At 39.5% G+C, this 72,089-nt stretch overlaps 1 pseudogene; it reads right to left on the reverse strand.

Moving 5' to 3' along the window:
• Positions 1 to 9,441: 9,441 nt before the first annotated feature.
• LOC109563570 (transcription factor IIIA-like) lies at positions 9,442 to 12,226 on the reverse strand (annotated as a pseudogene).
• Positions 12,227 to 72,089: the final 59,863 nt, after the last annotated feature.

Here is a 72,089-nt window from a genome sequence, read left to right on the forward strand (position 1 = left end):
GTTAAAAGGCCAAAGAAAAGCCTGATCTTTTGAAAGCTAAAAGCTTTATCTTCTATTATGTTTAACTTTCTGACATGGATAACACTGAAACTAAGAATGGCAACTCTTTATACAAGTAATCTTGAAACTGTTAAAGCTACTGTTAATTTAGATACTTGGGTGAAGGGGAAAAAAACAACTGAACACTTATCCTATAAATATGATTAAAAATGTTCTGGATCCTCATCATGAGGCTGTGGGATGACCTATGGGAGAGGCTATAGCGGTGGATGGTAGTGGGTCTCCACCTTCTGCGCAGATCATATTTTCTGCCATTGACAAGGAAGAGGAGGGACACTGTGCTCTACCTCCCGAGGAGTGAGAGGGCTTACAGGACGCTGCGGCCGGGCGCCCTGGCGAGCCCCCTCTCCCTCTACACAAACCTTTAAAAATTTATCCAACAATTTCTGATTTAAGGCGACTACTCCACCTCCGCTTGCACCTCCCAGGGCCTAAAAATTCCCCAGTTTACATCCAAAGCCTCCCAGAGCATTGCCTAAGGTTGAAAAAGATTAAAAAGTTTTATTTTTAAACAAAGGAGCTTTTAAAAAATACACAATATACAGAGCCTGCTCCTTGCAGAAAAACCCCCTCAGGGGGGCTTCACCCAAGCAAAAAAAGAGAGAAAAAGAAAAAGAAAAAAGAAAAAAAGTGAAAAAGAAAAAAGGAAAGAAAATAGAGAAAGATCTAAAGATAGAAAAAGAACTAAAGAGTGAAAAGGAGAGAGGAACGGAGGAGGAAGAAATCAGGGAATGCAGCAAGATAGAAAAAGGAAAAAAGGAAGTTAGAAAAAGAGACACAGAGAGAAAGAGAAGGAGGAGGAAAGAAAAAGTTAGAGAGAAAGAGGGTAAAGGAAAAGAAACGAAAGAAAGAGAAGGTAGTAAGAAGGAAGAAGGGAGAATGAAAGAGGGAAACAAAAAGGAAATGATAGAAAGTAAAAGAGAAGAGAAGAGGAAGGAAAAAAGAGTGAGGGAAAGAAAACTTGAGAAAGATTTAAAGAGAAGAAGGAAGAAAAAATCAGCAGAGGAGAGAGGAGAGGACTTACAGGACACTGTGGCCAGACACCCTGGCGAGCTACCTCCCCCTCTGCGCAAACTTTTAAAAAAACTTATCCACCACTTTCTGATTTGGGGCGATAGCTGCCGCCTCCGTTTGCGCCTTCCAGGGCCCAAGAGTTCCCCACTTTGCCCCCAAAGCCTCTCAAAGTGTTGCCTAAGCCTGAAAAAGATAAAAAGTTTTTTAAACAGTGGAGCTTTTAAAACAGACTGCATGCACAATATGCAGAGCGTGCTCCTTGGAGAAAACCCCCTCAGGGGGGTCTCACCCAGGCTAAGAGAAAAGCCAAACGGTAAGGGGATTTAGCAACAATATTAACCCTTGACAAGGTTACTCCAATTCCAACGGGAGTGGCTGGCCCCCTACCTGAGGGCATTGTAGGACTTGTGCTAGGGCGTAGCTCGCTTTCTTAAAAAAAAAAAAAAAAAAAGAAAGAAAGAAAAAGAGTAAATAAATAAATAAAAAGAAAAAGAAAATTTCGGTGGTGCATGGTGTAGTAGATTCTGATTATATTGAGAAATTAAAGTTTTGTTCTCACCGCCTACTAAAACTGTGCAAATTAATAAAGGTCAAAGAGTAACACAGCTTTTGCTTTTTACCTTATTATCAGACAAGAAAAAACCTTGACTTCTCAAGCTAAGAGCCACAGAGCATTTGGATTTAGTGATCTAGCCTTTCGGGTGCAGAAAATTACAGCTCCAAGGCCTTTAAAAGATCTTTTAATTCAAGAAAATAAAATGTCAGGGCTATTAGACACAGGAACAGATGTCTCTTAACATTGCTGGGAAAGACTGGCCTAGTTCCTGGCCCACGTATAATACTAAAAATGAGTTGGTGGGATTAGAGAAAGTGATATGCGGGGTGAGAATGCTGTAGAAAAAAAAAAAAAAAAAGAAAGGGTGAGGGAGAGTTTAAAACCTTGAAGAGTAGTGAGTTTCCTGTTGTTGGAAGTATTCAAGCAAAGATTAGATGGTTACTTGTCATCTAAAAAGCTATAGACCAGATTTAGGTTACAAAACAAAAACTGGAGAAGCTTATAAAGATGTTGTGCAACACCTCTTTACTTGCTTCTCATATTTAGGTGTGCCAAAAGTTTTAAAAACTGATAATGCCCCTTTGAAGCTGTGGAGAGATTGTTTACTACCTTTAAATGATTTCCAAAAATTATTAGGGGACATTAATTGGATACGCCCTCATTTAAAACTGACTACTGCAGATTTAAAGCCTTTATTTGATTGCTTAAAAATTGATCCTAATTCCAGTTCTAAGAGAAAGTTGACTAATGAGACAGAGTTAGCTTTTGTTAAAGTAGATGAGACTTTAAATGGTCAGTTAATTAGGATTAATATTACCAAAAGATGAGATTAAATTATTCTTGCCATAAAACATACACCTACAGGATGCTTGTGACAAAAAGGCCCATTGGTTCCATCTACCAGTGACCCCAAGAAAAATAGTTTTATCTTATCCCAGCTTGGTGGCACAATTAATTATAAAAGGAGGAAAAAAGGAAGTGTGGAACTTTTTAGAAAATAAGTAGCAAATATAATAATTTCACTCAATAAGGATCAACTACAAGTCTTTTACAAAGTAGTGATGATTGGCAAGTTGCCCTGATAGATTTCAGGGGTCAAATTTTGCTTCATTTGCCCTCAAGCCCCCACAGTAGTTAAAGGTTCAAAAATGTTAGATTGGCAGTTTGAAGATACCTGTGGAACTTTCCAACCCTACGTAGTTCCTACGCTCCCCTTTACCCTATGGGGGAGGGACATGCTGTCTCAAATAGGAGATACTCAGAGAAGGATTTTCTCAATTTCTTAGTTATCAACAGGCAGTACAATTAATAATACTATATATATTATTATAAATACATAATATAAATATATTTGCCTAATTGCAGTTCGCCTAATTAGGTATGGGTATAAATAAAATATAATAGAGGTATACCTAATTCTATTTATAGATCTATACTTAATTAATTTGTATATAATTAATATGTATAGTATATATGCATATTATATATATACTGTATAATCAAATATATATTGCAGTAATATAATGTGTGTGGCTGATATTAATTGGTATGGATTGATGTGCTGTGATGATATATGTTCTATATACTGTATAATTATATGTGTGTGACATGTATTATTGCAGTACATTGGTTTGTGTTGGCTGGTATTAGCTGTGTACGTGTTGTATTGCTGTAATATATATTAATTAACATTAATTATAAAGATTAATTCAAGTATATTATGTCAATAAGTTTATACTTGTTGAAATGTATAAATACATATATAAATACATTTTGCATTTAGATATATTTGTTTACCAAAATGAGATAAGGAGGTTATGCATTTATTATTTAAATTTATACAGAGACCTAAACTAAACATTACACCTAAATTAACATATCCCAAAATTTATGTTGTTAAAATGTAAATTTTAAAAAAATTTTAAAAATTAAATTGACAACTGCTTGACAATTCCTTTGCCATAAAACCCCCATAGGTGTAATTGGGGTGGCCAGACAAAAAATTGGTTTTATGGCAAAACGGCCCCCTAGAATGGGTCCATCTCCCCGCCCAAGCTAAAAAGGTAGCGGCTTCTTATCCAGGATTGATAGCTACGTTGATATTAAAAGGAAAAAAGTGGAGCATTGAATTATTTGGTTAAAGAGCCATCAGAAATTGTAATTCCATATAATAAAGAACAACTTGGTGCTCTTCTAATGTTTGACAATCTCCTATTCCAAATGCTCAGATAGTTTTTACTGATGGGTCAGCAAACGGTAAAGCCTCCGTAGTCACTAAAAATCACCAAAAGGTTTTAGAAACACGGGAAACTTCAGCTCAAAGAGCTGAAATAACAGCAGTCATAGAGGCTTTTGCTATGTTTGCAGATGAAGAATTTAACCTTTATTCTGATTCTCAGTATATTGTCAGGTTGTTTCCACACATTGAAACTGTGGTTTTTGTCTAAAAATAAAACTACCATATTTCATTTGTTAACTAAATTACAGCAACAAATTTGGAAAAGAAATAAAATATTTTTCATTGGACACATTCGGGCTCATTCCGGATTGCCTGGCGCTTTAAATGCCTTTAATGATTTGGCTGACTTAACCAGAAATACAGTGGCTACTGTGATTGAGGAGGCCAGAGCCTCTCACTCACTTCATCATCAATATGCTACTGCCTTAAGATATCAATTCCAAATTCCCAGAGAAACTGCTAGGGAGATTGTGCGTTCTTGCTTATATTGCCCCACTGTTTATAATATAGTCTACCTACGGGAGTTAACCCTCGCGGTCTCAAACCTAACGTGCTCTGGCAAATGGATGTAACTCATGTCTCTTCATTTGGAAAACTTTCCTTTGTTCATGTAACTGTAGATACCTTTTCTCATGTTATTATTGCAACTTCTCGTACCGGAGAGGCAGTTAAAGGTGTTATACAACATCTCTTTACTTGTTTTTCATATTTGGGCCTACCAAAAGCTCTGAAAACTGACAATGCTCCTGCTTTCACTTCTAAGTCTTTTCAGGAATTTTGTTTACAGTTTCAAATTAAACACAATACAGGCATCCCTTATAATCCCCGGGGACAAGCCATTGTGGAAAGAGCACATCAAACATTAAAGCTTCAAATTCAAAAATTAAAAGAAGGGGAGTTTAGGTATAGCTCTCCCCATCAAATCTTGCAACTTGCTCTTTTTGTAATAAATATTTTAAATGCCGTTTAGGCTGGAACTACTGCAATGCTTCGTCATTGGTGCCTGGAGCAATTAAATGCAAAACCGTTAGTCAAATGGAAGGACCTTCTCTCAGGACAATGGAAGGGTCCTGACCCATTATTAACTAGTGGTCGAGGATGTGCTTGTATTTTTCCACAGGATGCAGATTCACCAATTTGGGTTCCAGACAGGTCAGGTTCGCTGCGCGCACTCGCTCGCCCCGCACCCTCCTCGCTGCACCCCCACGACCTAGAGCAAAGAAGTTTGTGCAGCAAGTGAGGGCCAGAGAGGAGAGCGCACCCGCAAAGTGCCGTCCAGACCAGCGCGGCGCTGGCCAGCAGGGGAGACAAGATAGACATCGAGATCCCGGCGAGACTGACAGGGCAGCTGCAGCGTGAACTCCAACCAGAAAATAATTCTACTTATTCTGTTTTAGCTTATCCACCCTTGCCTTATGTTTTCCTTTTTACTAATGACTCCAACAAACTTAATGTAGGCATGAATTATTCAGGTGGACCTAACGTAGTGACTTGTGAACAATGTATGCTTTCATCTTGTTTAAACCCTCAATGTAATGTTTGCTCCTTTGTGGTGTTAACAATGCCCATCCTATCTTATGGTGCCTATATGATAGCTATGGTCTTACTGTGTTACAACAACTGCAGGATTTAATGCGATCGCGACGGTTTGTGGTCTTGCTTATCCTAGGAATATCAGCTTTGATAGCAACAATTACTTCTGTTACTGCAGCAGCAATATCATTGACTCAACAAGTGCATACTGCCCAATATGTTGATACCATGTCTAAAATTGTTTCTTTAACTCTAGCAACACAGGAAGCTATAGATAGGAAATTAGAGATGAGAGTAGACACCTTAGAAGAAGCAATTATGCATATTGGGATTGAGTTACAGGCTTTAAAGGTGAAGATGGTTTTGACGTGCCACGCTGATTACAGGTGGATATGCGTGACATCTTTGAAGGTAAACGAGACAGATTATGAATGGGAAAAGATTAAAAATCATATCTCAGGTGTTTGGAACAGTTCTGATATTGGCCTGGACTTAGGGAAACTTCATAATCAAATACAGACCTTGGAACACTCTCGACTGGATTTTACCGCCACTGGAGCAGCTAATGACTTTTTTCACACCTTCTCTAACTTTATTTCTGGAAAAAATATTCTGTCTAATATCCCTAGTCTCTAATTCTACTTCTCATAATCACTCTTCCTTGTATTGTCAGGATTCTTCGGCAGAGCATTCGGAAGCTCGCGACTGAGCTGCATCTGGTTGTTTTAAGAAATAAAAAAGGGGGAGATGTTGGGGGCCAGAGTGAGGTACTCCGCCCGTGACAAAGGTCATGAGGAAGGAGGCTCGACATACGCAAAGGCGGGATCGAGCCTCAGGAGTCCCCCTGGAACTCCTCGAGCATCTACCCCCATAACCAGAGCCTGCCTACTTTACTACTTTGTGCTCACCTACACCTCTGACTTTACGGGGGGCTGTCCCCCACCACCTCTTTTGGAGAAGGAGTTAACTTAGAGCTCCAGTTTATAATAATTCCTGGGCGTGATAAGAGTGTTTTAACCTACAAACTCCTCTGAAGGTTCTCTGGCCTGCCTGACAGGCTTGTCCGGCCACATGTGATTGCTCACAGCCTCCCAACCGTGAGAGGCACAAGATGCTTTAAACCCTCTAAAAACGGGTTCTTTAGAGAAGTTAGAAAACTATTAGTATAAGTATAACGGGCTGATTAGAAATTGTATTGGTGAAGGGTTTTTCATTTGTTGAGCCAACGTTTGTTGCTAAGTCTCCACATCCCCTGCCCTTACACACATTAATGAATATATAGAAGAAATAAGTATTAACCTTTGATATTAATCACGTTAGACCTTAGGCTAAGTAAATTCTTTCCTTAGCTAAAACCCACTACACCCTCACCCTGTAGGAATGTAACTTTACTTGGGTGGCGTCTGTTTTGAGACTAATCAGCCCTGGAGAAATAAGTGTCCTGACTGACTGACCGCTGTCACAAGGAGAGGGTCGTAAATTGTCAGCAGGCCCCCCTGGCCAGAAGATGATGTAACATCCCTAAGACCTCTGTATACATTTGTGTGAAGCACCTGACTTTAATAAAAGTCAGGACTGCTGTCCCCACGTGACTTTTGTATAACATCTCAGTGTATAAAAACAGACTCTGGAAAATAAAGAATTGGGATCAGTTTCTCGAAATACTGGTCTCCCCATGTCGCTCTCTCTCTCACTCTGGTTGAGTCTCCATCTGGAGCGCGGAACCCACCATGCTTACTAATTATGCCTGGGCTTCTAAGATCCGACCGGGGAGGCCTCAGTGTCTCCTCTCCTTCGGGAGAACGGAAGGACGCCTGCGGCCTACGTAAGTGGTGCAAACTTCTTGTCTTGAAGTTTTATTGGTCTCCCGCGTAAACCAAGCTACTCAGCCTCTTTTCTCCACTGAATTTTCCTACTGAGCTATCCTTATTCTATTACTCTTTATATCTTTAATTAATACCTAATTGAAGCTATCGTATCCTGATCCTCGCCTATGCCGTCTCTCCTTCGAATACACCCTTTTTCTTTTTTTACAAAATTATATCATATGAAGTAGAATAACACTTTATGAAGATGCATGGTCTGGTATTTCTGAGAATCCAGGCAGCCTCTTATGTATAACAAGCAATCTTATCAACCTGTATGTACTTGCCTTTATCCATCTTAATGGGGAATAACTTAAGGTGTTCAGGTAAGTAGTTTTTATGGTTGAATCATAGGAATTTATGTAATGTACAGAAGCATTCTCACTGTTCTTCTGACCTATTAACCTCCCCTAAATTTATCAGTTCAAGGGAAAGGAGAAAATAAAAAAAAAAGAATTTTCTTCTACAAGAGGAATTGGACTCAAACTCTAGCTTTGAGGATTAATGTTATTTCAGGGAAAATATTTTTGTTTACAAATGCTAAAGTCCAGGCCAACATGGGCATGGTGGATACAGGAAAATTTCATTTGTTAAGCAGCAGGAAGATCAACCTACCTTTCATTGGTCTAAGTGGCTTAGGTGACTGATTAAAAGCATCAGAAACTGCCTCACATGATTTTTTTTTTCCAAAAATGGATCATATCTATCCTTTGGGTACAAATACATCTTATGAAAGAATAGATCCAAATGACCAGAAATATAAAAATTTCTTTTAGCAAGACATTTTTTGTGTGTAGTAAGTGGGAAGGAGTTACCAGAAATTTAACAGAGTTAAGAGTGGTTGAAAAGTCCAGCTTCAGATAAGTCTGCCTGACTGTAGGATGGAGCTGTGCACAGTCCAGCAGGCAGGGTGACCTTACCTCTTCTCCTTCTGCTCTTAACATCAATGTTCAAGACCCATGGGCCTTGCAGGTGTACCACACGGAAGGTACTGTTGGTAAATGTTCTATGGCCAGTGTGCACATCCCTGCAAACACTGCAGGATCACACACAGACGAAGACACCATGCACTATCTGTAGCATACATATATCTAGATGCTTTACCCAAAGGCCAAGATTTGTATTTCAGAACCGAAATGATCATTCTTCTTCCTATGTCTCTTTTTTTTTTTTGAAAAATTACTTTTATTTAAATTTAAAAAGCATAAAGAAAAAATACAGTGAACACCTGTTATCCCCCACCCAAAATAAAAAAAAAAAAAAAAGGATTACCTGGTTCTCTTTAAAGGACCATTCTTTTGTTCTTTCATCAAACAATGGTAATGATAAATGGAAGCATTCCCTGTCCAGGTACTCTTACTCGGCAACTAAAATAGTGGTATTTCACCTTGTGTCTGTGTCCTCTATTTAACTGGAGTGTGAAACCATTAATACCAGGCAGACAGGAGGGCCTGTAGCATTGTAGACCTTAGGACGAACGTGTGATAAAACACAGGCCTCAAAGACCAGCCCCAGATCTCACTCTTTTCAACCTGGGACCCACCCTGACCAAGCAACTAATTTTTCTTCAAATATTGGACAACATGATTTGGACACAAAGAGTAAACAGATACCACAGTGGATTAAAAAATCATATCAAGTCCAGATTACAGTAAAGGGAAGAGTGCGGACGAGCACGAGAACAAAATGGTAAGAGAAAACAGGCCTGAGTGACTGCTTGTGCCTTTTTGTTTTCTGATCTTATAAATACACCTGTAGAAAACCTGGAAAACATAAAGGCAGAGAAAAGTAACTAATAATTCTGTCCAGTCTTGGTAGCAGCTTTCTAACTGGATTTTCAAAATGCAAAATGTATGCAGCTTTTTTCCACCATAATGTAAGTATTTCACCATGTGAGAACACTACTTCCTAACTTAAGGGCTATATACTATTCTACTTCACAGACTGTAGAGGGTCTAACATTTAAATAGGAAAACGAGAAACTGTATGGATTCATCTTTTTAAAATGATTCCTCTTTATAAATGCTTATGAGAAGCATTCAAGCCAAATTCTTCTAGAAAGTGTCAGTTTACTGTCCCAGGATAAGTCTGGAGGATTTGGCTTTTGGAGTTACACAGCTTAGCAGCCAATAAAGGCAGCATTTACTCCAGTGGTTTTCAGCCCTACCTCCAGGCTAGAGTGACCCAGGCCCTGAGCCCAGTCCAGCCCACCCAGAATCTCTAGAACCACGTGTCTGTCTTTTTCTAACCACTTCAATGACTCTGTGAAGGACGGTTGGGAATAGCACTGGGCTGACAACCTGGGGGTACCCACTGAGTGTAGAGGCCAGGCTCCCCTTCTTACTAGATGGCCTCACTTTGATTTTCTTCTTGTCAGGGTCACACACAACAGCATGCCTGCTGAGGCTCTGCTTCATGGCAAAGGTCTTGCCACAACCAGTGTGCTCACACATGAAAGGGCGCCGTTCCTCGTGGAAAGAGAGAATATGGCTCTGCAGGGTGACCACAGTGGTGTAGGTGTGGCCACAGTCTTCCCGTGGACACCGGCACAAGTTCTGCTCGGGGGCGTGCATCCTCATGTGCTGCTTCAGGAAGTTCTTGCACTTAAACGTTCTTCTGGCAGGCGCCACACATTATGTCCTCTTTAGGGGTCTCTCTCACTTGTTTTAGAAGCTCTGTCCATGTTTTTTGCCACAAAAGAACATTCTTTTCGACAGATATAGCCCTCGTGGACCTTCCTGTGCCACTTCAGACTGCTGGGGGAGGAAAAGTGTTTTCCACATCCCTCACGGGCACACTTGAACAGCGGCCACATCCCTCACGGGCACACTTGAACAGCGGCTCGTTGGTGTGCTGGCACTGGTGGATTTTCAGTTGCTGATGTTTCCTAAAGGTCTTCTCACAACCTTTGAAACTACACGCATATTGTTTTTGCTGGTTTTACATATTTGTGGTCAAAATGTTTCTCCAAGTTTTATTTTCTGTTGAATTTTTGATGACAGCCGCTAGCTGTACAAAGGACTTTTCAAGGGTGTGAACCAGGGCGTGGCAGCTGAGACTGTAGTCCCTGACCAAGGCCTTGCCACACCCTTCATCAGTTCAATTCAGTTCAGTTGCTCAGTCATGTCCGACTCTTTGTGACCCCATGAACCGTAGCACGCCAGGCCTCCCTGTCATCACCAACTCCTGGAGTTCATCCAAACTCATGTCCATCGAGTTGGTGATGCCATTCAACCATCTCATCCTCTGTTGTCCCCTTCTCCTGCCCTCAATCTCTCCCAACATCAGGGTCTTTTCAAATGAGTCGGCTCTTCGGCCAGCATCAGGTGGCCAAAGTATTGGAGTTTCAGCTTCAACATCAGTCCTTCCAATGAACACCCAGGACTGCTGATCTCCTTTAGTATAGACTGGTTGGATCTCCTTTCAGTCCAAGGGACTCTCCAGAGTCTTCTCCAACACCACAGTTCAAAAGCATCAATTCTTCTGCACCCAGCTTTCTTTATAGTCACAAACATAGGGTCTCTTCCCCGCCCCCTGCTCCCAGTACTCGTGTAGGTGCGCGTCTAGCTTCCAAGCCTTGTTGTAATCGGCACTGCAGTTGGTGAAGGAGCAGATGAACCTCCGAGGGGCCACTGGGGGAGGCGGGGCGGCAGGGCGGCACTCTCGCCAACTGCAACGAATGGGTCGGTGATAGTCAGGGACAACACCGCCTCAGTGACAGAGGCCGGCGGCTCCAGGTTCCTGGGGGTGAAGAACTCAGCCACGTGCTGACTCACATGCCGTGAAACCAGTGACTACCGACTGCTTCCGGAGACCCTACGCGTGGGCCCACTGCACTTCCGGGGGCGTGATCCCGGAGGGGCGGGCTCTTCCTATGTCTCTTTTCGTCAGTGAGATACTGAAGAAAAATGGCAGAGGTCTCTCCTCCAAGGTGGTTTTCAAGTAAGAAGGTTAGTTAAACATGGGGAGAGAAGCCAGAGGACCTTCCTTTGTCCCTGGAGCTAATCACCCACCTCCCAAAGGTCTCCTCTCCTCCCACATCTCATACTGACTCCAGAGATGCTGATAGAAGCGGGTCACATCCAGCTTTCAATTTCTGCTTTCAATTCCCGCTTTCAGTTCCCTTGTCTTTATTGGCATGACATGGTGTACAAGTGTTGCCAAAATTAATACATCATGTTTTCTTACAAGTAGTGTTTGGTGTCTTCATATTTCTGTTACAGGGACAATGCTGACTACTTGTAAGTCTTCTTGTTCTTTATTGATTCAGCCAAGAAGAGTGCAAGTATGTACTTCGCTCTCACTAATCAAGGTCGATTTATTAGTTTTGATGGAGGAAAATGTAATTTCTAACTTCTCTGTGAGCAGAACTGATGAGAAGCCCTGATTTTATAACTCAGCAGTGCCGTCCATGATCAAAAGCATGGGTGCCACGTCAGCCTGCATTCAAATCTAGGCTCTGCCATTTTTTAGGAACAAATTGCTTCTCTGTCTCTGGTTTTTGTCTGTGTAACTTTTGTACTTTTTGAATTTTGTAATATGAACATCCTTTACTTATTCAGAAAGAAGTAAAAATATTAAAAAAAAAAAAATAAGCCAAGCAGGTGTGCCACACAAGACATACCAAAAGAGGAAAATCTGGAGTTGTTGTTTGGATAATACCATAGTAATCAGATCTGAGATGCAGAGATCCTACACTTGAGAATGAGAGGAAAGAGGGTGGGTTGATCGGAAAACACAGCCTAGGCTTTGAAAGAGAGACAGAAGGAATGAGGTTGGGTTCCACTGTGGCAGCTGGTTGACATTTGTTTCAAGAAACAGGTTCTCCCATTGGGATTCTTCCTGTCAAATCCTCCTGCCCTCACTACCTGCCCTTTATTCCCACCCCTCTTTTCTACCCACCTTTATAATTTCTTTGATAAATTCCAAATCAGGACTCAACTTCAGAAGCTTCGTCATCTTTCCATTCTCCATCTCACTAGGGACTTTCCAATGTATATGATCCCAGTATATTTGAAAGGGTTTTTTTTTTTTTTTAAATCATAATTCCTCTCTTCTGTTATTGTGGAACCCAAGCCTTCATCCCTTCTAGCTACAGGAATATGGCAGGTTGTTTGCACAGAAAACAGTAATATTGATACTCCTCTCATTCCTGAATCCATAGCCTATGATTTGTAGCTCTTTCTATGAGAAACTGGGGACTATTTCCTGATGGTTAGAGCCTGGACTGGTTTCATGACTTGCTTTGGCTAGTAAATGTAGTGGAAGTGATGTTATGAGAACTCTGAAGCTTCCGTTCAACCCCTCTTGGAATGCTGCTCTGAGTCCACTATGTCGAGAAGCTGGGTCCACCATGTGGGAGAGAACCCAGATGCTCCCCTGTCAGACGTATGGGAGGAGCCATCTCAGATCAGAGTTGAGCTGCCAGGTGACTACAAGGGCCTGAGTGACCCCAGCCAGACCGTCCCACATTGCTGAGTGCCAGAATCATGAACAAAACAACAACTTATTTTAAGCCACCAAGTTTTGGGTGGTATGTTATGCAGAATAGAAAACTGAGGCAAGGCTTCTGAATAAATTTAGTGTTCAAATATTCCCTATGGTTTATCATTAGCTGCAGCTGATAATTCACACACTGGTAGATAGCAGTCACAGTTAAGGGAGGAAATTGTAGGTGAGCAGGTGGAAGCCCTGGACCTGGACCTGATAGAGCTCTTTCTCCCCAAAAATAGCAGCATAATTGTTGGCAGCAGTTTTTCCCACAGATATTAATTTTTCACTTACTGAGAAAATAGGTATATAGCAGAGATCACAAATTTTCATCCCTATCTTTTATTGGTGGTAAACATCTAGACTAGAGTGTACACTTCTCCTCAATTCTAGATCTTTTCTGCAACTATTTAGGAATGTAGTCGCCATAGACAGGGTTTTCTTGTCTGCAAAGTCTGGATATGCCATCCTGAATTAGAAGGGAAGTGAGTTGCTGTTACAATTGGTAGATGCAAAAGGAACCTGGAAGAGGGAGGAGGCAGAACAGGAGTGTACCCCCACTGAGCTGGTGTTGTATCAAATGACCCATAAAGTCTAGAACCAAACCCAGCCCCAGGGAATCTGATTTGGGATTATTGTGGAGCAGGGCACAGATACTTAAACATCCACAGGGGGAGCTAGTTACATGAAAAAGTACAGTACAGGGTGAACAATGGAATCTGATGAAGCCTGGTGAGTAGAGAGTGTGTGCAGCATTTAAAGGGGGCACTCATACTCTGCTCTGTGAATTTCTTCAAATGAAAGCCCAGTGTTGCCAGGATTTCCAATTTTAGGGGGAGGAGCTAAAGATTTGGATTATCCCTTGATGTCACTAAAGTTTTAAATGTTAATTGACAATTTTAGAAGAATGTGAAATCCTAGGAAGACCACATAAATAATGTATATAGGACTCTTGTTTGTAACACCTGACGTATAGTCAGAAATGATATTCACTATCTTTAACAGTTGATAAATTCACCATGTTGAACAACTGGTGTGTCCGCTACAGTCGCAGTGCTAACTAAGCCTATGCTTAACTGGATATTAACCTTCAGTTGCTGGATTAGGACTAAATGGGGAGGATACAGGGGCAAGCCATGGGAAGCTAGAGCCATTGGGAGGGTCTCAGGGCAGGTCCAGGGGTAATGGCTATTTCGTAACCAGTGTGGAATGATTTCAGTATCTTAACGAGGGGTAGCGTCTACTGGTATGGCTCAGATTATCAACTCTGCAACAAAGAGAGTGAGTTCACAGTATCTGACATTTTTTCTGTATTTTATTTTCAGTTTTATCATTAAAGGCAAAAAGATTAATGTAAAGTCTTGCTATTGAATATTATAGCAGTTTTTGCTTTTATTCTCAAATAGCTCCTCTAGGGCCCAGCTGTTGTCTCCACAGCAACTACTTCTGTTTTTATAAATCTTAGATTGTGAAGAGATGAGAAGGAAGCAAGAGTAATGGCTAAATCTTTGCAAACCAAGATTTTCTTTTAAACATGAAAAAGTTTGTAATAAAAGCTGGGGTCCTTAGCCTTCCAATTTACAGCCATATCTTGAGTGCCCGAGTGCTGGTTATAACCTAGACAAATGAAATTTATGGCCCAATCCATCAAATATTTATTAAACAATCACTGTGCATCCAGCACTTTGCTAGGTATTGTCAGGGATTCAAAAGGAAAATCAATATTTAAAAGACCATCTCAGTTTCATAGAGAAACAGAAGAGATACCACAGTGATAGTTGAATCAGCATACAAGGAGGAAGTGGGTTGATCTGAGTAGAACTGGGTGTTGAAGAATGATGACAGAAGAGCTGAGGAAAGCAGAAAAAAATTGAATTCTAAGCTGACAAAGCTTATCTTCTTTCTCTACTTACCAGGGTGTTTAACTTAAATCAGTTATTTCCCTTCCTATAGACATGGCCAGGGCTAGCACCATCATGCTTCACAGTGCTATTAGAAGCCCAAGTTTCCCAGGTCATTCTTCAGTATCCCAGTATATATACTGCTGAGTATATGATCAAACCACCTGATTTCCATCCCATTCCAGTTCCCCACACCTTCCCACACATGCTAGCTGTTGCACGTTCAGTGGACAAAGTCAACAGCAACTGCCTTTAACAAGCCTCAGTCCCTTTTCTGGACATTGTCTTCATGATCTAGATAGAATTGAAATTAGCTACACCCTTGGAGTATTGCTTTCTTTGGAGTATCATCAAGTAAAATTCCCCCCATTCCCCCACCATGTGCCTAGACCAGCAGGTATTTATGCCCTCCTTGCTCTTCATTTACTTTCAATTTTTTTTCTCTTCTTTTTTTATTAAGACAAAACAAAAACAATTAAACCAAAAACACAGATCTTAAAATCAGACTGTACCCTGTTGCCCCTGCTTTTTGCTTCAGCACAGACTGGCAGACTATACCTATGAATACACTAAAACTGGACCACAGTCCTCTTCCCCATTATCACTCTGTTATCAGTCTGATCAATTTCAATTCCAGGGAGAGGATTTCCCTACACAGTGGCCCTTGTATTATAGCTTTGTGACCTCCTCAATAGTAATGATCTTTTTCTCCACATTACAGCCATCCACTTTGTGGATCTATTACAGATTTTGTTACCACCCTAAATCTTAAATCCCTGCACTCAATATTGGCAACTGACTTCTAACTTCCATCTCTTATACTTCTAGCTCCCTTTATCCAGCATTTCCACTCCAGAAATCTTTCAAACTTGTGAGGACATCTCATCTGTTGACTATTGAATTTATTTTCTTTACTCTTCCTTACATTTCCTCACTCATAAAATATTTGTACACTGATGTTAGGAGAAAATTCAGAGAGCTTTACTTTATATGAATCTTTTATTGAGTGAGAAATAAACTTTCATGAACAGGGATGCTTCAGACCTGAAACTGGTAAGAAGTTCAGAGGCACCATGTTCTGGGATGGCTTATAAAGTGAAAGTGAGAAAGCTGTTTAACTTTCAAAATGATTGGTTATTACAGTGGGGATTTCCAGATGGCAGGGGATTGGTTAAAAGTGATTATGTCATTTTATTTAAAAAGGTGACTTAAGTTTCATTTATGATTACCAGACATATATACAAGAAATAATTTTTGCTCATGTTCATGAAATAAATTTTGCTTGCTGGTTTTGTCTGCCTGGGGAATCTTCAAACTAGGTCTCTATTTCATTTTATTTTAATATTAATATTTATCCTGTATGCTATTTAAAATATGAAACTCCTCTTTGATCTCATTCCTACCTCCATCACCCCTGAAGTTGTCATAATATTTTTTAATATTAATTTAAAAAATTTTAAAAACTCTAAAGTGAAAATGCATAATTTGCACTTTTAATACATATTTATGCATCCCTAAAGATATGTAGAATTATTTAGCATGTTTTTAGATTCTATAAGAATTGTATTATACTGTATATATTTTACCAATTGCCTTTGTTGCTCAGAATTGTTTGTTAAATTCACTTGTGTTGGTGCATGGAATCCAGTTCTTCCATTTTCATTTGTTGTAAATTACAGAACACACAACAATGTATAAATTGAATGAATATGCCACAATTTATTCATTCATTCATCAGTGGACATTATGTTGCCTGTTGTTATTGTGAACATTGCTCATTTCTGTTACAAACAATGCTGATCATATAGGTTCTCTTTTTTCCATCTTCTTCTTTCCTCAAGCTTGAATAGTTTGTAACTCTGTACTTGGAACATAGTATTTTATACAGGGGTCAACGTTGTAACCTGCTGGCCAAATCCATCCAGCTTCCTGGTTTTATAAATAAAATTATTTTCTAGTTTCATGGAGATATAATTGACACATACCATTGTATAAGTTTAAGGTGGACAGCCTGTTGTCCACCCTACATATTACAAAATGACTGTCACCATAGCTTTAGCTAATACCCATATCACATCACATAATTACCATTTTTTTCTGCTTAATTGTCTTAGTAATTAATTTATTGTATTTTTTTATAATTTTTAAAGCAATGTACATATATTAATGTCCAAATAATTTTAAAAGCAGCATGCAAGTACTCCAGAAGTTTTAAGACATAAATATAATAACACCCATTTTTGCTCTACCAATTAGAGGTAACTTCTATGTCATGTTTTATATTTCCTTTTAGACCCTTTATCTGTACTTTTTTGTGTGTGTTTACAAAGAACAGTTTTGAGAGGACAGTCTCTGGATGAAAGTGGTGACTTTTCATATAAGATATACAATCTCTACTTTCAAGACATTTTAGCTAACTGACTTCACCTGATCCACAGGCAGTCACTCTGGTCTCATCACTGTTTTATCTCCTCCTAGAGATTTACATCAACAAATATATGAGAGAACAATAGGCCTTAACATCTGGAGTGCCCAGGAGGTCAAGTGAAAATGGGCCCTTTTATGTTGCTCTGTTTCATTTGATCCTGAAATCACCATGACCACACCATTGTATTTGCTTTGCTAGAGAGTAGGAAGTACACAAAATAAAATGTTGTGTTTTATATTTGGCAGTAAATTTTGTGAAAGGAAGCTCATCACTAAGAAACTTTATCACTTAGGCAAAGTTTCTATCAGAGACGTTAGAGCCTAGTGTTCAAAATCAAAACTATGGGACCAGTTCAAATTCTGCCTCTGCTAGTTTCTAGTTCTTTGATCTCGGGCAGTGTATTATCCACTGGATGTTTCAATTTCTTCGTCTGTCAAATAGGCATAATTATTGAACTAACTCCCTATGGCTACTGTGAAGATTCAGTGGGTTAAAAATATATAAACTTACTTAGACAATTACCAGACATGTAGTAAGTATATTTAGCATACCTACTTATTATTAAAATGAGCACATCTCACATTTTTTGAGAGAAAGAATAAATTAACTTATAATACAAAGTCACTTTTTGAAGGCAGAAATACTCATCTGATCTATGGCAGTGCTGGTTCAATATGGCACAGGTACTGAATTTTACTGAATTGTAACATTATGCAACTCGGGAAAGCCTTAGATAGTATTAATATTTATACTATTTTCCTAAGGACTTTAGTTAGGTTGATCCTCCTTTTTCATTCTTGCAGAATCTTCAGGAAAACAGTCCTTTTTTGAAAACTATGCAATGTGCTTTTCTTCCTCCTTTCAGACTAATTTTCATTTTAATTGTGTCCTAAAGGACATAGCCAGACAGAGAGCAAGACCCAGAGCCACATTTCTGTCTTAGCGATAGTGTGAACTTGAACCAGTGCCTCAATCTTTCTGAGTATTAGTTTTCTCAACTCTGAATTCAGCAGAGTAACATTTATTTTCTCTGAATTGCATAGGTATTGTGAGGACCAAATGAGATAATGTGAAAGCTAAGAATACAGTATTATACCAGTTGTTGTTCAGTCCCTCAGTTGTTTCCACCTTTTTGCGACCCCATGGACTGCAGTACACCAGGCCTCCCTGTCCTCCACTATTTCCCAGAGTTTGCTCAAACTCATATGCATTGAGTTGTTGATGCCATCCAATCATCTCATCCTCTGTCATCTCTTTCTCCTCCTGCCCTCAATCTTTCCCAGCATCAGGGTATTTTCCAATGAGTCGGCTCTTTGCATCAGGTGGCCAAAGAATTGGAGTTTCAGCTTCAGCATCAGTCCTCCCAATGAATATTCAGAGTTGATTTCCTTTAGGATTGATTGGTTTGTTCTCCTTGCTGTCCAAAGAACTCTCGAGTCTTCCCCAACACCACAGTTCAAAAGCATCAACTCTTTGGCACTCAGCCATTTTATGGTCCACCTCTCACAACCATAAATGACTACTGGAAAAACCATAGCTTTGACTATACAGACCTTTGTTGGCAAAGTGATGTCTGTGCTTTTTAATACACTATATAGGTTTGTCATAACTTTTCTTCCAAGGAGCCAGCATCTTTTAATTTCATGGCTGCAGTCCCCATCCACAGTGATTTTGGAGCCCAAGAAATAAAATCTGTACTGTTTCCACATTTTACCTCTCTATTTGCCATGACGTGATGGGACCAGATGTCATCATCTTCGTTTTTTGAGTGTTGTTTTTTAAGCCAGCTTTTTCACTCTCCTCTTTCACCTTCGTCATGATACAGTTGACTGTGATCACCTCTTCCAGTCTACTGATGCCACAATGATACCCAGTGAGCACTGCTCCTCAGTAGAGCAGCAAGAATGCAACTCCTCAGTGTGAACTATGGGAAAGTATATATGGAATAAAATGGGTGTTTTTCTAGGAATGTAAGGGAGTAGCATCCAGAAAGATGGTGTCAAATGTACTTTTCCCACTTAGCTTCAATTTTCATTGTGATAAATCAAAGCTGCTGCTGCTAAGTCACTTCAATCGTGTCCGACTCTTGCAACCCCATAGACAGCAGCCCACCCGGCTTCCCCGTCCCTGGGATTCTCCAGGCAAGAACACGGAAGTGGGTTGCCGTTTCCTTCTCCAATGCATGGAAGTGAAAAGTCAAAGTGAAGTTGCTCAGTCATGTCCGACCAGTAGTGACCCCATGGACTGCAACCTACCAGGCTCTTCTGTCCATGGGATTTTCCAGGCAAGAGTACTGGAGTGGGGTGCCATTGCCTTCTCCATTCTCTTAAATATTTAAATATCTCTTTGGTGAATATCTCACTTTTTTTTTTTGGAGTGGCAGAGGACACTGAACAAATAATTTACCAGAAAACTGGCCTCTTTATTTCTATCCCCTGTGCCTTTTCCCAGGCAACAGGTTGTGCCAGTAAAGTAAGCAGGGTTGATTCAGTCAGTAATGCTATTAGATGGCATGGGCTTCGGAGACACTGAAATTTGATTTCTCTTGCCCAAGATAGAATTTCTCCTTGTAAAATTAGAGCTTATGTAAATTTTGCAATCTTATTAGATTTTGCAATCCCTTATTAGAATTTTGGTTCTCTCTAATATATTAAATGTCCTTCCCATTCTCATGGCAGACATATATATTGCAAGCACACTAGAGGCAGGCATTGGAACAGGTACTATAAATGTATCATAACCCTGCTTTTGGTGAGTTTATACTGTGAGATATAGTACTTGTGTCCTGCCATTTGCAAAAGGATTTTGAGTGATATATATAATTAAAATTAAGGAAAGGAAGAGAAATAAAAATAAAAATGAAAGAGACCCCACATCAGAAAAACATATCAGTAGACTTCACTTGTCCCCTACAATGAGTTAATCACTATTCTTTGAAAATGGATTGGCTTCAGTTATGTCACCTCCTAAAGAAAAAGAGATTCAACTCAAGCTACATAGTCAAATAGGTCAATAAACTTATCTGTCCCACCACTGCTATGCACACTTTTCTAGACAGGTGAGGGTTTCTCTGATTAAACGTAGGCCATTGTAATCCTTATTTTATTTATTTATTTGAAATTTTATTTTATTTAACTTTACAATATTGTATTGGTTTTGCCATATATCAAAATGAATCTGCCACAGGTATACATGCGTTCCCCATCCTGAACCCTCCTCTCTCCTCCCTCCCCGTACCATCCCTCTGGGTCGTCCCAGTGCACCAGCCCCAAGCATCCAGTATCGTGCATCGAACCTGGACTGGCGACTCATTTCATATATGATATTATACATATTTCAATGCCATTCTCCCTAACCCTAACCCTAACCCTAATCCTTATTTTATTACAGAAACATTGTTCAAATAGGCAAATGTGGTATTGACTTTTTATATGGAAGATGGTATACATGAATCTAACCCAGTTAAGGTATTTTTGTTTGTTTTTTAGAGGCCTCAAATAATTATAGCTCAGCTGCTTGTTAGGGATAAACTAAGGGAAAATTTGGACACACTAATGCATAGATGCTGCACTCTTAGAGCAAATTCTCTTAACAGATTCATTCCCTCATTCATTTATCAAATATACAGTTGATGCTTGAACAAAGTCAGAGTTAAGAGTGTCAACTCCCTGCACTGTTGAAAATTCAATTATAATTAATAGTCAGCCTTCCATTTCTATGGTTAGCCAGCTTCTGTGGATTCAACCAACTGCAGACCATGTACTACTTGAATATTTACTATTGAAAAAAAAATCTGGATATAAGTGAACCCAGGCACTTCAAACCCATGTTGTTCAAAGACCAATTATGTATAGTACAATGTTCTGTTTTGTAACTTACTCAAAGTCTTTGCTGGTTTCAGCATGCAGTGCGTTTAGGATCACTACATGGGTGTTTCAGGAACCAAAGACTGAGTGTGCTAATGAATCCTACAAATGAAAACGAAAGTCAAACAGGCAGATTAGAACATGAAGGCAACAAAATCATTTCACTTTTAAATTGTTTAAAATAAAATGTATGCCTGCTCTGAGGATGTCATAGCTGCAGAGTTAATCAAATAACTATTTTGACAAGCATTGGAACCCACCAATTGGTATAGATGCTAGATTTTTCAAGTAGCAAGAAATCTTTTCATGGGAACTTTTGTGATGTTAAGAAATTGATCACATATTTTAAAGTGACTACAGAAACTATACTTACTGAGTCTCAACTGATGGAATCTCTAGAATTCATCATCCATAGACTGTATAATTAATAATGGTAGGTAACACTTACTGTGGATTTACTAAGTGACAGAGACACTGCTAAGTGATTTACACAAGCAATCTACTCTCTGTTGTAGAAAATATTAGGTCTTACCTCCCACTCCAAGAGTTTCTGCTCCAGAATGTGATTTTTCATCACTCAGTTTATAAAAATGAGTTAAATTTAGTTTTATGTTCCACAAATCTTTATTGAGTACTTACTACACATCAGACATTGTACTAATGCTAAGGATGAAAGAGGCTATGCTCTTAGCAAATGTAAATTTTAAAAGTTTCATCTAAAGAATTTGGTATGTCCACCCCCAACATCAACAGATCCTAGCTCTGGAAAAGGGAAAGATTACCCACTCTGGTATTCTTGTCTGGGAAATCCCATAGACAGAGGAGCCTGGTGGGCTACAGTCCATGGGTTCGCAAAGAGTTGGACATGCCTGAGTAAGTAACACTCCCCCCTTTTCAGGCTGAGTACAAAGGGAAACTCACCTACATTGTTTGACTGTTTGGATGTTATAAGCAAAGCTCACAGTCTTTAATAGAATAAGGTCTATTCTCCTCCTTTGACAAATATGTTTTCCTAATGCTATGGAGGGATGGGATCTTAATTGGAATTCTGTGCTGAAACATAGAGTTGAGGAAAAAACACGTCTCAGTGTTAACCTCTACCTGGGGTACTTCTCGTCTTGTTCATCCCACATACAGAGGCACCTCACATACATTCATGTATATTCACATGTCTGTGCACAGCCTCCCTTTGACTATCCCTTAGGCATAAGGATGATCACATATGTAGTGTGATCCATCCTCAGGGGAATAGACTACATTTCATAGAGCCCTAGAATCAGGCCCAGGACCAGTAAGCAAGAAACTCTGTGAACTCTGATACCCAAGCATGACCTAGAGAGAGAGAGAGGTGTGGGGTCCTGGCATCTAAGTTGTGTTAGTACCATGAACCCCTACTGTGAGGGGTGATGCAGAACCAAAAGTGGGCCCAGAGGGTGCCCTCTATACCAGGTATCCGCCTCCTTCCAGGGAACTGGGCCACACAGCAGGAGGCGAGAGGCGGGTTACCCAGCAAAGCTTCATTTGCGTTTAAACCACACCCTATAGGTTCATGTTAGCATTCCACTGATCTTTATTATGGTGTGCTGTATAATTATTTCATTATATATCACAATGTGATAATAATGAGAGCTTCCGTAGTGGCTTAGATGGTAAAGAAGCTGACTGCAATGCAAGAGACCTGGGTTCAATCCCTGGGTAGGGAAGATCCCCTGGAGAAGGGAATGGCTACCCACTCCAGTATTCTTGCCTGGAAATAATAGAAACAAAGTGCACAATACATGTAACGAGCTTGAATTATCTCGGTCTAAAAATAGTACTTGCTGCAAGTGATGAGAGGTTAACCATCCCATGTGAGGTAGATTGTGTGGTCCATTTACCTGTAGCTCATTCCTTGCCTTCACCCATAATGACCTGCAAGCATATGAAAGAATAACTAGAACTTTTTAGCACATGTGAAAGCCCCACTCAACTCATGCATGGGTGCTAAGTCACTTCAGTTGTGTCCAACTCTTTGCAATCCTATGAACTGTAGTCCTCCAGGCTCTTTGTCCATGGGATTCTCTAAGCAAGAATACTAGAGTGGGTTGCAATGCCCTCCTCCAGGGAATCTTCTCAACCTAGGGGTGAAACTCGCATCTCTTCTATCATTTGCATTGGCAGGAGGGTTCATTACCACTGGGGTCACCTGGTAAGCCACATTCAACCCATATTATTCACTTAAAACCCTCTCTTACCTGCCACACAAGTGCTCAGTTCAGCTCAGTTCACTCTCTCAGTCTTTTCTGACTCTTGCGACCCCATGGACTGAAGCACACGAGGCTTCCCTGTCCTTCCAGAGCTTGCTCAAATTCATGTCCAGCGAGTTGGTGATGCCATCCAATCATCTCATCCTCTATCGTCCCCTTCTCCTCCTACCTTCAATCTTTCCCCGAATGACCCTGATTCTGGTCATCAGGGTCATTTCCAGGGAGTCAGTTCTTCCCATCAGGTGGCCAAAGTATTGGAGTTTCAACTTCAGCATCAGTCCTTCCAATGAACATTCAGGACTAATTTCCTTTAAGATTGACTGGTTTGTTCTCCTTGCTCACCAAGGGACTCTCAAGAGTCTTCCCCAGCAGCACAGTTTAAAAGCATCAATTCTTTGGTGCTCAGCTTTCTTCACAGTTCAACTCTCACATCCATACATGACTACTGGAAAAACCATAGCTGCCAGAGTCCAACTCCAGCAACCAGGGATTCACCCTGAAGAGGTGAACGGTGTCGGCAATGAGACAGCCTCTCATTTTCCTGTGGACTGCCTGTTTATTCCAAGTTTAAGATTCTCTTTTATACTTTTACAAAAACATTAGGCCAGAGGTTTGACATTTTCAGTTCCCCCTCTCCCAGATTTATCATCTCCATAAATCATCGTTGCTCTTCAAACAGAGTTCCTGCTTCACTGATTCTCTGGGAATCAGCCTTATCATCTATTATTTACCTCCTCTATTGTGTCCTATAGTTAACTTGTGACTACATTGTAACTCATGCTACATTCCTCAGTCTACTACTTATCTTCCTAAATCCTGTTTGCCCCTAACACCCTGAGCTTACTATCTCTTAAAAAGGCTTCTAGCTATAGTGTCTCTAAAAATTCCTAACTTGTATAAGCTATAGTAAAATATGCTAACTTTACAACATCCCTTAAATCTTTAACTTCTAACTATTTTAATTATTTCTAAGCCCTAAATTCAGTAAACTCCTTTGCCATAAACATTCTCCTCACAAATAGGCTTCAGATACAATCCCTCCCATGGCCTCAAGCTATGGCCTATGTGCTCATCCTGGAACACTCTTTTGTAAAAGTCCTTGAACAAATGTCAGTGATTAACTTTATGAATTATTTTCTGAGCACAACTGCAGAAGGCTTTGTGCCTTCTCATGCTCCTCTCAAGAACAATAAGCACCTTAATATTCCTTTTCAGTCAACTCAGCCAAGGAGAGGAAAAGACAAGTCAGAATTACAAGGCCTAACTCCTTCATCCCGGGATCCGTGCCTGAGGAATGCAGAGAGGGGGCTGGGGGCCGTGCCTCCATTTTGTCAGTAATGCCTAATGCGGCTCCTGACACATAGCCTTGACTAGATGGACCTTTGTTGGCAAAATAATGTCTCTTCTTTTTAATATGCTATCTAGGTTGGTCATAGCTTTCCTTCCAAGGAGCAAGTGTCTTTTACTTCATGGCTGCAGTTACCATCTGCAGTAATTTTGGAGCCCCAAAATATAAAGTCTCTCACTGTTTCCATTGTTTCCCCATCTATTAGCTATGAAGTGATGGGACCAGATGCCATGATCTTAGTTTTTTGAATGTTGAGTTTTAAGCCAACTTTTTCACTCTCCTCTTTCACTTTCATCAAAAGGCTTTTTAGTTCTTTGTTGCTTTCTGCCAAAAGGGTGGTGTCATCTGAGTATCTGAGGTTACTGATGTTCTCCAGGCAATCTTGATTCCAGCCTGTGCTTCATCCAGCCCAGAATTTTGCATGATGTACTCTGCAAAAAGTTAAATAAGCACGGTGACAATATACGGCCTTGATGTACTCCTTTCCCGATTTGGAACCAGTCGGTTGTTCCATGTCCTGTTCTAACTGTTGCTTCTTGAGCTGAATAGAGATTTCTTACAGGGCAGGTAAGGTGGTCTGGTATTCCAATCTCTTGAAGAATTTTCCACAGTTTGTAGTGATCCACAGAGTCAAAGGCCTTTGCTTAGTCAATAAAGCAAAAGTAGATGTTTTCCTGGAACTCTCTTGCTTTTTTGATGATCCAAAGGATGCTGGCAATATGATCTCTGGTTCCTTTGCCTTTTCTAAATCCAGCTTGAACATCTGGAAGTTTATGGTTCACATACTGTTGAAGCCTGGCTTGGAGAATTTTGAGCATTACTTTCTAGCGTGTGAGATGAGTGCAGTTGTGCAGTAGTTTGCACATTCTTTGGCATTGCCTTTCTTTTGGATTGGCATGAAAACTGACCTTTTCCAGTCCTGTGGCCACTGCTGAGTTTTCCAAATTTGCTGGCATATTAAATGCAGCACTTTCACAGCATCATCTTTTAGGATTTGAAATAGCTCAACTGGAATTCCATCACTTACACTGGCTTTTATTGTGGAAATGCTTCCTAAGGCCCACTTGGTTTTTATTGTAGAGATGCTTCCTAAGGCCCACTTGACCCCTGGAGTGATGGCCCATCCATCACTCTAGGATGTCTGGCTCTAGGCGGGTGATCACACCATCATGGTTATCTGGGACATGAACATCTTTTTTGTATAGTTCTTCTGTGTATTCTTGCCACCTCTTCTTAATATCTTCTGCTTCTGTTAGGTCCATACCATTTCTGTCCTTTATTTTGTCCATATATGCATGAAATATTCCCTTGGTATCTCTAATTTTCTTGAAGAGATCTCCAGTTTTTCCCATTCTGTTGTTTTCCTCTATTTCTTTGCATTGTTCACTGAAGAAGGCTTTCTTATCTCTCCTTGCTATTCTTTGGAACTCTGCATTCAAATGGGTATATCTTTTCTTTTCTCCTTTGCCTTTCACTTTTCTTTTCTCAGCTATTTGTAAGGCCTCTTCAGACAACCATTTTGCATTTTTGCTTTTCTTTTTCTTGGGGATGGTCTTGATCCCTGTCTCCAGTACAATGTCATGAACCTCTGTCCATAGTTCTTCAGGCACTCTGTCTATCAGATCTAATCCCTTGAATCTATTTGTCACTTCCACTGTATAATTGTAAGGGATTTGATTTAGGTCATACCTGAATGGTCTCAAGAGGCAGGTCAGGTGGTCTGGTATTCCCATATTTAACTTATATGCAAAGTACATCATGAGAAACGCTGGGCTGGAAGTAGCACAAGCTGGAATCAAGATTGCTGGGACAAATATCAATAACTTCAGATATGCAGATGACACCCTTATGGCAGAAAGTGAAGAGGAACTAAAAAGCCTCTCAATGAAAGTGAAAGAAGAGAGTGAAAAAGCTGGCTTAAAGCTCAACATTCAGAAAACTAAAATCATGGCATCTGGTCCCATGGCTTCAAGGGAAGTAGATGGGGAAACAGTGGAAACAGTGTCAGACTTTATTTTTTGGCTCCAAAATCACTGCAGATGGTGACTGCAGCCATGAAATTAAAAGATGCTTACTCCTTGGAAGAAAAGTTATGACCAACCTAGATAGCATATTCAAAAGCAGAGACATTACTTTGCCAACAAAGGTCCGTCTAGTCAAGGCTATGGTTTTTCCAGTGGTCATGTATGGATGTGAGAGTTGGACTGTGAAGAAAGCTGAGCGCCGAAGAATTGACGCTTTTGAACTGTGGTGTTGGAGAAGACTCTTGAGAGTCTCTTGGTCTGCAAGGAGATCCAACCAGTCCATTCTAAAGGAGATCAGTCCTGGGTGTTCTTTGGAAGGAATGATGCTAAAGCTGAAACTCCAGTACTTTGGCCACCTCATGCGAAGAGTTGACTCATTGGAAAAGACTCTGATGCTGGGAGGGATTGGGGGCAGGAGGAAAAGGGGATGACAGAGGATGAGATGGCTGGATGGCATCACCGACTCGATGGATATGAGTCTGAGTGAACTCCAGGAGTTGGTGATGGACAGGGAGGCCTGGCGTGCTGCGATTCATGGGGTCGCAAAGAGTTGGACATGACTGAGCTACTGAACTGAACTAAACTGAACTGAATGGTCTAGTGGTTTTCCCTACTTTCTTCAATTTAAGTCTGAATTTGGCCATAAGGAGTTCATGATCTGAGCCACAGTCAGCTCCTGTTCTTGTTTTTGCTGACTGTATTGAGCTTCTCCATCTTTGGCTGCCAAGAATATAATCAACCTGATTTCAGTATTGACCATCTGGTGATGTCCATATGTGGAGTCTTCTCTTGTGTTGTTGGAAGAGGGTGTTTACTATGATCAGTGCATTCTCTTGGCAAAACTCTATTAGCCTTTGCCCTGCTTCATTTTATACTCCAAGGCCAAATTTGCCTGTTACTCCAGGTATCTCTTGACTTCCTAGTTTTGCACTGCAGTCCCCTATAGTGAAAAGGACATCTCTTTGGGGTGTTCATTCCAGAAGGTCTTCCCATTCTATTATTTTCCTCTATTTGTTTGCATTGTTTACTGAAGAAGACTTTCTTATCTGTCCTTGCTATTCTTTGGAACTCTGCATTTAAATGGGTATATCTTTCCTTTTCTAGATCTTCATAGAACCATTCAACTTCAGCTTCTTCAGCATTATTGGTTGGGGTGTAGACTTGGAGTACTGTGATATTGAATTGTTCGCCTTGGAAATGAACAGAAACCATTCTGTAGTTTTTGAGTTTGGACCCCCAAACTGCATTTCAGACTCTTGTGTTGACTGTGAGGGCTACTCCATTTCTTCTAAGGGATTCGTGCCCACAGTAGTAGATATAATGGTCATCTGAGTTAAACTCACCCATTCCAGTCCATCTTAGTTTGCTGATTCCTAGAATGTCAACGTTCACTCTTGCCATCTCCTATTTGACCACTTCCAATTTACCCTGATTCATGGACCTAACATTCCAGCTTCCAATGCAATATTATTCCTCACAGCATCAGGCTTTACTTTCATCACCAGTCACATCCACAAGTGCTAGGCAAATACATACACTCCTATCCCCCCAAACAAGGAAAAGACTATTGTTCAAAGACCAAGTTTATAGTTTTGTTTACCTTGTAACTAACATGTCTGCACTTTTTATCACTCAGTCTCCTTCTTTTGTTTTTAAACTCTGCCAACTTCTAAAGAACACGTGTCTGTATAGCTTCCAAGATAACTTTCTGATAGTCTAAAAGAGCCTATCTCTTTGATATTGTTTAGGAAATTGATAGTTGGGAGACCTTTCCCAAATGATTCTTAGCACTTAAAATTTTTTGAAGAATAGTCTCCTAAATGCAAATGTTACTGTTCTTTCATTTCATTTTTCATACATTCTTCATTTTTCTTTGGCACCATAATAACTTTTTTGTAAACTAAATTGGAATAAAAACTCCTTGACCTTAGTTTGATAATCATTAATAATAGCTTTCATTTTGCAACTTTTTGTGAGAATACAAAATATATATGTAAATAAAAACTAATGTAATATCAGGTAGATCATTGGCACAATTAAAAGATTGTTGTTACTACATTTAATTATTATTCTAACTCTTCAGTAAGCAACATCAGGGAACTCTAGTCAGGTTCTAAAAATTCAGGTGAATAAACCACAGAATTTCCAGCTTAAGCAGTAAATAATCTTCTGAACTCATTTTATAATTGATGTTAATTCAAAAATAATTCTACTCTTACACTATGCTTATGCTAGTTAATTCTATTCAACATCTAGCTTTTGTCCTCGCAATGCTCCATCAATCAGTCCTTTTGGATCATGAATTAGCAAGCCTCCAAAATAAAGTGACAGGTTAATTAAATTATGCAAGGCAAATGGTTCTCAATTCCATACCCCAATAGAGAGGAGAGGGACATTGAAAATTTATGGTTACATCAAGTCTTCTCTGCGTTCCCTATCATTCCCTAATAATAACTCCAGGCCAATGACAGAGCAATCACTCTAAACTTTTAAGGCTATAAATATTATCAAATTTGACCTGGTTAAGTCATATAACTTCCTTCAATGAAAGTGTTACTAGCAAAATTTCCCAATGAAAACTCTAAGGTCAGGGAATATTTTTGCGAGAGTTTATCTCATTAGAGATGTCACTTTCTTAATTTGCACCACACAACACATCTGATGGAACAATCTTGGCAGGTGTGTAGCTATATTCATACCCACTTGAGACACATTCTTTGAGAACCAACTGTATTTGTAAGTAGTCATTTTTTGTATTGTTTTTCTCTTCTATTATTTTGTTTGTCATCAAAAATACTATATTCTCTATGAGAAGAAATAGAGTAGTAAAAATATAGCAACACATTTAGTAATCATGTTACCCTAGTATTTTTTAGTATTCATTTAAGATTCCTGAGAGTATTATCTGAAAACCAAGGCAAAATCCAAGGAGGAAGAATGCAATTGTTGAAATATAGTAGTCATGAAAATAACCTCTTGCCAAGGAGCCACAGTTCTAAAGAAGCCATTTAATGCCTAAGGACAATCCATGTGCCTAAGGCAGATTTAATGTACTTGGATCTTTTCTTCTCTCTCTTTTTTTCATCAGCAGGGGTATATGCTCATGAGATAATTATGAGATGTCAGTCATAAACAACCTTGTGAAATTAAGCAAGCTTTTCCCAGATTTCTCAAAAATGTTTCCTTTCCATGACGTTTTCCCCTTAAAGATATGTCTCTCTCTATTCCCCCTGACTTGAGCACACACATTTCCCCAATTCCTTTTGTTCCAGAATCCAACATTCTCCTGTCCATGGTTGTTCAGCAGTGAGTTGTAGTTTTGGAGTTCTTGCAGGAGAAGATTGGCAAACGTCCTTCTACTCTGCCATCTTTGAGGAAACGAGTGGCCAGTGGTGTGGGGTTGTGGATGGACACCAACCTCCACGCAGAGTTAACAGGTGGGAGGAGCCTTGTGGTCAATTTTAAGTTTAGGGACTTCTCTGGTGGTCCAGTGGTTAAGAATCCATCTGCCAATGCAGGGGACACAGGTTTGAACCATGTTCTTGGAAGATTTCACATGACAGAGGCAACTAAGGCCATCTGATACAACTACTGGAGCCTCTTCTCAGGTTAGGAGAAAAGACGCTTAGGGTCACTTAGGGACACATATATGAGCGTCTATGTGCCCTGCCCAAGCCGCCCTGGGATCTCTGACAACAACCTCTTCCAATAACATGAAAAGACTCTGCACATGGACATCACCAGATGGTCAATACCAAAATCAGATTGATTATATTCTTTGCAGCCAAAGATGGAGAAGCTCTATTCAGTCAGCAAAAACAAGACCTGGGGCTGACTGTGGCTCAGATCATGAACTCCTTATGGCTAACTTCAGACTTAAATTGAAGAAAGTAGGGAAAATCACTAGACCATTCAAGTATGACCTAAGTCAAATTCCTTATGGTTATACAGTGGAAATGACAAATAGATTCAAGGGATTAGATCTGATAGACAGAGTGCCTAAAGAACTATGGATGGAGGTTCATGACACTGTACAGGAGGCAGTGATCAAAACTATCCCCAAGAAAAAGAAATGCAAAAAGACAAAATGGTTGTCTGAGGAGGCCTTACAAATAGCTGAGAAAAGAAGAGAAGTAAAGGCAAAGGAGAAAAGGAAAGATATACCCATTTGAATGCAGAGTTCCAAAGAATAGTAAGGAGAGGTAAGAAAGCCTCCTCAGTGAACAATGCAAAGAAATAGAGGAAAGCAGTAGTATGGGAAAGACTAGAGATCTCTTCAAGAAAATTAGAGATATCAAGGGAACATTTCATACAAAGATGGGCACAATAAAGGACAGAAATGGTATGGATCTAACAGAAGCAGAAGATACTAAGAAGAGGTGGCAATAACACACAGAAGAACTATACAAAAAAAATCTTCATGACCCAGATAACCACGATGGTGTGATCACCTACCTAGAGTCAGACATCCTAGAGTGCAAAGTCAAGTGGGCCTTAGGAAGCATCACTACAAAGAAAGCCAGTGGAGGTGATGGAATTCTACTTGAGCTATTTCATATCCTAAAAGATGATGCTGTGAAAGTGCTGCATTCAATATGCCAGCAAATTTGGAAAACTCAGCAGTGGCCACAGGACTGGAAAAGGTCAGTTTTTATGCCAATCCCAAAGAAAGGCAATGCCAAAGGATGTGCAAACTACTGCACAGTTGCACTCATCTCACACACTAGGAAAGTAATGCTCAAAATTCTCCAAGCCAGGCTTTAGCAATATGTGAACCATGAACTTCCAGATGTTCAAGCTGGATTTAGAAAAGACAAAGGAACCAGAGATCAAATTGCCAACATCCATTGGATTATCGAAAAAGCAAGGAAGTTCCAGAAAAACATCTACTTCTGCTTTATTGACTATACCAAAGCCTTTGACTGTGTGGATCACAGTAAACTGTGGAAAATTCTTCACGAGATGGAAATACCAGACTACCTTACCTGCCTCCTGAGAAATCTGTATGCAGGTCAAGAAGCAATAGTTAGAACTGAACATTAACAACAGACTGGTTCCTAATCGGGAAAGGAGTACTTCAAGGTTGTATATTGTCACCCTGATTTTTTAACTTATATGCAGAGTACATCATGAGAAATGCTGGGCTGGATGAAGCACAAGCTGAAATCAAGATTGCTGGGAGAAATATCAATAAACTCAGATATGCAGATGACACCACCCTTATGGCAGAAAGTGAAGAAGAATTGAAGAGCCTCTTGTTGAAAGTGAAAGAGGAGAGTGAAAATGACTTAATACTCAAAACTCAGAAAACTAAGATCATAGCATCCAGTCCCATCACTTCATGGGGAATAGATGGGGAAACAATAGAAACAGTGATAGACTTTATTTTTGGGCTCCAAAATCACTGCAGATGGTGATTGTAGCCATGAAATTAAAAGACACTTGCTCCTTGGAAGAAAAACTATGACCAACCTAGACAGCATATTAAAAAGCAGAGGCATTACTTTGCCAACAAAGGTCATCTAGTCAAGGCTATGGTTTTTCCAGTAGTCATACTGGATGTAAGAGTTGGACTATACAGATAGCTGAGCACCGAAGAATTGATGCTTTTGAACTGAGGTGTTGGAGAAGACTCTTGAGAGTCCCTTGGAGTGGAAGGAGGTTCAACCAGTCCATCCTAAAAGAAATCAGTCCTGAATATTCATTGGAAGGACTGACGCTGAAGTTGAAACTCCAATACTTTGGCCACCTGACATGAAGAACTGACTCATTGGGAAAGACCCGGATGCTGGGAAAGATTGAAGGCAAGAGAATAGGGGACGACAGAGGATGAAATAGTTGGATGGCATCACCGACTCGATGGACATCACTTTGAGCAAGCTCCAGAACTGGTGATGGACAGGGAAGCCTGGCACGCTGCAGTCTGTGGGGTCACAAAGAGTCGGACATGACTGAACAACTGAACTGAACTGAACTTTGTTCTAGGGGAAAGCAGTTATTCTTCCAGGCACATTGCAGACCGTGAAAGAATGACAGGAAGAAAATGTTTTCTGTAAAGGAATGTATTAATACATGTAGAATTTCAGACTTTATGGGTGGAGAAATAGGAGGTCATTTCTGGGGAAATGATGGCTTTTCAGGAGCTGACTTGGGAAGCTGGGAGGCTGGCAATGGCCAGGGCTCAGTGTGATATATTAGACTCCAGGTCTATTTCTTTCACCAGCGTATACAGGAAGGGGAGGTCTGGACATATCTTGAGTGCAGGAGCCTCTGTTCCCTTGGAATCAAGAGGCATCCTCCTCCTCACATGAAGATGTGTTCACAAACTCTGAAGCTCTCCAAACCTCCAATTTTGGGGATTCTTTAAAGGCTTCATCACATGAGCATGATTGATTATTAACTCAATCTTTTGATGGAACTGAAAAGTTCCAAGCACTTAATCATGGCTTGGTCTTTCTGGTAAACAGTTTCCATCTAGGAGCCTGCTGAGTGTTGCCTCATTAGAATATAAGACATTCCTATCACCTAGGAAGCTCCTAGGAACTTAGGAAGTATGTCAGGAACTAGAATCAGGGAAATTATGTTAGAACAAAAGATGTGTCTAGTCCTCTTATCACAAGAAATTGTATGGGTCTTAGGAACTCCATGCCAGGAACCAGGGGCAGATATCTACATAAAATTATTTCACAGTCTGCAATGTATAATTTCCAAATAGCCTACTTTTCTGTGAAATGCCTACTTCTTTTTGCTAAATCTAGGTATTAGGTTTTTATCTTGGACCCAGAAGCAGTTAGCTCTAGTAGAATTCAAAGAATGATGATTGAAGATTTAGATATGGTGCCAGCTTGGAAATAATGTCTGTGAGGTTAAGGCATTGAAGTCCAGAATACAATCCAAACTTGTTGGGATAACATATAATATCTTTTGTGACTTGATTCCCATTTATTTCTAATCCCATCCTCATATATATATACCATTGTTCCAGTCATACTAAGTCTCCTATAGTTTTATAATACATGGTGATTTTCATTACCTCCATACACTGTTAATTAATACAGGTGTTTCAACTGATACATACAGTGTTCTCCATATGGAGAAATCTTACCTTCATAACAAAGCTTAAGTATCAGGTACTCTGGGAGGACTCCATGATTTACTTTTATGATGGCATGCATGTATGTGTATAAGTATTTAAAAGTCTCATATGAAAAAAACTTTAAAGATACTTTTTGCTCATATTTAAGCCATCATCAAGCAAAACCAATTAAATTCTGACTATGTTGGAGATTATTTTCCCAACTGTAGCTAATTTTGAAAATTTTCAAAATGAAGTTTTCACTTCAAATAGTTCAAATGATTCTATTAGGCCACCAGATATAAATTGACATTTGCTTTCCTATGCAATATTTTTAAAAATTCAGTTGACAATGTAGGTTTGAATGACCTTGATCATCATATGTTGGATAATGTCTAGATGGTCACTCATATCCTGTGGAGCGTAACATGTACAGAAAATTCATTTGTTAGCCTGAATAGCAAGAAGATCCATCTCAATTACAAAACTCAGACTTATCTAATGTTTTAAAGGAAATTCTTTTATTTTACCTTAGGACATGTAAATCAATTCAAATTATACTCATCAGAGATTTAATGCCCAAGACTGCATTAAAAATATATGAGAAAAATTAACTGAGATATCAAATATTTTTGCATATTAATGGGTAAGTCTGATTATTGACAATACTCAAAAGGTTTATTTTATTTTTATTTTTTTTATTCAATTTTAATTAAAAAAAAATTATATATGTGTTCCAAAAGGTTTATTTTAAAGTATAAATACTTGACTTCATTTTGTGGCAAACCAGATATGCCATCCTACATAATTCCTTGTTATCCAGTTTAAAGTTGACATAACAATGTTAACATTTTAATTGTGTGAGTTCAAACCACCTTCTTATTTGAAGGAAATCCTTCCTGATACAAGTCTTGGTGGGAAAACATGTCCTACCTCCCATCCTGATGCCAAAGAGAGTCACTGGTTTTATTCTGTGCCCAGAAGCAACTGGCCTTAGAAAAATGAGAGAAAGAATGACTGACAACTTAGTTATGGCACCTGCCAGCTTGGAGGCAATGTCAGGAGAGATTGTGAGGTAAAACCGTAGGATATAATAGGTGCTCTGAGCTTCCCAGGTGGCTTAGCTGATTAAAAAAAAAAAAACAAAAAAAAACACCCACCTGCCAATGCAGGAGACACAAGAGATGCAGGTTTGATCCCTGGGTTGGGAAGATCCCCTGGAGAAGGAAATGGCAACCCACTCCAGTATTCTTGCCTGGAGAATCCCAGGGACAGAGGAGCCTGATGGGCTACAGTCCACAGAGATGCAAAGAGTCAGACATGACTGAACACATGGTCACATGCTACACCTGCTGAACCAGTAAACAATATATGGGGTAGCTACTTTCATGTCAGAATACAGGCATTTGGAAAAAATGACCTACTCACAGGACTTCCAGTGGCCCAGTAGCTTCAGACTCCCTGCTCCCAATACACGGGGACAGGGTTCAGTCCCTGGTCAGGGAACTGGAGTCCATAGGCCAAAATGAGCGTTCGCATGTTGCAACTCAAGATCCTGCATGCTGCAATGAAGATCAAAGATCCTGAGTGCTGCATTTAAGACCCAGTGCAGCCAAATAAAAAAACAAATATTAAAAAAATGATCTTCTCACAACTCTTTGCTTCCCAATCTTACCAGTTAGGGACATTGGGGTTTTAAATGTCCAGGGAAGGCTAGCTTCTCAAGTGGATAAAACATTGTGTTAGTCACTCAGTTGTGTCAGACTCTTTGCCACCCCATGGACTGTAGCCCACCAGGCTCCTCTGTCCATGGAATTCCCCAGGCAAGAATACTGGAGTGGGTTACCATTCCTTTCTCCAGGGAATCTTCCCAACCAAGGGATCGAACCTGGGTCTCCCACACTGCAGGCAGGTTCTTTACCATCTGAGCCACCAGCGAAGTCCTTAATATATAAATAAATATTTTTTTAAAATGATCTACTCACAACTGTGTTTAGGCTCTGCATTATACACTGTTGAAGTGGGATTGTCACAGATCTGGAGATGGAAGAATTTAAATGGAAGAGATGAAAGGGATTCTGGTCTTGGAGTAGAGTGAGTGCAATTTTTGACAAAACAAGTATTAGTTACATTAGGCAAGAGCTTTTTATTTTGGAATATTAGTATAAAGAGAAAGGTGTACATGGATGTTGGGCAGCCAAAAATGGTGAACTGTGTTGGATGGTTGTCATTTTTCCTGCTAAGAATCTAACCTCACTTCTTTTCCAGGAAAATTCCTGTTGGGTGAGTCTTAATGAAATGCAAAGCTTTATCTTTCACTATGAAAGCCAGAGGAACCAGCCAGATCTACTCTTTCTCTGCTTCCTGAGCCTGGAAAGGGAATAGTACATTTGCTCAAAAGACTGAATATATTTGCCCAGGATTTTGAAACTGTGGGAGTAATTCAAGAGCACAGGACAATTAAAATTTGCTTAATGTGTGGCAGGCTATGTACATATCTGCCAGGCTTGGGTTCCATCATGGAGGTAATGTCCCCAGCAGCAACTAGGGCACAGAGAAATGATGACATGGTGGCATCTTAGTCAGATTTTTGCTGCTACACAAATTTAGGTGCCATCTTGTTTCCTGCCTATTTTCCAAGACCATTCTTCATTTTTCCATCACTTCTATGATACACTTTATGCTCATTTAATAATTACCCATTTCTATTAAATCAATGGAGTTAGATTTTTAAGTTTGCAATCAAGAGGCTTAACTGGTATACTCTTCCTTGTCCAGGAAGACTTCTTTAATGTGGGGCCAGCCAGTCATTCTCTTGTCTCCTATAGAGATTAATTCCAGCTAATATAAATCAAGTTATTTCTGAATGAATGTGTAGAACTTTATTAAATGCCTTGTACATTTGTTGATTCTTCCTCTTAGATATTAACTCCTTGTAGAACATGAATATTAATTAACTCAGAAAAAACAGGGGCATCCTTTTGATTCACACTGTCAGCATAAATGTCATCTCATTTATAAGCCCTTTCCTAATCATCTGTAACCAGGCAACCCCAGTCAACTGTTTTTTATTATCCGGGTTCATTTTCTTTATAACATATATCACTCTATTAAGTTATATATTTACATATGTATTAATTTAATGTCTCTATCCTCTTTTGGTTCAACCAAATTATTCCCACACAGAAAATTTTGAGTTTGGCTAAAATTATGAAACAGTGAAAAGTCAGAGGAAAAAGTCCCTTCCATCAGGACATGGCCATCTATGAGTCATTGCCTAAAATTTTCCTCTTTTTCTCCCTTTTCTCTTTTCCGTTTCCAAACAGCATAAAGTCCTTGGTTTATATAAAGTGCTGCTGCTGCTGCTAAGTTTTGTAAATCATCATTTAAAGGCCGAGCAGGCATCAGAATCCCATTCTTTACCTTCATTTATCTATCAAAGTGTTTCTTCCAAAACAACTCTCCATAGAAGTAATTAAATGTAAATTTGTTATATTACTGCCCTAAATCTTCCTCATCCAGTTTACTCCTGCCACAATTAAAGATTAGTGGAATCAAAGTGCGTGTGTGTGTGTGTGTGTGCGCATGTGTGTGTGTGTGCGTGTGTGTGTGTGTGTGTGTGTGCGTGTGTGTATGTATAGACATGTACCTATAGGAGAAAATCTATCTCACTGCTTAACCTTTCTGCCTGTAAACATTTCACTGAGTACCTGAATCCAATCCTGGCTGCCTCACTGACCAGTGAACAAATCAGCATGAATCCTTTACTTGCATTTTCTTGTTCATGAAGCTAAGGGAGTTATATCAATTGATCATGCATACGAATTGGCAAATACGTAGATGGACGATGATAGATGGCTTTTGTCTTTATTGGATAAAAGGTGACTCATGGCTTAAAACTTGATAAGATTTAGCCCTTTGCAAACATCTCATTGTGAGATGCAGGCTTAGCTACTTGTCTTCAGATATGCCTACCTCAGGTGACAAACTGATTGTAGTCAACAAATCTGACAGAGATGATAACAGGAGGATTAGCACAGAGCTGGAGAAAAACAGCACAAATCCTAAAAGACTGCATTTCAGCTGGGCTGATAAACCGTCATCTTACAGAGCACACAAGTGCTGCCTTCCTTTAGGCAAAGATAATCTGAGCCTGTGAGCTTGGTATTCATTCAGCAACCAGAGAGACAAGAAAAATAGAAAAAGACCTGTAGCAAGGGGGAGTTTTGAAGCCTTGCCACAGTAGCGCAATACCTGGTCCTGAATGAATAGAGAGAAAAAGAGATTTAAAGTGGGTTCTCATGGAAGGGCTGACATCCAACATCACCCTGCCTGGACTGGGCTTCCAAACTCAACGTGGTGTCTGAGGATGAACTGCCTTTCCCTCTTCCACTGTTAGCTTCAGTTAAACACAAACCCTTCACTTTGCACTTTGTCTGCTTTTGCCATGTTCAGTAAATTTCACCCCCTCACCCTTTTGGTCTCTTTTCTATAACAAATCCACTCCCCTACCTCCACTTCCACATCCACACACACCCCAGAAAGCACACATAGGAAGAAACAGCCTGTTTTATGGACAGTTAGCTGAATGATGCGTATCTGAGCAGACGCACAAAGGTTGTGGAAAACACCCCCAGGTTTCAGTTGTGACTGTCACCTCTTCTGTGGTGCTCATCCATGCCGATCCCCATGGTGAGATCTGACCTTCTCTCTTGATTTGAAGGAAGAGACTTTCTCCTAATGAACCTGATCACAGCCTCCTCCTGACTTATTTTAATGTGTGTGTTTTAAAACACTTGTGTGATGTGTATGGTGAGTCTAACTAGGCTAATATCCTACAGCCAGGTCATTCACTTACTGAGATGAACCTCTAGGGAAAGGGAGAAGTGTGTGCTTGTCTGACTGTGAATCCAGCATCACGCTCCTGGGATGGTGCTGTGCCGCTGGGTGACAGACAGAACAAATGTTAAGTCCAAGCAAAATAACTACTTTTTTATGAACAGGAAAAGTTTGAGACAGAAATAGACACATTGAGGGGCTTAGGGCTTTAAGGCAGAAAGAGCAGAGTTACAGAAAATCTAAACCAGCTTCAGAATGTAACTTCTCAATGGATATGGTCATCTTTGGTTTACATTTTTCAAGATGCTAACATGTCCAGTTCTTAAAGAGACTCATAGACTGGGAAACTCCTGGACACACATGACCAAAGAGCATGCCTGGGCCCAACAGTTAGCATGAGAGATAAGTGACCTTGTACAGAACCATTTAGAGGAAACAGCAGAACAACAGCTGATGCTCAGTCTGGCTGGAGGATGAACACAGATTTGAGGAGGGTAAGAAAAGACTGTGGGAACCAGACAGCCAATGTGTCTCTACCAGTTGGTATAACTAGATAGATATAGTTATACCAACTGGTATAACTCCAGACAGACAGTGCTGGAGAAGACTCTTCTGAGTCCCTTGTACTACAAGGAGATAAAACCAGTCAATCTTAAAGGAAATCAATCCTAAAGATTCATTGGAAGGACTGATCCTGAAGCTGAAGCTCCAATACTTTGGTCATCTGATGTGAAGAGCATCATTGGAAACTACCCTGATGCTGGGAAATATTGAAGGCAAAAGGAGAAGGGGGCAGCAGAGGATGAGATGTTAGATAGCATCACTGACTTAATGAACATAAATTTGAGCAAACTGTCAGAGATAGTGAATGACAGGGAAGCCTGCAGTGCTTCAGTCCATAGGGTCACAACGAGTCAGACATGACTTAGTGACTGAAAAATGACAATAGATACATACATACACACATACACGCATAGATCCATAGATGATAGATGCACAGATAGATACATATATAGATACGTAGATAGTGATAGGAGTTTGAAGTTTATATTTAATGACCCAGGCCCTCCCTAGATGGTGAACAGTAATAATCACATTTCCAGTGTTCCACACTTATTTTTTTGGCTACATGCTGCTATTTTAGGAAACCCTATTCCCCTACTTCTATCTCCATCAAGATTATAGTTGATGTCTACTTTATCTGCATTTCACCTTCACAGAAATGTGAACAGTGATAAGGAGAGTCTTTAACTCTATTTTCTCAAAGCATCTTTCCCCTGTTCTATTTTTTTAAACACATCTCTCTTCCAAACTAGATGTCACCAGAATATGAGCTTTCAGAGGAATAAGGTAGAAGACAAAAATCCTTCCAGAAGACTATACTGTGAAGAGTCTGAGATTTTAGTCTATGTATAAGCTGACAAGTTAGTTTGCTAGTTTCATGAATGCGGGCAGAAGCATAGAAGGATGTTATTGCTCATGGCACAGCAAGCAGCAGGAGGATTGACATATTTGCACCAGTTCTCCTTGTTCTCAGGTCCTAAGGGACAGGGGACAATGTGGCTGGGCGCATTTGACACCTGCATATTCGATGGATGCATTACAGCAGAGGAACCCTGAGCTTAAACCCCTAAAGTTTTATAACGGGAAGACTTTGGAGGGAGACCTTATCTTCATTATACAAGATTGTCAGTATGCCTGCCCTTTACTCTGGGGGTAGATATCTGTCTTCCAAGGCTATTTTCTATACAGATATCCTGGAAAAGATAGTCTAGAGCAAAAGATACTCTAAGAGGAAAAGAGACACATGAGACTTCCTGAAGAAGCAGTTCCCTGTAGAATACTTGGTTCTGTTTTCCACTGCCTTCCTCATGCCCCCCATCCCCTCCTCATCATCTGCCTCATTAAGTTCTCGCTGTGCCCTGCGCCCACCCTCATCCCACTGATCACTCTGCACTGTACTCACTTGCTCAGTTATATATGTCTCCAACTTGACTATAAATTCTTATAGGATGAGACTATTATTCATTGTGGAATCACCAGTCCAGCACAGGGCTTGACCTTCCTGGGAACTCAGTAAATGTTGAAATAATGGATGACAACATTTAGATACTTCCCTGAAATCAGGTATCCTATATATCTTTGTATCACAAATTATATCTCCTATAAGTTTTCCTTTCATATAACAGGCATAACTACTGTAATAAAATTAAGTAATTAGTAATAAATTTCCTAAGCAGGCTAACAAAATCCAGCCTTCAAGACCAGGAGTCTCAAACTGAAATACAAACTAGCTCTCTCAAATCATAGTTGCATTTCACAGCAAGATCATCTTGAAAAGCAAAATATTTTAAATATTGTTCTTTCTTCATTTTTAAAATCATACATCTTCCCCACGTTTTTACAGTTTTTATCATAGATTATTTTTCATGATATATCAGTTTTTTCTTTTATCACAAACATTCTTTATATAAAACTCATAGTTCTAGTCTTCACTTTAGCAACAAAATATGTTCACATATTTTTTTCTTGAAACACACTCTTTTATTTTCTCACTTTTGATAGAGAAAACACCATATGACTTATTTCAATTGCCTGTCGACTCTGCTGTCATGTTGATGTGGGACAGCTGCAGGCAATGTGCTTTGGTCTCAGTGACTGGGACTCCACAGGGAAGGGCAGGGGCACAGGAAACCCATACCTTCCCTCACGGACGGTTGTTTCTCAGTCCAGCCCAGTGCTGTTAGGTCTCCTGACTTTTAAGAAGTGCTTGGAATCCGATTTTTATGTAAAAGATCCTAATTTTATTTATTGACCATTTACTCAAGAAAACAGGGTCACAAACGAGTCGGACACAGCTTAGTAACTAAACAACTGTGCTCCCCTAAAGAGCCAGTGTTTTCTCTTCCCAAGGATGCTTTGATCCTGGTGATTATGCATGTGTGTGGTGTGCAGTTGTATATGTACCTCTCTGTTATTTTGCCTGTTATTTATAGGATGAAGTGAAGGGAAGTGAAAGTCACTCAGTTGTGTCCTACTCTTTGCAACCCCATGGACTGTAGCCTACCAAGTTCCTCTGTCCATGGAATTCTCCAGGCCAGAATACTGGAATGGGTTGCCATTTCCTTCTCCCTGAGCTATACAATAGGTTCTCATTAGTTATCTATTTTATACACAGTATCAAGAGTGTGAAAGTGAAAGTCACACAGTTCTGTCCAACTCTTCACAACTGTGGACTATACAGTCCATGGAGTTCTCCAGGCCAGAATACTGTAGTGGGTAGCCTTTCCCTTCTCTAGGGATCTTCCCAACCCAGGGATTGAACCTAGGTCTCCCATTAGGCTCCTCTGTCCACAGAATTTCCCAAGCAAGAATACTGGAGTTTTGGGTTGCCATTTCCTTCTCCAGGGGAACATACACTAAAAGTAATACTTCATTAGAGTCAGAGGAACCTTGCCTCAGGATGCCAGGAGCTGGCAGCAAAGCACCACAGAGAGACATGTGAGCACACGTCTGAGAACAGTGTTCCAGTGTCACGCACCAAGGTCAGGCGAGGATTCTCAACATTTTTGTGTAGCCTAGTGGTTAAGAAATGAGTCATTGAAATCAAACAAACCTGTTTCAAATTCTGGCTCTGTTATTTATAAGCTGAGTGGCTTTGGCCAAGTAATTTCATTTTCCTAAGCTTAAGTTTCCTCAAGTATAAGATGGAAATAATAAGAACCACAGTGTTTACTACGTAAAAGTTTACAAGAAACTACTGAAAACTCTGGAGTAGAATCCAAGGCAGAGAAGTAATGGAGATGTGTGGCAGATGTGGGCTGCAGTGAACTCTGCTCAATACTATGTAATGGCCTATATGGAAAAGAATCTCAAAAAGGAGATATGGGTATATTTGATTTGGGCTTCCCCAGTAGCTCAGTGGTAAGGAAACTGCCTGCACTGCAGGAGCTGCAGGAGACTTGGGTTTGATCCCTGGGTTGGGAAGATCCCCTGGAGGAGGGAGTGGCAACCCACTCCAGAATTCCTGCCTAGAGAATCCCACGGACAGAAGAGCCTGGAGGGCTACAGTCCACAGGGTTGCAAAGAGTCAAACATGACTGAAGCAACTTGGCATGCACTCATGCATAACAGATTCAATTTGTTGTATAGCTGAAATTAACACAACATTGCAAATCAACTATATACTCCAAAAGAAAAATTTTAAGGTGATACGTAAAACATCTAGAGCTTGATATAGAACGTGTAGCAGGAATTCTAGATTGTGTCATTTATTAATAACTACAAAAGAGGAGTCTTCCCTTTTTAGAAACGAAAGAGATTATTACTGTCATATTACTCTTAAAAAGAAAATCACACACTGGGACGGCCCAGAGGGATGGTATGGGGAGGGAGGAGGGAGGAGGGTTCGGGATGGGGAACACATGTATACCTGTGGCGGATTCATTTTGAATTTGGCAAAACTAATACAATTATGTAAAGTTTAAAAATAAAATAAAATTGGAAGAATAAAATAAAAAAAAAAAAAAAAAAAAGAAAATCACAATAAACTATACTTTTTTAATGTTTGAGAAAATTGGCAAAGAGAATAGAAGAGTTTTTCTAAAACTTTGAATATGTGATTATAGGCCACTCCAGAAATAAAGATATCATTATATTAATGTTGATGATGGGAAACAAACCATTTCACTTAGATTTTCAAAAGGTATTAATACACTGCTCTTTTAAAGACTCTCAAACCCATGTTTCATTACATACCTACAGGAACATCACTTCTTGGTCAAAAGATGAAAAGAAACAGCATCAAGGTTATCCATGATTGATGCTAAATAATTCACTATGAATATATATATATATATATATATATAGCCTTCAGGAAAAGAGCAAGAAATCTAGAATATATAAATATTAAACAAAAGTAAATCCTTCAGAATGTTTCCAGCATTAGAAAGCAGAGCAGGAAGACTCAGAATGAGATTCCAGGATAGTGATTAAAGAAAGAAAACAATTTTAATACCTATAAACTCTAATTTTTTTTAACACAGCTAGAGTTCCTATTTTTAAAATACCAGGTGTTTTTACAATCTTTGAAATTATTTTATATCATCCCATTATTTTAGCAATATGGTTATTTCAGACATAGAATTTGTGGTAGATAATCTGGGCTGAATATTTTCAAGGGAAAGCACCTCGAAGGCCTCCCCCACTAAAATATAATTAGATACTGAATATAACAAACTTTTGCTTGCATTTTGGAGTTTCATAAAATAAAATTTCTGAAGGTTTCCTCTCTCTTTAAAAAAAAAAAAAATGAGCTGAATCCAGAGCTTGAAACAATGAATACAGAAGAAATTGATTGGAAAGACTGAGCTATTCCACACCATTTTTTTTTACCATCAATTCGGTTCAGAAACTTCAATGTACCCTAAGCAGGATGAATCCAAAAAGTCTGCCAGGAAACATTATATTAGTAGTTGTAAAACACTAAAGATTAAGGACTTCAAAGGGAATCAACGTGAAATTAAGATAACCAACAAAGGATATAAAAGCAGATTTCTTGATGCAAATAAAGGAGCTGGAAGATAGTAGGACATACTTTCATTTTTTTTGCTCACCTTGCTAGTCACAGGACAGCTAGCTGGCCCAATGCATTGATGATGTCATGCTGACTGAACCTTGCTAGATGAGCTAGTAAAACACACGCAGCAGCTTGGGGGAGACAAATCAGATCATCAGGGGTACTTTCTGAGTTCTCCTAAGAGACAACTCCTGGAAAATGGAAATACTTGTAGTGATACATATTAAAATGCCTCAATAATGAAACAACGTGTTCTTGCTACTTGAAACAGAGATAAACCCATGATAGAATTTAAAGTCCAAAACCAGACCTAAATACATATGAGAGTAGTATATGATAAACATGGCATTTCAAAATAGTGTAGAAATTTTGGACAGTGAATAAATGAAACAAATTTATAACCTTCTAAAAATAATGTAATGTAGTTGGAACTTAGAAAAAAAAAACTCAAACAGGTCAAAAGATTTATATATAAAAACTAAAATCATGAAAGTACTGGAAAAAAACTAGACATGATTCATTTATAAACTCAGAATGACTTATTAATTATAATAGAAAAGTTTGATATATTTAACAACATTAAATAAAACTTCTACATGGTAAAAAGGAAAAGAATATGAAAATAAAGTCAAAATAAATGAAACACTGGGAAAAATCATTTGTAACTCATAGGCCAAAGGTTAATCAAACACAGAAAGTGTTTGTGATGGGTTAAAAAAGGACAAACATTGCAATAGAAAAATGCCAAAAAATATGAACATATAGTTAACATGAAAGGAACTACAGATATCCCTAAAACTTATTAAAAATATTCCTAATGCTAATGATGGTAAGGGAAAGGTGATTTAAAACATTTTCAATCAGACTAATTATTATCTAAAGGTGTGATAATACTCTCTCTTTGAGTCCACAAACATTCTCATACATTGCCTTCAGGAGTTTAAATTTGTTCAGTATTTTAGAGGGTAATTTGGCAATATTCTTCAAAAATTACAAGTACATAGACACTTTGATCCAGGAATTGCAATTCTGTAAATCTATCCTATAGATATATTTTCACATATATGAAATGAAATCCAAGGTTAGTCCTTATAAGAAATATAACAGTAATAACATAAGAGTAGATCAGTAGGCTCTGGTTCCATAACCGGAACTCTGTAACAAGGAGACACTCTCTGTACAGCAGCAGAGAGCTCTCTAAGGTACAGAGGTAAATGGGATAAGACAAGAAAATTAAAACTATAAAAATGCAATTAAAAATTAAGAAGTCAAAGCTCAACATTCAGAAAACTAAGATCATGGAATCTGGTCCCATCACCTCATGGCAAATAGATGGGGTAACAGTGGAAACAGTGGCTGACTTTATTTTTCTGGGCTCCAAAATTACTGCAGATGGTGATTGCAGCCATGAAATTAAAAGATGCTTACTCCTTGGAAGGAAAGTTATGACCAACCTAGATAGCATATTCAAAAGCAGAGACATCATTTTGCCAACAAAGGTCCATCTAGTCAAGACTATGGTTTTTCCAGTGGTCATGTATGGATGTGAGAGTTGGACTATAAAGAAAGCTGAGCATGAAGAACTGATGCTTTTAAACTGTGGTGTTGGACAAGACTCTTGAGAGTCCCTTGGACTGCAAAGAGATCCAACCAGTCCATCCTAAAGGAGATCAGTCCTAGGTGTTTATTGGAAGAACTGATGCTGAAGCTGAAACTCCAATCCTTTGGCCACCTGATGTGAAGAGCTGACTCACTGGAAAAGACCCTGATGCTGGGAAAGATTGAGGGCAGGAGGAGAAGGGGATGACAGAGGATGAGATGGTTGGATGGCGTCACCAACTGGTGACCAACAGGTCGATGGACATGGATTTGGGTGAACTCTGGGAGTTGGTGATGGACAGGGAGACCTGGCGTGCTGCAATTCATGGGGTCTCAAACAGTTGGACATGACTGAGTGACTGCAATGAACTGAACTGAATCTAAACTAGAATTTATATCCAGTTATATGTAAAATATTACCTGAGAAAATTCCAGTAAGCTATATGAAAAACAGCAATAGTTATGTAGCTTGGTGTACATGCCTTGTATAAGAGACACACTTAAAACAGGGAGTTCCCTCGCAGTCCGGTGGTTAGAACTCCATGCTTTCAATGCGGAGGGCCTGTACTCAAACCCTGGTCAGGGAACTAAGCTCTTACAAGACACCCAGTGCAGTCAAAAGAAAAAAAAAAAAAAAAAAAAACGATTAAACAAACAAAAAACGAATAAAAACTGTTTCTATTAAAAAAATACAAAGAAATAAATATGTTAATATGTAGATATTAAGCAAATACTAACTGAAGAGACCTTGGATAACAGACAAAATTAGCTGCCAGTAGAGATGGAGAGAGTCACTGCTTAAAGTTAAAAGGTTCAGCTCATCAAAATGTGTGTTTCAAATTTGTACACAAATGAATTAGGCCCATGGTATCTAAAGAAAGATTTGGACAAATTTGCCAACACAGTGGGAGATTTCAACACAATCTGCTATTATTAATAGGTAAAATTAGTAAAGATATAAATGATTTGAAGAACACCACTTAGTAAGCCTGATTTAATCTAGAAATATAGGTCAGCATCCAATTGATACTATCTTCCTAAACAAAAATGAAGCAAATGAATTCAAGTTCTAGTAAATCTACCAAACAGCTCTCAATAATTTCAAAATTTCCTGTAAAGTACTCACTGTCTACAATGCAATTAAATTAGAAGTCATAAACAATAAGAAATAAAATCTCCATATATATATATATATATATGCCAATTAAAAACACAATTCTAAGTGATTCATATGACCTGCTGCTGCTGCTGCTTCTGCTGCTAAGTCACTTCAGTCGTGTCTGACTCTGTGCGACCCCATAGACGGTAGCCCACTAGGCTCCCCCGTCCCTGGGAATCTCCAGGCAAGAACACTGAAGTGGGTTGCCATTTTCTTCTCCAATGCATGAAAGTGAAAAGTGAAAGTGAAGTCGCTCAGTCGTGTCCGACTCTTAGCGACCCCATGGACTGCAGCCTACCAGGGTCCTCTGTCCATGGGATTTTTCAGGCAAGAGTACTGGAGTAGGGTGCCATCGCCTTCTCTGTTCATATGACCTAGGAAAACTCAAAATAGGAAATACTTCTAATTGAATGGACTTTTCTCTCAATTTTGAATGTAATGGCAAATTATTTCAAGTAAATGAGAACATCAGAATTTCTACTTCATACTATGCAAAATATAAGTTGCATTCTGATCTAAAGTATTATAGCAGAAATGATCAAACAATCATACATGCAGATTAGGAATCAGGAGCATCTAATTAGCTTGACTTTAGGATGATCCCCTGGAGAAGGAAAAGGCAACCCACTCCAGTATTCTTGCCTGGAAAATCCAAGGACAGAGGAGCCTGGTGGGCTATAGTCTATGGAGTCACAAAGAGTTGGACATGGCTGAGCAACTAAACAACAGCAAAGTGACAGTTATAATTTTAGAAAGTAGACAAATAGTGAAAGTCAAAGTCATAGACTCTTAGTACTACACAGGGGTTTTATTTTATTCATTTGTTTATCGAAGCTGTGCTGGGTCTTTGTTGCTGCTTGCGGGCTGTCTCTAGCTGCACAGAGCAGAAGCTACTCTCTAGTCGCTACTCCTAGTGCGTGACTTCTCATGGAGGTGGCTTCTCTCGTTGTGGAGCACAGGTTATGGGGCGTGGGCTCAGTACTTGTCGCACACGGGCTTAGTTGCCCCACAACATGAGAAGTCTTCCCAGATTGGGGGTCGAAACCATGTCCCCTGCATTGGCAGGTGGATTCTTTAACCACTGGACCACCAGGGAAGTCCTGCACAGGCATTTTTAAATAGTAAATTTAATTATGTTTTACCCAATAAGGAAAATTAAGGTTGAATGAAGTGTCTTATTAAATCTTCTATGATTAATTGATGTTAACCTAGGATTCAAACCTAGGTGTCTTGACAGCAGAATGCCATGGATTCAGAAAGACATAGATTCAAGTCTTTTCTCCGAAGCTTACCTAGCAGAGCTTCAGTTATTGTACCTGAAAAAAAAAAAAGAGTTAATTGGTTAATGGGCTTCCCTGATAGCTCAGTTGGTAAAGACCTAGGTTCAATCCCTGGGTTGGGAAGATCCCCTGGAGAAGGGAAAGGCTACCCACTCCAGTATTCTGGCCTGGAGAATTTCATGGACTATATAAAGTCCATGTGGTTGCAAAGAGTCAGACACGACTGAGCAACTTTCACTTTTACTTTTCTTATTTCCAAGTTTGTAAAATTCATAAAATTATATGAACTACTATTAATACATCTGAGTAAAGAATGCTCCTTGTTTACTAGATAATAGCCCTTCTATTAAGCAACTGGTTCTGAGAAACTTGCTGCCATATTTTAAACATAAAATGATATAAAATGATACTGTGCTCACCTATTTCTTAAAGCGGTTCATGTCTTAAGTTTATGTTTTTACATAAAAGCTGCTTCCCTAGTGGCTCAATGGTCAAAGAATCTGCCTGCAATGCAGAACTGCAGGAGATGCAGTTTTGATCCATGGGTGGGGAAGATCCCCTGGAGGAGGGCATGGCAACCCACTCTAGTATTCCTGTCTGGAGAATCCCATGGACAGAGAAGCTTGGCAGGTTACAGTCTGTAGGGTTGCAAAGGATTGGACACAACTGAAGTGACTTAGCATGCACGCACATTGCAGATAAGCTAGAGAGCATGAAATAGCCATTTGTGAATCTGAGTAAAACACAAAACAAATATTCTAAGACAGTGATTTATAGAGTTTTAATCATAATTGTCCCTGATTACCACTTGATAATAAGCAACTTTACTTTTTCTAGTCTCCATTTCTGAAAAGAGGTTTATGTGAATCTGGCCTGTAACGTTTCAATTGTGCTTGGATGTCTATTTTGCTTGAATCAACACCTTCTATATGAGGTTAACCAATGAGCATGAAGCACACGTGGCAGGTAACGGTTTTAAGGGAGTTCAGCTAGACCTGCAGCCTAGTTTCTCAGCTTAGTTTCTGAGCCCAAGATAATTTAGTTAGGGGAGCTCTTCCACAAGAGAGAGGAACAAGACCCTATAATGGTCTTGTTGAAGTTGGGAGATAATTTGTCTTATTCTGAGGATTTGAAACCACAAAATGGCAGGCAAGTTCTCACGGAATTCTTAGGTCAACCTCTGTGAAAAAATCCCTGCGTTGGCATAGGGTCTGAGGACTTGAGTCTGCACCTGATCTCTCTCTCATGGAACTTAAAAATGTGGAGGCTTTGGGTCTACACTGAGCAACTGATACCATATTTCAGATGCAAACCCTGATCCTCTGTATTAAAAGCTCTATTTAGATTCCATAGGTACCAAAGTTTGGGAGAAGGCAATGGCACCCCACTCCAGTACTGTTGCCCGGAAAATCCCATGGATGGAGGAGCCTGGTAGGCTGCAGTTCATGGGGTCGCTAAGAGTCGGACACGACTGAGCGATTTCACTTTCACTTTCCACTTTCATGCATTGGAGAAGGAAATGGCAACCCACTCCAGTGTTCTTGCCTGGAGAATCCCAGGGACGGGGGAGCCTGGTAGGCTGCAGTCCATGGGGTCGCACAGAGTCGGACATGACTGAAGCAACTTAGCAGCAGCAGCAGCAGGTACCAAAGTTTAGCAACGAAGCCCTGTGTTTTTGTCTTCCTAAATCACAGCTCTGATGACATCATTCCTGGCTCAAAAATATCTTTCATGGTTCCCTGTTGCCCCAGAAATTAGGTACTAACTGTGTAGGTTGCCATTTGACTTCCACAATATTATCTGAAAAGGTCTGTTTCCCTGTGTCATATCCCATAGCCTTGGGACAGAAACCCAAGACTACAAGTTGAATGTTAATCTTTCCAAATGCCTGTCTCCAAATCAACAGCTTGAGATCACCTGGAGTGCTTGTTAAGATAATATTCCTATTGCCTCCCTTCCTCAGTGCAGTGGGGAGAGGAATCCCACTCTCTAACAAGAAACTGAAGTGAGCTTTGAGCAAGTCTTGTTTCTTCTCTTGCTGATTTCAGCCCAAATATGCCCTACTCCATCTGTCAGACTTAAAACTCGGCTCAGATTCACCATCCACTGTTTGACTACCCCTCTAAGTAAACTTCCTTTACACAAGACCCCCAAATACAGCATCTTCAGTCTTTCATCTGGTGTCTCTCTTTCCTTCCCTGCTCATAGATCACTGAGGAAAGAATCTGTCTTCCCATTTTTATATGCTCCATAATGTTTATTTCAGTGATTGGTTTGAGGTAAATAATCAATCAGTTTCTCTAGAACTGAATACAAAAGGGATATGGAGCCTGGCCCTGGTAGAGAGCATGACAAAGCTAAAGTGAGTGGCAAGGAATGAGTACAAAAAGAATCAGATTCTCAGGGTATGAACAGGGGCAAGGCATTCTAGGGGCAAAACCAGAACTTCTCTTAAAAATTTAGATTCTTTATCTTTCAGAAAACTGGGAAACATACACATACATAATGGTGGAGAAAATAGCTTCAATTATGTACTCAGTCTGCTTGAAAGGAGAGAAATAAACCAAACATCAACAGTGATTATCTCTAGAACTGTGGGGGGTTTTGTTTTTCTACCTATGATTTTATATTTTTTCTGAAGTTTTCTTCAATGAGAAACATTTTATTTTTACAGTTGTATGAAAAATGTTTGAGAACACCTAGATGGCTAATACAAGGTCAGTGTTCTCACAGGACTAACAGGCTGGTTGGTGAGCAGACACAAGGACAGAGCAGTTCAATTTTATGTGATAAATGGAGTGACAGAGAAGTGCACAGAGTGCTAGGAATCACATGCCTGTACCCTCTGCCCCCTCCATGGAGGCTTCACAGATGCGGAGGACTTAAATGGTCTCGAGGACAAATATTTAACTTAAATGCTAATTTAACTGATATGCAGAGTACATCATGTGAAATCCCAGGCTGCATGAATCACAGGCTGGAGTCAAGACTGTTGGGAAAAATATCAATAACCTCAGATATGCAGACGATCCCACTCTGATGGCAGAAAGCGAAGAGGAACTAAAAAGCTTCTTGATGAAGGTGAAAAGGGAGAGTGAAAAAACTGGCTTAAAACTCCACATTCAGTAGACTAGGTTCATGGTATCCAGTCCCATTACTTCATGGCAAATAGATGGCAGGAAAAAATAGGAAACAGTGACAGACTTTATTTTGGGGGGCTCCAAAATCACCATAGATGATGACTACAGCCATGGCATTAAAAGATCCTTGCTCCTTGGAAGAAAGCCATGACAAAAATAGTGTATTAAAAAGCAGAGACATCACTTTTCCAACAAAGGTTGGTATACTCAAAGCTATGGTTTTTCCAGTAGTCATGTACAGATGTGAGTTTTGGACCATAAAGAATGCTGAGAGCCAAAGAACTGATGCTTTTGCGTTGTGGTGTTGGAGAAGACTCTTGAGTGTCCATTGGACTGCAAGGGTATATGTCAATCCCAATCTCTCAATTTATCCCTCCCTCCCCTTTTTCGGGGAGCGAGCTCCGCCCGTGGCAAAGGTCATGAGGAAGGAGGCTTGGCGGATCGAGCCTCAGGAGTTCCCCTGGAAATTCTTGAGCATCTACCCCAAAAACCAGAGTCTGCCTACTTTCTGCTTTGTGCTTTCACCTACACCTCTGACTTTATGGGGGCTGTCCCCCACTACCTCTCTCTGAAAAAAGAGTTAGCTTACGGCTCCAGTTAATAATTCCTGGGTGTGACAGCGTTTCAACCTACAAACTCCTTTGGAAGTCCTCTAGCCTGCCTGAATAGGTTTTTCCAGCCACATGTGATTGCTCAGAGCATCCCAACTGTGAGAGGCATGAGATGTTCTAAACTGTCTAAATACAGATTCCTTTGAGCAGTTAAAAGATTGATTAGAAATTGTATTGGTGAAGGGATTTTCACTTGTTGGGCCAATGTTTGCTGCTAAGTTTCCATATCCCTTACCTGCTGTGTCCCTGGCAGTGTATTGATTAATATAATTGGTGTAAGTAGTAGCTTTAATGTTTGTAACCTGGGACCCTTGAATTAATTCTTTTTCTTGTTATAGCCCACCACACCTTTGCTCTGTAGGAATGCAACTTTATCTAATGCTTTTGGAGGGTGGCGCTTGACTTATCACCTTTAGAGAAAAATAAGTTTTCTGAAGAAAGGGTCTTAAAATGTTAACAGGCCTCCGGGCCAGAAGATGATGCAAATCACCTAAGCTTTTGCATATGATAAGTTTGCAGGAAGAAAGCCTGGCTTGCTGCATGACTCTACCCTTTCCCCCATTATCCTCTATGTATAACTTAAGGTATAAAAACTACTTTGGAAAATAAAGTGCGAGCCTTGTTCACCGAAACTTGGTCTCCCCATGTCGTTCTTTCTCTCACCTTCTGGCTGAATTATTCAGCCTGTTTTCTCCACTGAATTTCCTCACTGAGCTATCCTTATTTCAGCCTCTTTTCTTCACTGAATTTTCCTACTGAGCTATCCTTATTCTATTACTCTTTATATCCTTAATTAACATTTAATCAAACAGTTGTTTCCTGATCCTCGCTGACGCCGTCCCCGCTTCGAATTCCCTGGATCCACCGGGGCTGGACCCCGGCACCCTTTACCCCTTGTTAACCATAAATTTACTTTCTGCATCTATAACTCTATTTCTGTTTTGTAAATAAGTTCATTTGTACCCCTTTTTAGATCCCAAACATGAGTGATATCGTATGATATTTATTTCTCTGCCCAATGTACTTCACTTAGTATGACAGTCTCAGAGTCCAGCCGTGTTGCTGCAAATGGCATCATCTTGGTCTTTTTATGGCTGAGTAATATTCCATTGTATCTATGCACCATATCTTTACATATTCCTCTGCATAGTGGAGGACACTCAGTACTCTATAATGGCCCATATGGGAAAAGAATCTTAAAAAGAGTGACTATATGTATCTGTATAATTGATTCTCTTTGCTGTACACCTGAAATCAACACAATACTCTAAATCAACTATACTCCAATAAAAATTTTTTTTAAAGGAGGTTGCAAACACTTCTATTTGTGTTTCAAAATCTCGCTTTGCTATTTTTCATGGTCTGTTATGTTTTAACATCACAGAATAACTACACCATAAAGCTCCTATGTGAAGTTTTCTTTAGTAGCAGATAATCAAAAGAGAAACTCTAAAGTGTTTCCAAACCTGATTCATAATCAGAATCTCTATGGTTTTTTTGATAAAACACAGATTCTTTGTCCATCCCAGACAGGGTTTTTAAATTCTCAGTTAACTCTAATAGTAAATCCTATTTGAGAACTATTCTAGGGCTTCTCAGATGGCACCAGTGGTAAAGAACCTGCTTGCCAGTGCAGGAGACGTAAGAGACGTGGATTTGATCCCTGGGTTGGGAAGATCCCCTGCAGGAGCATATGGCAACTCACTCCAATATTCTTGCCTGGGAAATTCTGTGGGCAGAGGAGCCTAGTGGGCTATGGTCCATAGGATCTCAAAAAGTCAGACACGACTGAAGCAATTTAGCACACATGTACAGGAACTATTCTAGATGCTCTGTTGTTCTCAGCCCTTTTTGCCATTAGAATCACCTGGAGAACTTTTTAAACCTACAGATGCCCAGGCAGCTCCACTCCCCAAGATTCTGGTTCATTGATCCCAAGCAAGATGGGGCATCTACATTTAACAAAAAATCCCCAGGTGACACTAGTGTGAAGTCCGGCTAAGGACCGCTGCTACTGCTGCTGCTGCTGCTGCTGCTAAGTCACTTCAGTCGTGTCCGACTCTGTGCGACCCCATAGACGGCAGCCCACCAGGCTCCTGCATCCATGGGATTCTCCAGGCAAGAGTACTGGAGTGGGGTGCCATTGTCTACTGATTCTCAATTCTACTGTTGTACCAGATAAGGAGTACTGAAAGAAAGTAGGGAGAGGAGAAGGATATAGAGAAATAGGCAGGAGGTAGGCAAGATAGTATCCTGGTTAGCAGCACCAGCTTTCGAATCAGACACACAGGGTTTGGGCTTCACCAGTTATGAGATGATCATTAAGCTACTTAATCTTTCTGAGCCTCAGCTTTCTCACCTGTAAATGAAGTTGATTATGTGGCTGTAAAGTTCTTAGCATCATGCATGCTAAATGTAAGCTACTAGTATTAAAAAAGAATTTTAGGCAGAAAGAAGCATTAAGTGTTCCTGGAGGGTGAAATAAGATTAGTCCTAAAGATTTGCACTGAAATTAGCAACATGAAAGTCATGTTAATTTCAACAAGAGCAGTTTGGGTACAGCAATAGGAAGGAAATCTAAAATTTATTCTGAGCGCCGTTTCTGAAATCAATCCAGAAAATACACACCTGAACTTGAAAATTTACTGTCTAGTGGAAAGCCCTTCACATAACTTTAATATTGTCCTCATTTTTATGAAGAACTCATAAGTGAAAATGACTATGAAAACACTTAACATTGTGCCCTCCATTTTCAAAAAGAACCTTTTCAAATGGTTACATGTGTAAGACCTGTGCGTTTTTTTTTGGTAAATCTGCTATCAAATACATCTTTATAAAGCTGTATGAAGTGTTAGTCACTCAGTCATGTTTGACTCTTTGTGACTCCATGGACTGTAGCCCACCAGGCTCCCTCTGTCCATGGGATTCTCCAGACAAGGATACTGGAGTGGGTTGCCATTGTCACTTCTCTGGGGGATCTTCCCGACCCAGGTATTGAACCCGGGTCTTCTGTTGCAGGCAGATGCTTTACCATCTGAGCCACCAGGGAAGCCCTCATCGCTTAATTTTTCTCTCCTTAGACAGCAGAGCCAGGATTGTTTCCCTGTAGAAGACCAGACCGAGTCCTGGGAAGCAGTGCAGACAACGCAGACATTAGCATTCATCTCAACTCTGTTCAGACCACCCAGCCTGTGTTCTGTCTTGTCTCTTCTCTGTAGCAGATACTTCTTTTAGGTTGCATTTGTTTTCCCCAGACCTGATACTTGCATTTTCCTCTGATTCCAAGGTCACTGAAACATGGACAAAGGCTTCCCTTTGCTCCCTGTGCCAGACTGCAATAGTGATCAAGCAAAGATGTACCACTTGCCAAGGTGTAAAACTGACTACAGCCCAGATGAACAATGTTAAAGGAATAAGTAAAAACAAAGTCCAGGACTTGGTGATGGACAGGGAAGCCTGGCATGCTGCAGTCCATAGGGTTGCAAAGAGTCAGATCTGACTGAGCGACTGAACTAACTGAAAAACAAAGCAAAATAAAAGCAAAAAACTTAGTTTTGACACACTAAAAATGCACTTAAAATGGCAAGTATTCTGATACTTACACAATACATATATGCCATGATACTACACGGCAAAGGAGTCAATTTAACATATATACACTGATTACTGTTACGTAGATTGAAGTCCAAATACACTAAGTAGGAAGGTAATTTAGAAAGATGTAAAATGTTAGAGTTTAATATTTGTCAGACTTCCTTACTCTACAAAAATGGCCTACATGAGGAGAAATCAAGCTGGAAAGTGCTTGACCTGTTTATGTTAAATCAGCCTTCCTAAGACTCTTGGACTAATGAAAGCAATTTGTCCATCAAGTCTTTCACCAAGAGATCAATTACATTTTAGGATATGCAATGAATAAGCCTTGGTTTCATCTCTTAAATCAGTTTCACTCTTTGAAATAAGTGGCATTTTTGACTTCTGCCGTTTGTTAATCAGAATCATGAAAATTAAACCTCAGCAAGTCAAGTAAATTTGTAGACGGGAATTCAAAGGGAGGTCTTCTATCTCAATGAAACACAGGACTGGCTGCCTTATAAAATTAACCATTTGACTTGGGAAATAAATTTTAAAGGAATTATAAACCACTCTGCATTTGCTATTATGCTTGTACTAAATAAAAAGGCAAATAAATGGATCCTAATTATCATTTTCCATTTAACTAAAAATAAACACACTGACTTGCCTCAAAAATTCAACTACTTATTCAATTGGACACTCTCTTGAAAGCAAATGATTTCTGCTATGTATTTGTACTATATTTCTCTAAACCTTAAGGGGGATCAAGCTTAATACTTCCATTTCGCTTGTTGGCACGATCATGCCTGTAACTGCCCACGCCTTATAGAATAGGTCTGACTCTACATATGAACTCTTTGGGGGGTCTTGCTCCAGGCTTGGTACCCCATATCCATTCCAGAACGTGTTCACTCTATCTTCTCAGCCTGTGACACACCTTTCCTCACACACCCAGTTTTTGCCCTCTGCCTTTGCCCTCTGAATGCAATGAGCCTTTTGGACTACTTCCTTTCTTTCTTACTCCTGCTCTGCCTCTGGACGGTGCGCTTAGTTTTCTCTTTGCTCTTTCTTAGCAACCAAAGGCTAGACTCACTGTGCTTCTGTGTCTGCCAACAGCTCCTGGCATCAGAATGTAAGGCCTCCTAGTCAATTTGGTGTACACTGAGTATATATCAAGTGCTTTCCTGGTGACTTAGTGGTAAAGAATCTGCTTGCAGTGCAGGAAATGTGGGTTCGATTCCTGAGTCAGGAAGATCCCCTGGAGAAAGAAATGGCAAGGCACTCTAGTATTCTTGCCAAGATAATCCCATGGACAGAGGAACCTGGCGGGCTGCAGTCCATGGGGTCACAAAATGTTAGACACGGCTTAGCGACTACAAAACAACAACATATATTAACCTCCTCAACTGGGTGAACAAATGGGCCTTGCATTTTTATATTGTTATATGCGTGCGCGCACACACACACACACACACACACACACACACACCGTGCAAGAAAGTGAAAGCCGTTCAGTTGTGTCCAACTCTTTGCAACCCCATGGACTATACAGTCCATGGAATTCTCCAGGCCAGAATGCTGGAGTGGGTAGCCTTTCCCTTCTCCAGGGAATATTCCCAGCCCGGGGATTGAACCCAGGTATCCCACATTGCAGGTGATTCTTTATCAGCTGAGCCACAAGACACACACACACACACACACACTAAAGGATGAGAAAAAAAATATAACATCCTGTTCTTGAAATCCAACATCATTTTCAATATTTCCCCCTACTGTCTCTCCTTATGCTTGATTTCTCCCTCCTTTCTCCTTTAGCATTTTACTTCATCAATTAACTGTCCTTTCTTTTATCTTCAATAATTTCTTCTTTACCAAATCTCCCTAATTTCTTATGATTATGTTAGTACTGTCAAAGTACTTGCTTAACCTAAACTTGATGTCATCTTTGTCTTCTCCATCATTCAGTCCCTTCCCTATGTGCGGACCAACCTTTCTTTGTTCCTAACTCTGCAGCTGTGATAAGGCAGTGGCTTTTGGTAAGGCTTTAGTGAAAGGTCAGAATTATGGCAGTGGGGTCTTTTCACCCGCTAGGCACTGTGGTGACAGCACTTGTTGACCACAAAGCAATACAGAGGCTGCAAAGTGTTTATTTGAAGTCTTTAGAATTGCAATTTGGAAGACACAGATTTGGGTAAAGCTGAAAGTGTTCTGAAGAAGAAAAAGAGTCAGGGGCTTATAAAGACAAAAAGTCAGAAAGTTGTTAAAAGTTACCTGGTGGGAGCTGTGATTGACTCTGACTCCAGCCAGCAAACACTTGAGCTTAAGTAACAATGGGTTATTTTAGGATGGGAGGTCCAGTAAGTATCTTGAGATTCTGGATATTCTGGATGGCTTCTTGAGGACAATAAGTTGTCAAAGGTCATATTTCATCCAGGCTGAGATGTGCATACATCACATTTCTTCAGTGGCCTACTGGCTCCATTTTAGAGAGTTCTAAGTATTTCTCAAAGTGTGAAATCCTAGATAAACAACAAAACAACTCTATTAACTGGCTGGATCCCTCTTCCCCTCAAGACTCTGCGAGTAATAAGAAAAGTCATACAAAGCTCATTTACTTAGGCAGAGGAATGGGGGACCTGTTTGTATGTTTGCAGATTAGTATTTTAGAAGACTGATCTAAGCTAAGCTAACCTTGAAAGTAGCTCTTTTGCCCATTTTCCTGTTTGTACATTTATGCTCCCCTGTAACCTTGAAAGAACCTAATTATAGGAATGAGATCACTAATTCCTGATTTAAGCTCTCCTGAATGCACAGGAGACCCAATCTGTTGATTCTTTCCCTAAACTAAAAGAAATTAAAATGAAGAATTAAGATTAAAGAATGACTAGCTCACTACCATCTACAGACCCCTTAGCAATCCTGCAGACAGATCACAACAGCAAGATAAAATCTGAAGAGAGAGTCAGCCAGCCTGCATGCAACAAAGAAGGACGCAGTCCAACCTCCTGCTTCCATGATTCACTGAACTTCTTCCCACTTTTTTCCCTTTAAAAACTGTCAGGGTTGAGCAGAATCTTTGGAGTTCATCTTGGGATGTGAGTCCACCTTATACCCGAATAACCAGCTTTTCTGATTATCTGACCACCTTCTCTTTTTATTGGCACTTGCCTCTCGACTATTGGTTTTTGAGAGGCAAGCAGCCAAACCCAAGTTTGGTAATGTTGAGAGTTGGAGGCTGATTTACCTATAGAGAGGTTTCAGATTTTGCTTTTTACGCTCTGTTGGAAAGGTTTTGAACATTTTCAAAGAAGGTGAAAGTACATTGACATCATTATATCAATTAAAAAAAAAAAAACAAACTGTCAAAGGAAAGCCTGTAGGCAATTCCCTTTCACAGATACCCTTAACAGATTAAAAGGTTACATTAAAGGGTGTTGAAATCTTGCCCTTAGGTCTATCTAAGGGAAACATCCCCAAATCTAGCCCTGTCAATATTCCCAAGGAGGATTTTGTGCTCAGTTTACTGAAGGATAAAACCGACTCCAGAGAGTTTAAGTATTGGAACAACTCAGGAAGTTGGACTCATCTTTCCCAGTGTTGCTAGAAAGTTCCAAGCATTACTTAATGAAAGTTGATTTAAAATGTGACCACATGCACACCCTGAGGCAGTCTTCCTCTGACAATTCTCAGAGCTTTTATTATAAAGTAGGGTCAGAGCAAACACAAAAGGTCAGATGTCTGCTGTAGGGCTGCCTTTAAAGAGCTCTTTGAGCCATTTCTGAAGAGGAAAATAAGACCAGGGAGCGCCTCAGGGCAAACACTACTTGTCAAGTCTTATTGTCACCACAGGAAGGTGTCACATTTTTAGAATTTTCCTCTATATTTGAAACCCTTGTCTTTCAACTGAAGACAAGATATTTCAGACTGTGATGATTATAACAGTCGGTAGGACAACCTTTTTACCCTAGAGTTAAGTGTCTTACAATTTTTATCAAGTATGTTTATTACACAGTTTGATTTGGATACTAAGAATTGGAAAATTAGTATTTTAATATTCTTACATAGAAAGTCTGCCACATTACAGCACACTTCAAACATGTTTCATTTCTCTCATTTTAGACTCCTTCTATGTCACTCATATTTTATGTATTTACTGTGAAAACAAGAGAGTATAGAAATAAGCAAAAAGAAAAGTATCACCTATGGAACCACTACCCTGTTATCCTGGCTAATATTTTGGTATGTAGTATTTTGCCATTATTCTGTTTTAGTATAAAATATTCTAATCCTTGCTGGGAGAAATATCAATAACTTCAGATATCCAGATGATACCACCCTTATGGCAGAAAGTGAAGAGGAACTCAAAAGCCTCTTCATGAGAGTGAAAGAGAAGAGTGAGAAAGTTGACTTAAAGCTCAACATTCAGAAAACAAATATCATGGCATCTGGTCCCATCACTTCATGGGAAATAGATGGGGAAACAGTGGAAACAGAGTCAGACTTCACTTTATTAGGCTCCAAAATCACTGCAGATGGTGACTGCAGCCATGAAATTAAAAGACGCTTACTCCTTGGGAGGAAAGTTATGACCAACCTAGACAGCATATTAAAAAGCAGAGATATTACTTTGCCAACAAAGGTCCGTCTAGTCAAGGCTATGGTTTTTCCTGTGGTCATGTATGGATGTGAGAGTTGGACTGTGAAGAAGGCTGAGTGCCGAAGAATTGATGCTTTTGAATTGTGGTGTTGGAGAAGACTCTTGAGAGTCCCTTGGACTGCAAGGAGATCCAACCAATCCACCCTAAAGGAGATCAGTCCTGGGTGTTCTTTGGAAGGAATGGTGCTAAAGCTGAAACTCCAATACTTTGGCCACCCCATGAGAAGAGTTGACTCATTGGAAAAGACTCTGATGCTGGGAGGGATTGGGGGCAGGAGGAGAAGGGGACGACAGAGGATGAGATGGCTGTATGGCATCACCGACTCAATGGAGGTGAGTTTGAGTGAACTTCGGGAGTTGGTGATGGACAGGGAGGCCTGTGTGTTGCAATTCATGGGGTCGCAAAGAGTCGGACACGACTGATCGACTGAACTGAATTGAACAGACTGAATCCTTGTTTATGCAGATAGATGTGTGTTAATTTGCCTTACATATACTACAATAAGACCACTTTCTAGTAATATTAATATATTGTAACCACCTTTTCAAAATGTAGTCTGACATTAAAATTTATAATGACTACACAGTGCCCCAAGGTATGTTATATTACTAACCATTTAACTAAGTCTCTACTGTTTAATATTTTGGTTAAGATAGGGTTAATGCTATAGTAACACATAACTCCTGAATTGTAGTAGCTTTAAACCACAAAGTTTATTTCTTATCATAATGCATGTCCATTATGGGTTGACTGGGGGCTCAGCTTCATATGAATTGCACCCCAGCACGCAGGCTTATGCAACAGCCACCATCAGTTTTTCTGCTTGTAATGAGAGAGGCTAAAGAAAGTTGGGGATGTTGAACAATAAAGAATATTCTGCTTCTTACAATTGATTGGGCAGGACAAGTCACATGACTTCTCTCAGCTGGAAAGAGGTGCTGTGAGTGCTAAGTTGCTTCAGTCCTGTCCAGCTCTTTGTGACCCTATGAATCGTAGCCAACCAGGCTTCCGTGGTCCATAGAGTTATCCAGCCAAGAACCCTTGAGTGGGTTGCCATGCCCTTCTCCAAGAAAGAGGTGAGGAAGTGTCATCTTACCTTGTTTTCAAAATTCTGAAGATTGAATTGCATTACACCATTGAAAAGTACATTAAAAGTGAATGAGGAACTGGAAAAAGAGTGGCAGCATTTATGACACATGCATTTTAAGAGAAAATTCAAGTCCAGAAATGCTTGAAGCTCATCCAGGGAAATCAGCTACCAAACGGCTGACTCAGTGTGACTGGGGCTGAGACTGTGGAGTCATTCTCAGTACTGCTTAGGAAGAAAAACTGATCGGCTATATCTGTGTAAAAGTAAAGTGAAAATGTTAGTCACTCAGTCATCCAACTCCTTGTGACCTTGGGGACTGTAGCCCACCAGGCTCCTCTGTCCATGGGATTCTCCAGGCAGGAATACTGGAGTGGGTTGCCATTCCCTTCTCCAGGATATCTTCCCGACCCAGGGATTGAACCCAGGTCTCCCGAATTACAAGCAGATTCTTTACTGTCTGAGCCAGGACTGGGACTGAGCTGGTGGATTCAGTCACAGTACTGTTTGGAGAAGAAAAACTGATCAGCTGTATCTGTATTTCCCTTTATAACTCTTTCCCCATATGTTAAATGTTATCATTGCTCCAATTTTTAAGAAACTATTATCACCAGAGAAAATTACTTAATTCATAAATCATAGTCTGAGCTTTGTTTCAAGAGTACTAAATCAGCTTTCAACCTCTAGGTGCATAATTTTCAACTTTTTGATTACATTTAATTATAGCAATAAAAATACTCTAAGGTTTTAGCTTTAGCATATTTTCCTTCTTTCTTGAAAAATTGTTTTAAAAGGCAGAATGATAAAAAGTTAATAATTATCATTAACCTCAAATTGAGCTGTATTCTGATCATTTCAAGACAGTTGGCTTCCCTTCGTTGAGTTTATTTATTCTTAGTTTTTTTCTATTTTCAGTAAATTTATTGATAATTCTTTCTTTTTCTATGAAATGTTTTTATTTTGACTTTGACTTTTTAGCTTTTTATCTTCAAATTTTCCAGTGTGGAATTTTAGACTTTTTCTTTATATCTTGTTTTACTATCAACTTTCTAGCTCAGTATTAAATGTTTTTACTAAAACAAAACCAAGAGGGTTGAGTTCTAATTTGGGCCCTTCTCATTATTCAGAATTTTAAATATGTATAATATATACACAATTTCTCTTTTCTGACTGCAAAAGATAATTTGGAAAGCCCAAAAATAATTTTAAAAGAACAAAAATGTTATCCATGATATTATTAACCCAGAAAAATGCAGTTAATATTTGGCATGTATTTTCCAGTACTTAAAGAAATTTTTTAAATAGTTGAGGCTATATCATCTATTAAAATATTGTATTATTCATTATTTAGTTATGACATTTCCTCATATTATAAACATTATTTTAAATATAATCATAATGGCTGTATGATATTCTATTACACAATCATGCTGAGTTTTAAAGTATATAACAATTAGTGTTATATACATTTAAAAGTCTTTAATGTGTGAAACTGAGGGCATGCATGTTCTTAAGGCTCCTGACCCTTGTTTGCAAATTTTTTTCTAAATAGATTACATTGTCAGATGAGAATACCTGTCTGACAAAAAAATACTTTACCAGCACAACACTGAATATTGTTCCTTAATTATGCAAATAAAATTAATGAATAATGAGATAACTGGCTGTAATTTCCATTTATTTGATTACTGTTTAAGTTAATCAATTATTATATGCTTTTAAGCAATTTGCATTTCATCTTTTATGAATTATTGCTTATATTCTTTGCCCATTAGCAATGGAACACTGATTCTCATATTTTCCTTTTAATCTTATGTGACTGCTATAATGCTAACCAGGTGCCATAATGGTGGTAAGCATATTTTCCTAAATTGTTGATTGTTTCTAATTTTATTTTAAAAATCCCATTCATTTCACTGCTTCCAAGGGAAAGGAAGATGGTGGTAGGGCTCTTTCATAGATATAAGAAGTGCTATGGACAAAACCCAATATCTATTTCAACACTCATTTCATATTATTAATAAAAATTATTAGAAAACTTGGAAGTGATTTTCCCCAATCTGATAAAAGGCATCTATCAAAAAACTACGGCTAACGTCACACCAGCTGGTGAAACATTAAAACTTTTTCTTGAGATTAGAAACAAAGCAAAGATGTCCATGCTGTCACCATTTCTTCTTGATATTTACTAGACAGCTTATTTACTAGTAGAAAATCTCATGAAATCTACCAAAAAACAATCCTTTACAAGAACTAAGATTTAAAATATTGACAATACCAATTGTTGACAAGGATATGGAAAAACTGAGATTCTTTGGGCATTGTTGGTAATCATGTAAAATAATGCAACTTATTTAGAGAATTATTTGTCAGCTCTTAAATTTTAAATATGCCTCTACCCCATGACCCAGCAAGATGCTTACCAAAGAGAAACAAGAACACATGTCTACATAAAAACTTAAACATGACTGTTTCCAGCAGCTTAATTCACAACACTAATAACAATCTAAATGTTCACCAAAAGGAGAAACGATAAGCAAACCAACCATGGTACATTCTTCTAACAAAACACTATTCAATATTGAAAAGGAATGAACTACTGATACAGCAGCATAGATGATTTCAAAAACATTGTTTTGAGCCAAAACAGTAGTCATGAAAACGTACTTACTGCATAATTACATATAGATAATGTATGGATGTGAGAGTTGGACTGTGAAGAAGGCTGAGCACCGAAGAATTGATGCTTTTGAACTGTGGTGTTGGAGAAGACTCTTGAGCATCCCTTGGACTGCAAGGAGATCCAACCAGTCCATTCTGAAGGAGATCAGCCCAGGGATTTCTTTGGAAGGAATGATGCTAAAGCTGAAACTCCAGTACTTTGGCCACCTCGTGTGAAGAGTTGACTCACTGGAAAAGACTCTGATGCTGGGAGGGATTGGGGGCAGGAGACGAAGGGGACGACAGAGGATGAGATGGCTGGATGGCATCACTGACTCTATGGACATGAGTCTGAGTGAACTCCGGGAGTTGGTGATGGACAGGGAGTCCTGGCGTGCTGCGATTCATGGGGTCGCAAAGAGTCAGACACGACTGAGCGACAGATCTGATCTGATCTGATCTGAATGCGTAAGAAAAAAAACAACTTCTTTATGGAGATGGAAGTCAAAAATTAGACTGCTCTGTTTAGGTGGAATTGACTGAAAAATAGAATGAATTAAATTCCTAGAGTGATGGTAATGTTCTCGATCTTGCTTTGGTGTGCTGATTATACAAGTACATACTATTGCTAAAACTCATTGAAGATTGCATATAATTTACTATATATAACTTACATTCCAATTTTAAAAATTAAGAGAGATACCAAATCTATTTATTCAAAGAGAAAATTTTGGTAAATACTGAATCCATCATAAATATCTACATTTGTTACACTTTCTTCTTACTTTGTGTTTTACTGAATCATGTTTATTGAAATTGTCCACAAACAAATACCACCATCAGTTCAACAGAGTTCATCATAATAGAGTACCATATGTGTATTTGGATCCATGGTACCCCACTCGAGTACTCTTGCCTAGAAAATCCCATGGACGGAGGAGCCTGGTGGGCTGCAATCCATGGGGTCACTAAGAGTTGGACACGACTGAGCGGCTTCACTGACACGACTGAGCGGCTTCACTTTCACTTTTCACTTTCATGCACTGGAGTAGGAAACCCTCTCCAGTGTTCTTGCCTGGAGAATCCCAGGGACGGGGGAGCCTGTTGGACTGCCGTCTATGGGGTCGCACAGAGTCGGACACGACTGATGCGACTTAGCAGCAGCAGCAATTTTAACAGGCATTTTCCTTCATTCACAAAATAGTTTACAAATATGTTAGCAAGTTAATTCACCTGTTGGTTTTCTTCTCACCCAGAGAGATTTTGTCTATGTACATCATATCTTTTTTTCAGTTATAAAATAATTTCTCCTGGATGAGAACACTTTTATCAAATTATATGAAAATATCATGTAGATATTTGGTCAAAAAGAGAACTCCTTTTCCTGTAAAATAATGCAAAGTGGTTTTTGTTGTTGTTGTTGTTAAAATTGTTTTATTGGAAAACATAATGTGATGATATAGGACACAATTAAGAATACACATTCCAAAAGGCAGTTAACAAAATTAATCAGTGATGTCTCTTGCTTTGTGTCTGCCCCATTGATTACATATTTTAGAGTAAAAAACGTTCAAGTTTGAACCTAAAAGAGAACGGAAACTCTGAGAAATACACTTACCTTAGATTTTTTTCAATGCAATTTCAGAGGTTAATTTTCTAGACAGCAATTTACTTAAAGGTTTTTTTTTTTTTTTTTTTTTTTTTTTTTAGCATAAGTACTTGACTAGAGTTTGAATTTAGATGCCATCTGCCAAGAAAGGACTGATTTTCTTTGGCAAAGAAGAATATCTGAGAAAAGCTTTCAGAGAAGAACCATTGGGAAATACATGTGCATGCATGAGATTTTTAGTTTTCGTTAAAAACAAAGCTGTCTCTAGACATTCCTACTTATAAAATATTTCTATTTTGTAAGAGAAAATATTTCTCTTTTGTAGGGAGAAAGTGGACTTGGAGGTTGAAGACTGGGCAGGATGATAAAATGAAGAAGTTGAAGTGAACTTTGGATCTTCATTCTGATTCTTCTGCATGGTTAAAAGCAGGAACAAACAAAGCCAGGTAACAAAGGACTTGTTTTATTCTGAGGTACCCTGCCATAAAATCATAAGCAAAAACGCAGCAGTGTAACATCAGGGGCTGCTACAGAAATAAGGCTATGTTCACTTACCTCTGTGGTGAATAAGAAGGTGCTGAGAAATTCTTTCTTAGCTATCCTGAGCACTACATATGAAGCAAAGCATACTGGAAGCTATTTGATTTTTTTTAATGTTTTATTGTATTTTTAATTAAATGATGTATTTATTGTAATTATTGTAACCATGCAAAAATGTATAAATAATCACTGATGCACTCCGTACCCTCCTGAGGTAAGTCAAAGTGAGCCTAGTGCCCTAGGTTGAATTCTCCCAAAAGCAAAAGCTGAAACAACAATTTGGGTGGATGTGCTTTTACTAAGGATTTACACCCAGGAGAAACCAGTAAGGAAATGGAGGAAAGAGGATAGAAATAGGGAAAGAGCCAGGCAAAAGTATAATTTCAGAAGGCCCAAACTCCATCTGCTCTCACATAAAGCTCTGGAGTGTAAATTATGCCTTGAGAGTTTGTCTGCCTGCAGGCAAAGGCTTTGTACTCAGCCCAGTACAAAAGTCCATGGGAGAGGGGGTGGGGAGGAATAGTTGTAACTCCCAAGTATTTCCAGCTCCCGTAAGAATGAGTTAGTCCCCTGCCCAAAGCAACTTTTCAATGTCACTGGTAAGTCTTAGCTGCAAAACATGCCAAAGCTGGGATGGATACACAGAGCTGACACAAAGACCAGGGCATGTACATGGGGAATGGACATTGCCTTCCATACCTTTCTCCGTATGTATGTATATACACAGATCTGGAGGAGGGCATGGCAACCCACTCCAGTATTCTAACCTGGAGAATCCCATGGACAGAGAAACCTGGCGGGCTACCGTTCATGTGGTTGCAAAGAATCGGACATGACTGAGCAACCAAGCACAGCACAGCATACACACACATATACTTTCAAATATATATATATATACGCTTATATTTTTAAAATATTTGTGTGTGTATACACAACCACACACACTTGTGCTTTTGTTAAGAAATGAAATATACTATTCACTATTCCTCAACCCATTTACTCACTAGCTAATTCAAAAGAACAGATAAGTGTCCAGTTCAATAGATATAACACTGATTTGTTTATTAATCAGTTCAGTTCAGTTGCTCAGTCGTGTCTGACTCTTTGCGACCCCATGGGCTGCAGCATGCCAGGCTTCCCTGCCCATCACCAACTCCTGGAGTTTACTCAAACTCATGTTCATCGAGTCAGCGATGCCATCCAACCATCTCATCCTCTGTTGTCCCCTTCTCCTCCTGCCTTCAGTCTTTTCCAGCATCAGAGTCTTTCCCAATGAATCAGTTCTTCTCATCAGGTGGCCAAAGTATTGGAGTATCAGCTTCAGCATCAGTCCTTCCAATGAATATTCAGGACTGAATTCCTTTAGGATTGACTGGTGGGATCTCCTTGCTGTCCAAGGGACTCTCAAGAGTCTTCTCCAATACAACACTTCAAAAGAATCAATTCTTCAGCACTCAGCTTTCTTTACAGTCCAACTCTCACATCCATACATGACTACTGGAAAAACCATAGCTTTGACTAGACAGCAATTTGTTTATTAATAGCTGCATAATATTCCATACTTTTGATGCATATAATTAGTCCAACCATGCCCTAAATAACGGACATTTAGCTTTACTAAGGGCTTCCCTGGTAGTTCAGCTGGTGAAGAATCTGCCTGCAATACAGGAGACTCAGGTTCAATTCCTGGGTTGGGAAGATCCCCTGGAGAAAGGCATGGCAACCCACTCCAGTAATCTTGCCTGGAGAATCCCCATGGACAAGAGGAGCCTGGTGGGCTACACCCCATGAGGTCTCAAAGAGCTGGACATGACTGAATGACTGACTAAGCACACAGTCACTTATTTGGAGGAACTGAGACTACAGAGATAGGAATAGTGAATCACTATCAATATGTTCTAAATATCAAGAAAAATAAAAATAGCTTATGAATAAATGTTTTTCAAATGTTTTAATATAATAAACAATGGCTCTAGAATCCTAGGAAGTGGTTAAGGGACTTTTCTTTTTTAAAAAGAATTTCAGAATTGATTGAAAATCATTTTTACCGATCTAGAAAATCATTTGAAGATGATTAAGGATTAGTGTATGGATTCAAGAGCAAATGACACTTTTTTCCAGACACTTGCCTTTGAATAGCTTCCTATATAATAAGGTGATCAATTTTTTGACTGAATAAACTCTAACCATGTATTTGGTTTGGGATCTTGTACTAAAAATATAACTGTGAATGAGAAAAGTTTTTAATATTCCGGCCGAAGAATTGATGCTTTTGAACTGTGGTGTTGGAGAAGACTCTTGAGAGTCCCTTGAACTGCAAGGAGATCCAACTAGTCCATTCTGAAGATCAGCCTTGGGATTTCTTTGGAAGGAATGATGCTAAAGCTGAAACTCCAGTACTTTGGCCACGTCATGCGAAGAGTTGACTCATTGGCAAAGACTCTGATGCTGGGAGGGATTGGAGGCAGGAGGAGAAGGGGACGACAGAGGATGAGATGGCTGGATGGCATCACTGACTCGATGGACGTGAGTCTGAGTGAACTCCGGGAGTTGGTGATGGACAGGGAGGCCTGGAGTGCTGTGACTCATGGGGTCACAAAGAGTCGGACACGACTGAGCCAGTGAACTGAACTGAACTGATCAAATACTGAACTGCAGCTGTTTATTGAGTTTTTGTTTCATATAAACATTCAACGTTACCAAATTTAAGTAGAATTGATTTTGGTTTTTTTTGCTACATTGCAAATAGCAACAGCCTCACAGAAGAATCCATTTTATTTACATGACATAGGATATGGTGTTTTCACATTTTGAACCTTTTTTACAGGCAAGAAATGGGCATAATAAAAATATCAGTTAATGAAACCTCTGGGTCACCAACTACCATCTTAATTTAGGACAGTAAATAATTCAAATATTCCCATTTTACACTCTTTAAGAATTGTCATTTTCGTAATAACCCATTGCTTGCTATATATGAATCTAATTTTTATTATTCCAGATCATACAATGTTTCTTGTCTATTGGTTTTTCTCACTCTATATTTTCTTCATATTCTCCGCTGTCTCCTTAAAATTCATTGTAAGGTTCAGACTTTTGTAAACAGAACTACACCCCATAGAGATTTCATTCAGATCTCTAACACTCTTCAATTTCTATTACTTTATTAGTTACAAAATTAATGAATAAAATAACCCAAGAGTACTATAGTTCTTGGGCTTCCCTGGTAGCTCAGAAGAATCCAGTTGCCAATGCCGATCAATGCCAGAGATGTGGATTTGATCCTTGAGTTGGGCAGATTCTCTGTAGAAAAAAATGGCAACCCACTCCAGTATTTTTGCTCGGAAAATCCCATAGACAGAGGAGCCTGTCAGGCTGCAGTCCATGGGGTCACAGAGTCAGACACAACTTAAGGACTAAACAACCTTACTACTACATTCAATACTATGTTCTTGAAAATATTAACAAGATTTAAGGGAAAGGTATAATCTATAGCAAACCATATTCAGTTACTAAATAGCATAAAATCGAAGGTTGTTATGATTATCTTAATATAATCACAGAGCCTAGTTCAGCATTTGTGCTCTCAAAAACTATACTGAACAAATAAATGAATTCATTAAACGGTTCCTGCAACTACTTCTTGAACAACATTGATTTTAGTCTGTGCTATTTGGTAACACAAACTGTACTGAAAACAAACAAGCCTTTTGTATAACACAAAAGTATACTCTAAGCAATCTGAATTATTAAAATTTTCCTGTATGTAAGAAACTTACTAACCATTTAAAACGGTTCTAAAAGCTTTGAAATTGAGAGTTTTAGTCATGTAATACAGACTTCACTAGATATTCCACTTTGATTATGGCCGTATTGAAATTGCATTTATGAAAGTGAAAGTTACTTAGTCGTGGCTGACTCTTTGTAACCCCATGAACTATACAGTTCATGGAATTCTCTAGGCCAGAATACTGGAGTGGATAGCCTTTCCCTTTTCCAGGGGAACTTCCTAACCCAGGGATCAAACCCAGGTCTCCCTCATTGCAGGTGGATTCTTTACCAGCTCAGCCACAAGGGAAGCCCAAGAATACTGGAGTGGGTAGCCTATCCCTTCTCCAGTGGATCTTCCCAACCCAGGAACTGAACCAGGGTCTCCTGCATTGTAGGTGGATTCTTTACCAACTGAGCTATCAGGGAAGCCCAATTGCATTTATATAGGAAGAAAAAATAAAATGTTTTTTCTTAAAGCCCTCCACATTTGACAACCTTTCCAACCACATTTAGTTTGGAACATTAAGTCTTAAACACAGTCACTTGTTTAAACTAAATATTCATCCTGATAAGATAGAAAATTGAAAGATTTAGACATGTAATGTCCATTTCATTTAGGATGGTGTCACTCTTAGTGCTTAGGTTTAGTGGCATTACAAAGATGAGAAGTATGAGCCAGATACAGTACAGGCAATCTTAAACCAAAATTTTGTCATCTGTAATAATTAGTGATTTTTCCCCCTTGACTTAGTCAAAATCCTTCGAGTGCCAGTAACAGAAACCTACTTAAAGGAATCTATGATTTTTTTGTTTTTTTCTAAAGGAGATTTCTTAGACTGCTGAAATACTTTAGGGTCTCCAAAGGCAGGTAGTTTCCTAGAACCTCACAGAGGACTAGAACTAGGAATAGAAAAGACATCAACCACCTACTTGAATTCTTGGTCAAAATCCAGCAGAGATACTCCTTTTGAAAGAGTCCTCAAGTGTTTCCTTTAATGAAGGAGAGAACGGTAAAAAAAAAAAAAAGACAATTTTACCAGAAGTTTTTCAACAGAGATTGCTTTATTGTCTTCTCAGAATTACATCACATAATAAATAATATTTGCAAAGAGAACAACTACACACTGGGAAGAAGACCTTCCATCCCCCAATTTTTCACATCCTGATCACTGGGGACAAAAGCGTTCTGCACAGTAGGAAGAGCAATAAACTTCCTTAAATGTTCTCAACAGGCGTCAAGTGAGTGGCCAAACTTCAGGTTTCAAGTCTCTTTTCTCCAGATGGTGGTGCCTCCAGCCAACAAATATCAAGGGGGAACTCCACACATCATCCTCCTTATCTCCTCACACTCATATCTGTCTCTTCCTGGACAATCTTAGTAGCTGTTTATCTTGTTTTTGTCAGGCACTGGAAGAGAGCATTCCATGGCTTAGTTTTTGTTCCTTATCTCCTTTCTGTCTACTCACACTGCCTGGGGGCAGGTCTCATCCAGTCAGGGAGCTCCACATCTGGTTACAATGTAGATCAGATCAGGTCAGTCGCTCAGTCGTGTCTGACTTTTTGCGACCCCATGAATCCCAGCATGCCAGGCCTCCCTGTCCATCACTAACTCCCGGAGTTTACTCAGACTCATGTCCATCGAGTCAGTGATGCCATCCAGCCATCTCATCCTCTGTCGTCCCCTTCTCCTCCTGCCCCTGATCCCTCCCAGCATCAGAGTCTTTTCCAATGAGTCAACTCTTCACATGAGGTGGCCAAAGTACTGGAGTTTCAGCTTTAGCATCATTCCTTCCAAAGAAATCCCTGGGCTGATCTCCTTCAGAATGTACTGGTTGGATCCCCTTGCAGTCCAAGGGACTCTCAAGAGTCTTCTCCAACACTACAATTCAAAATCATCAATTCTTCAGCGCTCAGCCTTCTTCACAGTCCAACTTTCACATCCATACATGACCACAGGAAAAACCATAGCCTTGACTAGACGAACCTTTGTTGGCAAAATAATGTCTCTGCTTTTGAATATGCTATCTAGGTTGGTCATAACTTTCCTTCCAAGGTAGAAGGGTATGAGAAAGATTTTCCTCCCCTGATAACAAAAAAGGGAAAAAAAGATAAACTAAAGTTACAGGTTTTTAAAATAAAACTTCAAAAAAATGTGGACTCAAATTCCAGAGGGACATGAAATCATCATAGGTGAGCTAAGGGTCACAAAATTTTGTTTCTAGAAGCAAGTGTAGGCACAAGAGCAATGAATTTATCACAATGAAAAGTAATCGAATAGTGGTTTCCTTTCTGGCTGAAAGGGTTTGTCTGAAAAGAAACACACGGGGTAATAGATA

This window comes from Bos indicus, chromosome 9 (genome assembly GCF_029378745.1).
Source record: "Bos indicus isolate NIAB-ARS_2022 breed Sahiwal x Tharparkar chromosome 9, NIAB-ARS_B.indTharparkar_mat_pri_1.0, whole genome shotgun sequence".
Lineage (NCBI taxonomy): Eukaryota > Metazoa > Chordata > Mammalia > Artiodactyla > Bovidae > Bos > Bos indicus.